Here is a 72,089-nt window from a genome sequence, read left to right on the forward strand (position 1 = left end):
GCAGGCTTCCATCCTTAGGTGTGGTGTGATGGTGTCCCCTGTCCACCTTATAGCAAGGGTTCTAGGGTTCCTGTCCCTGGTACTGTGGTATGTTGGCTGTTACCCACGTACTGATTGGTGATGATTATTGCGGGTAAGTGTCTCAGAACACTAGGGCCACATTTCTAAGAGGAACTATTTTCTGTGGGTCACAAGACAGTTACTCTTTAATTGACCTTCAAAGAAGTGTGTGGGCCCCAAGTCGTGGATCACTTGCTGAGTTTAGAAATGTACAATCACATAAATCTGTATGTGAGGAGGGGGGTATAGTTTGACCGTAGATAGTAAAACCTGTTGTTGAGGGCTCCTAGTTGGATATTCTGATGGTTATAGGCTCAGTTGTTCAGCTTTATCATAATTTTTTGGTTGTCTGATTTCTAGAACATAACCACTCTATTTTTTGTTCGAGTGTAGGAGTCCACAGACAGCAGATTTTTGGGGGGTCTTATTTCAGCAATTAACAATAGTATAGGATGAATTGGCACCGACCAGTAAAAGATTGGGGAAGCACTTAAAAACTTTTACACAGAGCTCTATTCATCTGCGCATACTTTCACCCATCACGCATGTGTGGCATTCCTGAATAAGGCTGCATTACCCACCTTTTCCAGGGAAAAAGCGGACACAATGGCCCAATCCATTACAGAAGATGCGGTTCTCGCATCTATCTCTGCTTTGAGGGGGAAGGCACCAGGGCCAGATGGATTTGCATCAGAATTCTTCAAGTCTCTAAAGAATCTCAGGCTCCACATTTGAGTACACTCCATAATGCCTTCCCATCTGGTGGTACGCTTCCAAACACAATGTACCACGCCTCCATTACCCTGATATTAAAACAAGGTATGATACGTTGGAAAGAGGGAGTTATCACCCCATCTCACTCCTCCGTACCGACCGAAAGATTCTCACTAAAATCCTGCTGTAAAGGTTAGAGCAAAGCATACGACTTACACTTACATCAGACACACAGATCCGCTATTCTTCATCACACATACGTACTCTGGGGATCACCTGCAAAGGTTCGCGCACATTATATATTCAGTAGGAGAGTTGGATGAGCTGCCCACACTAGTCTCTTTCAATGCCGAGGAGGCCTTTGATAGGGTTGAGTTTCCCTTTCTTCTGGTGACCCTGGAGAGTTTTTACCACACATTCATTGCTTGGATTACCACTCAAAATAAGCATCAACAGCCAAGATCAAACAGATGGGGACACCTCTCCAAGATTTGGTCTATCTAGGGGCACAAGACATGGGTGCCTTATCTACCTGTCTCCCTGCTTCTCTTTGCCATTGCCTTAGAACCCTTTGTGAGTTACATTTGAGCCCACCCCCTAATCACTGGTGCTCCCACGGGCCAGAGGGAAAGCAAGCTGCTCTTATATGCTGATGACATCTTGTTGACACTAACACACCCGGAAACAGCTCTACCACATATCGTTGAGGCAACCACAGAATACGGCTTGCTCTCAGGCTACAAGATTAACTCGAGAAAAACAGATGTTTTGCAGCTGCACATCAGGGCACACCGACTACACATAGCATGAACATCAGACGTAAAGAGAACCACCTCTCTCACATATCTGGGTATCAAGATCACAAACACACTAGAAGGTGTGTTGGCTAGTAACATGGAAGGGCTGGTGGAGGAAATAGAAGCAGAAATTATAGCTTGGACCACTGAGATGTCTCTCATGGGAAGAGTCTCACTCTATAAAATGGTTTCCCTGTCCCAGCTTCTATACGTATTTAGAATGCTACCCAAGGTGATACTGCAAAAGTATTTTACACGCCTCATTAAATACTTACAGCAATTTCTTTGGTGTGGTGGCAAGCCAAGAATTTCACTTGGCATGCTCTTGAAGCCAAAATCCACAGGTAGCTTGAATCTGCCTAATGCATGCCGTTATTGCTAGGGGGCTAAACTGGCTCAGTTGGCCAAAACCAATTTAGAAGAAACTGAACAGCTACTGTGGGTCCACCATGAAAGATGCCTGCTTGCTCCTTTCATGACGATCGACTTTCTTCACCAGCGGTGTCAGCCCCCCCATTCAGGCTGATTTGGACTGCCATCCACAAGAGCGCAGGGATTAACACAGGGTTTACAGAACAAAACCCTTCATGACTCAGCAGGCATTTCTGCATAAACAGCAGGCCGTTCCTCTGGAAAGAATGGAACGCGCTGGATATAAGGTAACTGCAGCAGTGCACAAAGAGGGCATCATGGAATCCTTTGCTACCCCATCTCTGGGTTTTAACCTTCCCAGACAGGAGTTCTGGATATATCTACAACTGCGATATTGCCTGCAGACATGCCTGCAACACTGTAATTCCCCCTCCCAGCCTTCCTCTCCGTTCTAGGCCTACTTGAAGAATTATGCTGGAGCGAGAAAGGCAATCTTGGTGGCATACCTGCTACTCTAACACATGAACCAGAACCCAAAGCCGAAACTAGAACTGTCCTGGGAGAGGGACCTGGGGATCTCAGTCCCTTATGATGAGTGAATAGAGGTACTGGAGGGGTGTGCTGGGGGACCAAGGGACCCCAACAAAAGGCTACCATCGTATAAGATAATACATAGACCATGCTGGTACATTCATGCATAGCAAAGGTGAAATAAAACATTATTTCATAAGCCCTAGAGAAACTGATCGAATGTCAAAGGGTCTTGCTATACTGGGTCAGATCACCACTGTCACTAATGCACCAACAAAGGCGCTTGAGGGATGTGGCCTTAGCTTAGTAATTATGAGGCATTGGAAGGATTCTAACCCTACTTACTGCGATAAATAGGCAGGTAGCATGATGCAGATGGTAGCTTACGCACGTCTTTCGATAGACCCAGGCTCTGTAGCGTAGGGGGTACTGTCGATGTGGGAGAGGTTTCTGGAAGTGATTTAAAGGGGCATGTGTTGGGTTACAGGGAGGGGAATGGTAGGATGGGAATCCCTATCAATATTTAACTGATGTTGTGCACAATGAACTGATTCCTTCGTGAGCCAGATGATGTGTATGGCAAATGATCAGATTTTGGTATATGAGTAAAACTTCGATATCATAGTTAAAAATCAACAATCAAACAGGTAAAAAAACCATAAAAAGACAACACATAAAGCACATCATAAGTAAAGCATTAGCACATTGAAAAAGGTGGGTGCAGGAGGAATGGGGGAAGATGAATTGCAGGACAAAAGAGCATTATGGTGGCACCTACATATTGCAGACACCCATGTCAGCGCAACTTCCAGACACGTCTTCACTGCTATCCTGTATTCTGTCCCCTCTCCAGAACTATGGACTCATCATCTCGTCTCTACTCTCTCTCCTCTCACATCTTCACCCACTAATGGTGGCAGTAAATGGGAAGTCCTCTTGGTGAGATTCACATCATCCAGTTGAATCATTAATGTCTATCTCACTCAACCTAACCTCCTCCTCTTTGACCTCTTTGACCAGCGCCTGCCGTCCCTCATAAACTTCCTTCCCACTCCTGCTACTCCTTAATCCTCTCTCTCTCTCCCTCCCCCCCCCCTCCAACTAGTGTACCATGCTCCTGTACCCCTCCTTGGAAGACCTTCAAAGATGGAGACATCTTGCACCTAGTCATGGTCAATGCTCGTTCTGCCATCAAACACTCTGCTGACATCTGCCTTCTTCTTGAAGACATTGACCTCGATAACCTGGTCCTCACCAAGATGTGTTTTAGTGCCAGCTCAATATCTGCTTTTGACTCCCTTCTCCCCCATGGCTACAAGATCATCTCCAAGCCTTGCAATAACTGAGCTGGAGGCCAGGTTGCTTTTATCTTCCCTGATGGTGTGCCTTCCTCCCTCATAACCACCCAGCCTTACTATTACTTCAAAAGCCTGGTTTGCAAGTGGGTCATCTCCCCCACCTCCTCTGTGATCATTGCCACTATCTACAGGTCACCTGGCTCCACCACCCTGTTCGTCTCTGAATGGGCCGATTTCCCCTCCTCTCTCCTCACAGCCACCTTTAAACTCCTTCTCATGAGCAATTTCAACATCCAACTTGATGCCATCCACTCTCTTCTGTGACCTTTGCACCACGCTCTCCCTCTCCATTCACCCTTCTGGGCCTACCCACTCAGCTGGACACACTCTTGATGCCCTCATCCAAACTGATATTTCACTCTCCTCCCCACTGATCACCAATCTATCCTGGTCAGACCACTCTTTCCTCCCACCTGGGTCCTCTTGGCCCTTGGACTGCACCTCTCCCAGCCCTGCCAACTTCATTTGCAAACATCCACCCGATGAAATTAGTGTCAACTGCTGCCTTTGCATCTACCTTCATGCCCTTTGCCCCCCACTACAGACTCTATATTTGATTCTGTTCTCACCAACCTCCATCTTTCCATTACTAACACCCAGGACATTATTGCCCCAGTCATGAGGATCTGCCTAAAACATGCCTCCAAGTGTAACACCTGGTACGACGCCAAACTTGCAGCCTTGAAACACAAGTGCAGAGCTACAGAACAGAAGTGGCACACTTCAGGCGCACCCTCTGACAAACGGGCTTGCCGCCTGCTCCAAAGGTAATACAAACTTTCCATCCACATCAAGAAAAGGGCCCACATCCAGGCTTGCATCTCTGGTGCATCCAACAACATGGCTGAACTCTTTCAAATCTGCGGGGAACTAGCCAACCTGTCTGCAGTCTCCTCCTCACCTCTGCCCTCCCAGACCCTCTGCAATGTATTGGTCACACACTTCACTGCAAAAACTCAAGGACATCCTGAGCACCCTTGCATCCCTCAACGACCCCTAGCCCCACTACCCTTCCTCCTACAGCCCTAGATCCTACCTCTGCCTTTCTCTTATCATTTACACCACCAAAAGTCTGGTTTTAGAGCGGCACACAGCACAGAAACGGCCATGCTAGATCTCCAAAACCACATGCTAGGACTCATGGATTTTCGATCCTACTCTAATTCTCTTTGGAGTGCCCCAGGGTGCTAGCCTTTCACCTATGCTCTTTAATCTGTATATGCGTGCACTGTGTGACATCTTGACGGAATCCAGAGTTTTCTTCACCAATTACGCTGATGACACGCAGCTGATATTAGAGCTAGATGGATCTCATAGAGCAGACAGTGAAAAGATAGGACTTATATACAGTAAAATAGATGATTGGATGAAAGCCAACTGGATGTGTCTCAATGATTCTAAGACGGAACTCATGTTGTTTGGATCTAGCCGCCTCCTAGACAAACTGGGGGGGAGTACAAATCATTTCAGATCAAAGGGGCCATCATAACAGTATCCAGCCAGGTTAAAACCCTGGGTATGATGATTAACTCCTCTGTTAACTCAGAAGCCCAGGCCAACCTCTTGCCAAAGAACACAGCCTACTATTTGCGGCTCATGAGGATTATTAGACCTTTTTTGAGCGAAAATAACTTGGTCACCATTGCCACGGCAGTGGTGTTGTCTAGGTTAGACTATGGCAATGCCCTTCTCATAGGCGCTCGTGCTAAAGATCTACACATCTGCCAAGTCATTCAAAATGATTTGGTAAGACTAATCAAGCACCTTACGAGAAGAGACCATATTAACAGGGCTAGAAAAGCGCTTCACTGGTTAGGAGTCGAAGAGAGGATTAAGTTTAAATCCCTCACGCTCGTGCATAAATGCCTTTTTGGGAAAGCACCCAACTATCGGAAGAAGAGCATCATACCTTATACGCAGAAGAGACAGCTGCGCTCGGCTGGAAATAATTTGCTTGCAGTCCCCAAACACAATCTTAAATCAGCGATGGGCAGATCCTTTGCTGTGCAGGCAGTTCAGATGTGGAACTCCCTTCCAGTGATTCTGAGACTACAGGAGAATCACCTACAATTTCGAAAGCACTTGAAGACTTACCTCTTTAAGTAATCCCCTTTCTAGACCTTTTATTCCTCTAGCTGCACCACTAAGATCACTAGATAGTTTGTGTCTTGTTTGTGTTAACGCGCCCTGATGCCTGCGGGCTACCAGCACTATATAAGTGCACATTACATTACATTTTCTCCTATCACACCTGATGAGGTTACCAGAGCTGTCCGCTCCATAAAGGTCTCCTCCAAACAGTTCTTCCCCTGCTCCTCCAGAACCATCAAGGACAATATTGACTCTCTTGCCCTGCACTTGCTGATTTCTGCAACCACTCTTTTGCAACTGGATCTTTCCCCTCCTCCCTCAAGCACTCCCTTGTGTGCCCCCTCCTGAAAAGACCTTCTGCAGACCTGGCTTGTCCAACCACATACCGCCCCATATCTATCACCCCCTTCCTTGGGAATTTCTAGGAGAAGCCGGTCTTCTCCTAACTGACCCAGCACACTGAACTTGTTGGTTACCTCCACAACCATCAATCTGGATTCCGAGCATCCAGAGGCATGGAAACTTCTCTTTTAAATGCCTGTGAGGAACTGTTCATATCTCTTGTTCCCAACTCTCCAGCTGTCCATATTCTACTCGATATCCCCGCTGCATTTGATACGGTCAATCACTTCATCCTCATAAAATGGCTCCACAACACCCTCTGTACCTCATAGCAGGCACTGGCTGGCTGACCTCCTTCCTCAATGACCATCCATCCCAGGTCGTTCTGGGATGGATGGAGATTAAAATTTCTACTCTCCCACCTCTACCTCCACCTGCTGTGTCCCCCAGGGCTTCAATCTTTCTCCCTGGCTCTTTAACACCTATCTCACACCACTTGCACATCTCATTTCCACCTTCTTCCTGAACTTACAGTGTTATGCAGATGACACACAACTTCTTCCAACTTCCCTCTGACCCCATTGTAACTTCCTTCATCATTCCTGACTGCCTATCTGCCATTCAGTCCTGTTGTACTTCCAATGATCTCTTCCTCAATGCCAGCAAGACTGACATCCTTCCTTTTTGGACTCCTGCTCCCTCTTTCTTCCCTTTTGGAGCAAGTGGCCATCTTCAATGGGCTCTTCCCCTACTCCTTCATCTGAAGCCAGAAAACCTGGAGTCATCTTTGACTCCTCTCTTTCCTTCCTCCCTCACATGCAAGACCTTGCCAAGAAGCCCCACGTTCAACTCTACCTCCTTAAAGGAATTCTTTCTTTCCTCACTTTCCCCCAGAAGCTCAATGTCTCCAGAGCTCTGGTTCTCTGTAAGCTAGACTTCTGCAATAGCCTTTTCCTTAATCTACCCACTTCTTCCCTGTAACCCCTGAATCCAGAATAGGGATGCAAGACTTAACTTTGGACTCAAGCCCAAGGACTGCATCTCTCCAGCCCTAAAAGCTCTCCACTGACTCACTGTTGCTGCAAGGATTAAATTAAAATCCCTCTGTATCATCCATAAGGATGTCTGGGGCCGGGGACCATGCCATCTACAACTGGCTCTAACTAAATACTCTCCCTCCAGATCTTTACGTTCCTCTGGCACCAACTCTCTGTGTGTCAAGCTTGTGGCTGATCTCTTTCTTCGGCAGGCTCCCTCCTATGGAACAGCCCCCCCCCCTCCTCTTCATCTTGAGCCGGATCTCCTTAAATTCTGGAGACTCCTCAAGCCTTTCCTTTTTGCCTCCTCCTTCCCTTCCTCCCTCATCTGCCAACCCCACAGTCACTGAAATTGGTGACCAGGGCCCTTATACGTCCTCTTGGTCCCTGGCCTCCCACACCTGCCTCAGCATCCACCCGCTCCGAGCACTTGCCTTGGCACCCACTGGCCTATGCCACCACAGGCATGCACTTATTTATTTGCAGATAACCTCTCTCCTAGGCACTTACAGATGCTAACTCCCCAGCACTTTCCTCTGGGTACACCCAGCACTTACCCACACTCCTTCATCCCTTCTCACTCTCTGCACTTGCACGTTCTGAATGCTCACAAGGCCTAGAAGGTCCGCCTCTATCTTTGCATGATATATTTGTTTTCATTCCAATGTTCCCTCCCTGTGGCCCTGTGGGCATTTTGAAACACAATTTACTTGATTTATAAGCATCTTACAAATGCACGAATAAATCAAATAAATGAAATTCCACTCACGTCATGTGAATGTTTAAACTGAGGAATAACAAGCAGTAAAAGATTAGAACTTCTCATTAGAACATCCGGAGATGATCGGTTTATCCATATAGGTAGAGCAGCAACTCTTTAATCAAGTTCAAAAATGAATAGGACGCCAGTAAAGAGAGATTATAATAGGACTAAAATGTTTGCACTTGCAAACAAAAAAGATCGAATGAATAGTGTAAAACTGTTTTTAGAGGGGCCAATGAAGTGGCAGAAAGAACCATGAAAATTGCATTACCAGCCTCCAGGCAGAAGAGAACCAAACTGTGCAGTTACATAACAAGGTTAAAATGCATGTGAACATCCTAACATATCTATCTGGTGTACAATAATTACATAAAAACATGTACACTGGATGGAAATCTCCAGGGGCAAGCAGGGCTGATTAGCGGAATGGAAATTCCCATTAACCATGTGGCTGCTATCAGTTCATATGGAGGAGGTGCCAGCGCTCTACTGTTGAAAAGCAAAGCCTCCATCTGGGCATATGTGGTTTTACCACTACTTAAAACAAAGGGTTCTGAACGTTTTGACCCAGCTAACTTTCTTCCAATTTCAGACTTGTTTGGGTCACTATTCGAACCTGCTGGCTCAGATCAACTTCTGAAAGATGATGAATTAGCTGGAATTCTTGACAAAGAACTTGCCGGTTTCCACCCAAGATTTAGCGGTGAGTCAGTGGTGGTCTCTTTGTTTGATTACATCAATAGTAAGGTAGATTCGGTTGGCATCAGAGTATTAGGTCTTTTAGACCTCTCAGCTGCCTTTGCAACAGAGAGCACCATGCCAACTTCACAGATTGCCTTCATAACTTTGGAATTGGTGGATCAGCAATTACTTGGCACCAGAATTTATTTCTGGAAGATCACAGCCAGGTTCATTGACTTCTTTGAGTCCTTTTCCTCCTCAGTTACATGTGGAGTCCCCCCAAGGTGGCACATTTGCCCCCGGGGAAAAGCCATTAACCAATCAGGTGGCTGTTCCAGTGGGTGAGAATATACATTCTCTGCCGGCTGTTCGAGCCACCCGAGGACCTTTCCTGGGTGGCGCCATTGTTTTTAAAATGTATGTTGCAAGGCAACAGGGAGGTTCTCCCTGTTGCCTCCCCACCATCATACCCCCACAAGCAAACAAAACTCTCCCCCACTCCCTCCCTACTTACCTGCGGGACCAGAGGTTTGAGCTCCGGTCCACCACAATTCCGGCTCTGACCGCTGCCATAAAAATGGAAAATTGACTTAGTCCCTTTTCCCTATGGCAGCGATTGTGAGGAATTTGCCCATCCACATGGTGGGTGTGCGCTCACCTGGGCTTTTTTGGACATTTTAAATACATTTGAATGATAGTAGATCAACCTCTGGAAAATGTGTGGGGCTAATCTGCACACATTTTCCTATGCTCAGCGCACAACATATGCATATATCTGTGTACTCTGGGTGGACACAGCCTATAGGCACAGTCCTCCCTGTCATATTTAGTTGGAATCTGACAGGTGGAGTACATGATGCATCTTAGAAGGAAGAGGACCAAAACCTTATTCCTGCTATGGCTAGCTTAATTAACAATCAAAGGCTCCATGGATCTGCCCTGTTGTTTGTTTACCCTCTGGATATTGTGGCCACAATTAATATATTTAACATACTGATAGAGTATACTTCAAACAGGCGCACATGGGGCCTATATGCAGGACTAACAAAAGAGACAGGGAACCCCAACAACCGTTGATATGCACTGTGTAAACTTGAATCCAGCTTCAGCCTCTCACTATCAAGGGCATTGACCTGTCATGTCTGGGACTATGTGTTTACAGTAGGCAACCCCAGCAGGGGGACCCAATTCAGAGGGTAGGAGTATGTGATTTGATGGAGACATAAGTCTGTTCTCGCCACAGATTCAATGGGGACCTGCTGCTTTAATCAGGAACCACGGAGCGCTCAATTTACCAGAGAGCCCCTTTGATCCAAAACAGACAGGAAGTTGGGTGGGACTTAGTATTACATATGTTCATCCCTTTACCTTGTTCTGTTGCAAAGCACTCTAGTTATGACCTTGTGCATCTAGGAGAGTGTTGGTGGGGACCCGGGATTGGTTCATTAAGGTAGGATTTGCCTACACCAATCACTCTGGGCCATCTGGCTTTAAAGGAGGGTTGAGCCCCTCTTTTGGGCAGATCATCTGAAGACTTTACAAGGAAAAGCCAGAAGAACTCAGCATTGGACCCTGGCTGAAGGTACAGTCTGCCTTACATCTTCTACCAGTGAAGGAAGTCCAGGACCTCCAAGAGGGAAGCAAGATCCCTCCCCTAAACATCTCCCAGGGAACGGAGGGAGATTCTGAATCCAGAGGACCCTCCAACAGCTCCAGAAACGGTACACAGCTAGCAAATAGCGTTCTCTGCTAGGCTCTGCAGCAAGCTTCCGACGTGGGAAGTGCCAGAGAGTCTCTGAACCAAACTAGGGAAAAGGCAGTTGCCTGCAACACTCTCCTCAGCTTTGGGCCATCCAAATTAAAGGACAACACAAGCCCAGTGAAGAAGCTAGGAGGAGTGCATCGACAAGCATCAAACAGTGTCTGCCTAAAAGGACATTTTCGAACCAGTTAAGCCCCTCGAGCTGCAACGGATTGCAATGCTGACTGTTTTCACGCCGCAGTCATTAATGCTGTCTGAGACGCCTTGACCAGTGCTTCAGACCCGCCAACCAGCACTGAGACGATTCCTTACCCAAAGCCACGGTGTAGGCCAGCCTGCAGCCATCCATCCAGCCTCGCTTGCCAAACTGCCTGCCACCTGATACCCGCATCTGTCTCCCATCTTGAACTCTCTCACAGAAGCTGCAAAGCGCTCTGAAACCGACTCTACACTGTCGAGCACCAAGAACTTCTACGAGCATAGGGTACGTTGCGGTTCTGTCCCCCTGGTCTTTCTCCAAAGGCCCCTGGTGACATTTTATGACCCATTTATCCCTTTGTGCTGAAACAAAATATCCTTGAACTATTGCATTTAATTAGTTTAACGACTAACCTCCTGTCAGTATCCAGAGTGCATCCCTTTTCCTTCTTGAAACTGTCTGTCCTCTGCAAACTTTTACAGGGTGGGTTGTACTTTGTAGTGTTCTAGAAATGTCTGTTGTGATAATAATAAAGTAGATATTTGTATACAACCTTGACTGGTCAGTGCATTTTATAATTGGGTAATCATTGTATTTTTGCTGTGTTGTAACTAACCAACGATCCATGACCTTGCAGAGATAAGCCTGCAGTTCCGGCCACGTTCTCAAAATTGGAGGGGGGCCATGGCCTGCAGCCATGCCCTGAGGACGCAACTCCAGAGAGCTCCTGCCTGATCCGCTCATATATGGCCGTTAGCACCTTCCAGAGATATCTAAAATATGTGCCTAAACTCGGGAGAGTGCCGTGGAAATATTGCAGAGGATTTGCAACGGGATCGTTCTCCGCCAACGTGAAATTTATACATTTCAAGAGCTCCGGCCGTCCCAACAAGTTGCGCGCTGTGCGGCACAGTGAAGAGCAGAGATAGTGGTTGGCCTGAACTTCAAGGCTTGGCTGTTGGGAATCCACCAATGCAGCGGTGAAAGAAGCGGTAGATGCCATAATGGAAGGTGGCAGCTTAACGGTGCGGTGAGTGCCGGCGCTACTTGAAGTCCATCAACAAAAGGATATCAACGATGAGCGCCCCCCCCGCCCCAATGGCCTCCCTCGCTGTCCTGAGTCTTTCACTCCTGGGCATACGCACCCATTGACAACTGCAGTGAGGCGAGGATAAGCCTGGGCCTGCCCCACTCTGGGGGCTGGAGAACAAGAAACAGCCATAGTAGGAGAGTGATAGCTGGATAACTGTGCTGGAATAGGAGCGCCCTGCTGCCTGTGACCTGGGAATAGATACCTGTCATCACAATCACCTGGAATACTGTAAGCGATATTCATTCAACACTACAGCTAAGTCAATGCCTAGTCTGGGATGCTGAGGAAAACCCTTATTGATGTATTTTTATGTCCAGTTCAGTACTCTGGATGACAACCCATGTATAACACCCCCCTCTTAGAATCCCCCTGACCCCACTGAGCGAAGAAGTCGGTTTGTTTTGCAAATTAAAAGGTTTATTTGAAAAATTAAACAATATATATGTGTCACACGTTTATAACAAATTAATATCTGATAGTAAACTTAGACATATGATGTGGATCCACAATGGGTAATGTTACAGTGGTACACTTGATTACTTAGGAGTAGTATAGAGGATGAGGTAGCTGAAATGCTTTATGGTTTCAAGGAAATGCAAGGTGGAATAAATGCAGTACAGAAAATAAACTGATATGGTTTCACAAGAGATAATATGTTCACTTTTCCCCTGGTGGCAATTCACCCCCCCTATATGCAATGCAAGGAGATGGAAGTAACACACACCGTCTTCAGTAATACAATCAAATACAATATGGAACTCAGTTCCCCCCAGCAAGCTTAGAGGAAACAGGTAGAAGTTTGAAACACAGGCCCAAAATGCTTTTAAATGTGATGGCAATGGATGGGAAAATGTGCTAACTGATTTTAATTCCCTCTAGAGATTCAGGGTGAGTGAGAGATGCTTGTTGGTATTAGTTCAGGCTCACTTTAGCAATGCTCTATGAGTTAATACGAGGTTGCAAACAGATTTTTAACAAAGGAAAGAATGGAGCTGCTATTTTGACAAGTGGAGAAATTGAGCCAAAATCGCAAATCGCGGTAAATTTCGCGAGTGCGTAAATCACGATTGCGGAAAAAGTATAGGGAGTAGGAAGTCGGTTCTAGGTTCGTTGGAAAGCCTAGAATCACAGCTTTAAAATGAAAGTTCGTTCCTTGCCCAAACGGTTCCAGTAATACTGACGATTTAATAAAGGTAGATTTTCGGATTTAAAGTAAAACTCAAAATGACAGGTAACAGCTTGCAGCTGCAGAATTGACAGGTGACAGTTGTGCAGCTTTAAAAATGACAGATGACACGATTTCTAGGAGGCAGTTCTACTTAGGTTAAAATAGCTTGAATTAGATTATTTTAACTAAGAGATTGGTTCTGCCCAGTTCTGCTAGGTACTCACAATATAAATTTGAAATAGGCCTCGTCACGGATCTGGTCAACACGTCCAGCGGCGGTTCTCTCTGTTCGGTGGGTCAATCAGGCACCGGTTCTGCTCACAGCGATCCGGATCTCTGGTTCTGCTCACAGCGGTCTGGGTCTGGTCTGCGGTTCCGGCAAAAGTTCTTGGCACAGAATTCAAACAGCTCACCCGGCTGTGGAATAGTTTGCAGATGATTTTGAAGATGCTGAGGCCTACTGAGAAGAGTTCTCAGTTTGTGGGTTTAGGCCCTGGCTTTAAGTTCTGAAGTAAAGTTCTGGTCTTGAAGATTCATGGATGTGAAGTCTGGAGTCTCCCGGCAGAGCGTCCCGCAGAAAATGGAACTGAATGTCTCTACCTGTCCCAGCAGTCTCTTTTTATGTGTTTTGGAAGTGGGTGTGTGCATGGCATAACTGAGCCTGCCCCTCTCTACTTGTCACTGGCCCAATTCTCCCCTCTCCCATGATTGGGGGAAGGAAATGGATTGTCATCATGATGAGGTCTGTTTATGGGTCAGAGGATCCCACCCTGGTCAATTTGCCCACAAATCTATATTTGATTCAAATATATATTTCCCAGATACACAATTTGTTGAAATCACATGTACACATTATATATTCCTTATTGTCCATGCTTGTCCGCCTCTGATCTTCCTGGGGGCTTGCATTAAAAAATGACAACATTTTGCGCTTTTTGACTGGTTTACCAATATCGGACATTTACCAAGAATTACACACATGTGCGCAAGGAGTATGGACATTAACTGATGAAGTGTCAGATTTTTAACATGCAGACATTTGGAGTAAGACCCTATTTTCCGCTAGCAACCCCCCAGCATACACCACAGGGTCCAAACACCTCTTAAAATGTGCACAGAAAAATCACAAGAATAATGATATTACTTATATAATTCTGACAAGTCCGTACTATGAGTTATCTATCTTTTTAACTTATGCCCTGGTCAAAAAGGGGTGTGGCTTTCCACATCACATGGTGGAAGAACTAGTTTATCCACTTCCCCCAAGCTCAGCTGGCTCTCACAGGCACTTCTCCTCCCACTTCTCCCAAGAGGAAGCCACTTTACGGCCCCCCCAATATAACTTTTGCCTGAGTCCATTGTTCAGTTTCCTGCAGTCCCCAGGTAATTCAATCAGAGAGGTGTCACCTCCTTTTTGTGGGGGCAGCAGAATGCAGCCAGGCCTGGGAACACAGCTGTTGATCCAGTTTCAACTCCTGTCGGGGGTAGTTGTCAGGCAGAATCCAGTTTCATTAAGCCAGGTTTCAGCTAAATGTCACTTTTTGTTCCCAGTTTTCTACATTCAAATCAAACTGACAATTTTTACACATGCAGCTAGAGTGCTGATTCTAAGTTCAAAACTATGACATTTCAACAGTTACAAACTATGTGATACTCAAAAGTAGGTCCCTCATTTAATTTAAGCATTTCGATTTTAGTGGTTTTCAGTTCAGTTTAACTTAAGCTGCTGACCTCCACAGCTCAGCCAGTTTTGTTATGAACATTGTTTTGGGCTCTTTTTCTTTCCAGATTTTGTATGCACACAAAACTTCATTCTGCCAAATGTTTGCTGGTGTTCAGTGAGATTTTTGAATATCCTGCAATGTTTGACATAGACATTTTTAGCTTGCATTCAGAGAAACCAAGGTGATTTCAAAGGGTTTTTTAAGCACTGCTGTTTTTCCTTTGGCACACATTCCACTCATGGCACCCCTGGCCCATCACGCTCGCACTGGTGGGTGGAAGGTTAGGCGACCATTTTGGTGTGCTGACAAACTGCGCGGTTCTCCTGGATTCTGGCATACATGTGGGCTTTTTGTCCATCTTGGATTTTCTAAGCCCACAGCACCAAATGTTGCAGCTTAATGACTCAAACGTTGGTCAATACACCTGACAAAGCCCCCCCACCTGACTGCACTTTGAATTTGAGTCGAGGGGGAGTCGGGTGCGAAGAATGTTTTGACCCACGCACTGGTATGTCTGCATCATCTTCTTCCAATTCCGCAAATGGCACAGTTCAGCATCTTTTCCTCCATCCGGTTGGATTGATCGGTTCTCCTCGCCGGTCCTGATGGGAATATTGGGCGATACTCCGGGACCTCAGATCTTTGCCCCCGGTCTCCGGATTGTCCTCCTTGGCCAGTCTCCAGGTTTTCTTTCTCCTAGGACGACAAAGGAAAGCGGCAATACCTATTCGTAGACATTTCTTCCCCACCATTGATATAGTGGGGTGGCATATACATTTTATAGTCAAAACATTTGCGTTCTTATTTTAACAAAAAACAAGATACAATTATAAGACATTTTTTTTTCCAAATCATAATATTTTAGAGACTATATGTGGGATATTTTAGGGTTGGAATTGAATTACTCTGGAGCGGCCCCCTCTGGTATTGCAGAGGACTCCTCCAGTTGCTGCAGAGTGTGCCTGGGATGGCAACACTTCAGCTGATTAATATGGACCCACTTATCTTCCCCTTCTGCCAAATTACCTTTGGGGATGCAGATCTTATAGGCAACAGGGGAGATCTTGTCTATAATTTCAAACGGTCCCTTCCATGTAGGCAAAAATTTTCGCTGTTTGGCCTGGTTCCTTTGGAAATTGTATAGATAGACCCGGTCTCCCACCTTATATTTCTTTCGGGTAGTTTTCAAATCATAGTGGGTCTTCATGCTCTCGGCTGATCTTTCTAGATTCCGCTGAGCATAGGCAAAAGCATGTTGAAGGTGTTTCCTTAAATTCTCCACATACTCATGAGTTGTGGAGGCATTTATCAACGTCTGCTCATGGGTTCTGTAGAGCAAATGCTGGGGAAGCACCATCTTGCGTCCAGTCATCAACTCAAATGGTGACATTTTAGTTGCAGATGACGGGGTAGATCTGATGGCCATTAGGACCAGAGGTAGTTGGATATCCCAACTTGGCCCAGAATCTGCCACAAACTTTTTTAAGATGCTCACAATGGTTCGGTTGTAGCGTTCTACTGCCCCAGAGGAAGCTGGCCGGTAAGCAATATGTAACTTCCTTTTGACCCCCAGTATCTCCCACATCTTTGTCATTACTTCACTGGTGAAGTGGCTACCCCTGTCTGACTCATTCCTTTGAGGTAGACCAAAACGGGAAAAGATGTGGTTAATCATCAGGGCAGCTGCTGTTTCTGCCTTGCAGTTTGGGGCTGGGAGACATTCCACCCACTTGGTAAACAAGCATGTAACGGTCAACATGAACTTGTTTCCTCTAGATGAGCGAATCACGGGGCCTACAAAGTCGATTTGCAAATCTGACCATGGCAGTGTCATCCCCCTCTTTTGGAGAGGTGCACGGTGCGTGAGGGATGATGGCTGAAATTGTGCACACACAAGACACCCCTTCAAGTATTGGTCGAGGTCCTGCCCCATGTGTGGCCAGTATGCAACCTCTCTTAAGATTTCCAGTGTTGTGTGAAACCCCCTATGACCGGCGGTGGCCGCATCATGGGCGTGACTTAACATCAGGCTTCGGAATGAGGTAGGAACCACCCACTGATCGTGGCCAGCTTTGGATTTCCTTACCAGCAAACCGTCTTTGATTCGGAACATTTTTGGACATTTCATCAACACTCTTAGGTCCTCTTTCCCAATGTAATCGTTATCCGTCAGGGGAAAGTTCTCAGGGTCCTCAAGGTGTTGGTAAAACTTACCAATAATTGGATCCCCCTTCTGAGCTGTAATTAAATCAGCATCAGGGGTCTCCTTACTCCATTGTGCAGTTGAAAGATCATTGTGGGCATTGGTCTGGGACCTAGTGATGGCAGTGACCTGGATTTCCCACAACAGGGACTCTATTTCTATTAGATCCCCTTGGATGGCCCCGGTTTTGGCCAGCTGATCAGCTAAGTCATTTCCAGTTTTTTCTGGTCCCTCTACTTTGGAATGACCCTTGATCTTTTTCCAGTAGATGGTCATCCCATTCGAGGTGACCAGATCATCAATGTTTTGGATTAACTTCCCATGTTTCAAGGGTTTGTTATTAGCACATAACATGCCTCTGGTTTTCCAATTAACCAGGTGCTCCACGAACCCGTTCCGTACATAATCCGAGTCTGTGATTATGACCAGTTCGTGGAGTTGATGTTGGACAGCAGTGAGGATGGCCTGATGCACAGCCATCAATTCTGCCACCTGACTACTTCGGGGACCAATTTTGTATCCAGCGGAGCGTTCTGGGGACTCATTCACCCATGCATTCCCTACGCCGGCCACCAGTTCTTTCTCCCCGTGGTTGTCAACATGGTAAGAGCATCCATCCACATAGACAGTGGGCATTCCCTCACACTTGTCCTCTTCAAAGACTTTGTGTGGGGAATTGAGGTATGCCTCCATGTTGTCCTTGATTTTTAGATTTTCATCCTCGAGACTGTTTTCCCTGGCACAATCATGCAAGTCAGCCCGACCTTGCGCGAGGGGACTCTTCTTGTTTTGGCCATATCTGACCTCTACAGGAAAGCCTTGCATTGACAGAATCCAGGAAGTAATTCGGGAATTACTCACATTTCCGGCCCGGATTCTGTCACTTTGGAGATATTGCAGAGGCTGGTGTGGAGTCTCCACTATGATGTGTTCCCCCTGGATAAACGGGCGGTAATTCTTCAATGCCCACACCGTTGCCAGGAGTGCCTTCTCACAATCGTTGAATTTTTCCTCCGCAGAGGATAAAGTTTTGCTCGCATAGGAGATTACTTTATTGACCTTGTCATGCTTTTGGTATAATACTGCCGTCTAGCACGTATTAGAGAACCCTGTCTCCAGGAAGAACTCCTTGTTTCTGACAGGGTAAGCTAGGCAAGGTGTTTGTGAGAGGCTTCTCTTGAGTTGTCTTACTGCCTCGGATTGTTCTGGACCCCATTCCCACTTGACCACCCCCCTTCAAGAGATGAATCAGGGGTCTAGTGATCTCTGCGTAGCCTTCAATGAACTTTCTGCTGTAATTAGTCAGTCCAAGGAGGCTCCTTAGTTAGGGTTCTACACCACTGTGCCTTCTGAAAGGAAAGTTTTGCTCCGGCGGCCCTCAACTGTGTCAGAACATAACGGATCTCCGCTATGTGTTCCTCCACAGATGAACTTTTGATGAGGACATCATCTACATAAGCCAGGTTACCCCTCGCACCCAGATCGGGCATGGCCTTATGTAGGAAAATATTGAACTCATTGCCGGAATTGAGGTATCCGAAGGGAGTCCGGGTCCAGGTGTACTGCTGGCCCCCAAAGGTAAAAGCCAGTTTGTATTGGTCCTCCCTACTGACAGGCACGGTCCAGTATCCATTGGTCAGGTCTATTGCACTGAATACCTGTGAACCCTGAATCTGGGCCAGCCTTTGGTCAATGTAGGGAAGAGGCCATCGGGAATTATGGACCCGTTTGTTGAGCTCCCTAAGGTCGGCACAGAGTCTCCACTGGCCGTTTGGCTTCAATATTCCCAGCACCGGATTATTGAAGGTGGTGTGTACTGGACAGATTATTTACCGGGACTCAAGGTTCTTAATTATTTAAGTAAGGGACTACATGGATGCGAGAGGCAAACGATATTGCTTCACAAACACTGGAGTCATGCCAGGGTCCGTGGGAATTGTTGTTGTGTGGATGTCGGTGCAAAGAGATCTTGGAAATCCCAGAAAACTTGTTTCAACTTTTGCTTCTGTTCCAGAGTCACACAGGCATCAGCTGGGTTGACTCTCTCTTCCACCATCTGCCTGAAGCCTGGAAACACTTCTGGTTTTGCAATCTCAGCGGCCTCCTCCAGCTGGGTGGAGAAGTCCCTGGTTAGAGTGCTGATTTGGACTGGCGGATTCAGGTGTTAAAGGCAGCCCTCATTGGCCTGGAAAATCACCTCATCCCTTCTCAAGTCACAAGTCATGTCTTCCTTACCCTAAGGGCAAGAAGTGTACACCAGGAAGTTCCCCCCATGCCGGGTGAAAATCTTGTCTGGTGTTGTGTTGTCCTCACTGTCACTGTCAAAACAGTCCTTGGGGATTTGTCCTAACAGTTCATTTCCTAAATCAATGGAGAAATGTCGGTCATCAACCGCCATTCCAATGATGGTGCCTGCGGCTAGAGTAATACTATAAGTGGCTGTTATCCACATCTATTGGAATGGTGTCATGTTCTATGTTGACTAGTGGTGTTGGGTTTACCCCTAACCCTTGCTGTTGGAGAGAAGCATTTAGATGAATATAAGCATTAGGCTTTTTCAATTTTTGTCCTCTTTTAACTTTCACTTCCAGGGAGAATTGTCGGGTCCTTTCTGGGATGGTGACTTCCTCTTTAATCTGAATTTCAACTGCATAAGGTAGCAATTGAGCCGACCTAAATGCTTTTTCTTGATCATCAAAGCCCATGGGATTATCCGCTAATCGGGACCAAGCTATGAAGTGTATTAGGTCCAAACTAATGGCAAAGCGATTGAGAATGTCACTGCCTAAGTAAAAGGCGGCAGTGACGTCTTGCACGACCCAACAATTATGAACTATGCTCTTGTTGCCAATGGAGATTTTGAGCATACACCTGCTTGGCAGGAGATGTTTCGAATTGGGTGCTTCCAGGTCCATTTCCCATTTGTCTATCAGTTTGAATGTGGGAATGGCTGGATCTTTTGGGAATTGGCAGAACATGGCTTCGCTGATGAAGTTCTTACCGTTGTTCACACACACTCGAGCGAGAACAGAGTCCTACCCATCATTTAACTGAACAGGGATGAACAACTGCTCTCCAATTTGCTGAATATCAGCCAGGCTCTGAGCTGATTTCACATCTTTCTGGACTATAGGAGTGGGAGTGTCTGATTGTGGATTGGTAAAGAATTTCAGAGTGTTTCCTTCCAGTGTGGAATACCACCTTAAACTGGAAGGAAGGTTGATTTTCAGAAATAGAGAGGACCCCCCACCACCAGTCTGTTGTCCTACTGCTATTACTGTCACGTCTAGAATTTGGTTGTTCTGGAAGTGAAATTCTACTTGGTCAGATTTTTGTTCAACCATGTGGCAGGTGCCGTTTAAACTAACATGGTTGACACTCTGTTTTAATTTTATTGGTCGGCTAGTCTGGGTCCAGAGGACCTTGTTTACGCAATCTATTAGGGGTGACAACCTTCTCAGGAGGTCATTCCCTAGTAAACAAGGGGTGCCCTCTGGAGTCTCTACTATGACCGGGTGTTTCACCTTGTGTCGCCCAATTTTGATGTCCAAATCTGCAGTCCCCTCGACAGGAATTTCCTTCCTGTCAAAGTTCTGCAGTTGTCCAGGAAGAGAGGTGAGAGGAATACGGTAATTCTCCTCCCTTCCTGCATTTAGTTCATCAAAGGCCCTTTTGGACAGAAGGGTAGCTTGGGATCCAGTGTCCACCAGTGCCAAAATTGTACCCTGCCCCTGTACTTGTACCGGGGCATAATATCTTCCCTCCTTCTCCTCAAGGGGGCACAGATAATGCACATTTTTGGACAACTGGTGGGCTAACTTTCTGGTTTTGGACATTGCTAGCAAAGAGATTTGGGCAGAATTCTGTGGAGAGCCTGGGGAATCTGAAAGAAAAAGTTGGCAACTGGAAATGTTTTCGGGTTCTGGGCCGCCCCCCCCTTTTTGGAGGCAGTCATCAGGATGGGTTTGACCCATGGGATTTTGGTATTGTCGGTTCTGGGATGAGATGATGGGCGGTGGTAGCTCAGTCTCCACATCTCCCCAGTCTGAATTGGCATCCCTTGGGACCCATTTTTCCTTGGGAGGAGTTCCCCCATCTCTGAAGGAGAAGATCCTTTTCCCAGGATCCTCTTGGGATCCCTCTCCCTCAAATTGGAAGACCTGTACCTCCTCCACAAAGTGGGTCTGTTTGGGTCCTTTGTTTCTCCTATCCCCCCTCTGCTCCTTGGGAGGCAGGCTTTCAGGGGCAGGAGATTTTGTTTCCGGTTCCTGGTTTTCCAGGGGCTGTTTCCAAGTTGGGAAGGAAGCTTCCCCCTCAAAGGCTTTACACCCCCCTTCCCCTTGTGCCTCCTCCCTGGGAACTGGTGGGTTATCGGGGTGCTGCCCCCGTCATTGTTCTGGAGCACCAGGTCCAGAGTTTGGGGCATTCTGCAGTGGCATGCTCATCGGAGGGTTCTGTTGAGCCCTCAGTATGTGACCCAGATCCCGTGCCATATTTTGGACCCGGCGCTCAAGTTGTGAAACCCGCTCCGGCTGATACGGGGCTCTATTTTCTCCCCTGGGCTGATCCCGGGAAGGGTAGCTATCCCTTCTCTGCTAATACCTGTCATGATGCCTACCTCCAAGGAGCCAGGTCCGACCCAGCAACCCCAGAGGCAGGCATCATTTCCCCCAGGGGAGTGCCAGCGGGCCCAAGCTGGGGCCCTTTGGACGCAGTCCTGGCGCCTTAGGCGCCTGGCTCATGTTGGACCTCTGTCCTGGCGCCTTAGGCGCCAGGCTCATAAAGCTAGACATGTGTTCAAGTGTTTTACTGTGCACTTACCTGATGCAGACCATGCTGCCACATCCAGGCCCTCATGAGGCCTGAATGGAACTACTTTACCTGTGGGACTACTTTCCACCCGGGTGTGGTCGGGGAAGGATACATACCTGATCGGAGGAAGGATACACACTTGGAACTTCTTCCAAAGCTATTTAAACCACACCCGATCAGCAACTCACGCTTCGCGTTGTTCTGCTCCTCGCAGCTGGACGCTCACCGTGTCAGCTCCTGCATCTGGACTTCAGCCACGCCTGTCAGCATCCTGGGTCACCTGCAAAGGGAGACAAGAGACCTTACCAGCTAAATCTGCACCACGGAGACATCACACCGACGATCCTGAAAAGGAAGACATCATTTTTTAAAAGCATTTCGTTACGATCGCTGCAGCGCTGCATTTCACTCACCTTTCCTGGGTGCCTCCATCTTCAGCAGCGATCATCCGGATACACAGCCACTTCCCAGAGCCTAGAGAAAAAGACAAGAATAAGAGGTGAGAGAAGGAAGGGAATAAGACTTACCTGTTGGGTCATTCCCATTTCATTTCGGGTCTTGCCGCTTTCAGGCATTTTCCGGACCCCGGCCCCTATGGGGAAAAAAGACAAAGACATTGAATGAGCGTTTGCAAAGACAGTTCCCGAGCACTCATCCAGAACTAACCTGCCATTTACTGGAACTGCACGTTTCACTTCGGGTCGGCGCCATATCTCCGGCATTCCGAACCCCGGCCCCTAAGGGGAAAAAAGACATAAGCATTAGCGCTTGCTGCAAAAAGACAATGAACATTATTATTAAGCTTGGACTTTTGAACTTGCAACAGAACTTTTACAGAGCCTTACCTGAATAGTCAAGCTTACCTAAACTCCCATCAATCCTCAATCCAGTGAAGTAACTGGGTTTCAAGGCGCCCCTGCATCAGAAGCAGGATGGAGAGCTCATCCTTCCTGACCCTAAGGAGAGACTTCACGGGGAATCGTGGAAGGGTATCGTGGAGGGTTGGAAGAAAGTGGGGGGCTTAAGCATAACTCAGTCAGTAGGTAATACTCCCTTTTCACGCACAGGGGAATATTCCTGCGAGCCGGAGAAGCCAGAGTAGAGGGCCCTTCCTGTCCATCTTCAGAGTCCTGCGCTTCACCATTGAAGAAGCATCAGCACTCGAAGCCAGACCTGCGCCTCCGTGGGAATCAGGTGAGCGTTACAGAAATCGAAGCCTACCCACAATTTCCCACCCGGGCGCTATGGAGACTTCCGAGACTGACCAGCAGGCCCAGCTTTTGGGGGAATTACGGGCAGAGGTGCACTCAGCCCGCCAGGAGACTAACGCTCTCAAAAGAGAACTGATCTTATCCAAGGAAAGAACAGATGACCTAGCCAAAAGGTTATTACAGGCCCAGGCAGGGCACACTCCTTTACCTAATTCCGGAGACATTTCCACATCAATGGGTTTGAGTAACCTGGTACAAATTAATCTACCTGGACACATGCCTTTGGCCCCGCCTGAACGTTTTGTGGGGGATCCCAAGAAATATGCCGTCTTTATGAACCAATGTCATTTATACTTTCTATGCAGACCCAGAGCCTTCCCTAACGACCAGACCAAGGTAGCCTTTATACTATCTTACCTCAGTGGCAGTGCTGCCGATTGGTCTATTCCATTGGTAAATCAGGATGATCCCATTCTCCAGAATTTTCAGGGCTTCCAGGCCAGCATGGAAAGATTGTTCGCTCGACACTCTCAAGGACAGGCCCTTGATAACGAACTGCTATCCTTACGACAAGGTAATCAGGATCTTCTGTCCTACATAGCCACCTTTAACAGACTAGTTGTGGAAACTGGATGGCCAGAAAGCAAAAGGATCACATTGTTTCATCGAGGCCTGCGCGGAGAGCTTAAGGATGTTCTAGCTCAGATAGTAAACCCACCCCAGGTCTGCGCAGACTACATTGACTTGGTGGTTCAACTTGATCACAGACTTCAAAATAGAAAAGCAGATCGGTTCAAGTATGAAAACCGAGCACCGATCAAAACCCACGCTAACTCCAAGAGTACCGACGTATCTGAACCTATGCAAATCGGGGGTGTTAAAGGACCATTAACGCAGAAAGAACGAGAGAGAAGGCGGCAAATGCAACTTTGTCTGTATTGCGGGACTTCCGATCACTTTCTTCGAAATTGTCCAGTTAAACCACTTAAGAAGGTGGTTGGAGCTACTGATAACGAATTAGTGACACCTGATTCGGGATACAACCTAGCCCGGCAAGCGTAGGGGTCCGCTTGCCGAGCTTGAAAACTAACTCTTTGACCTCGCATTTCGTCATGCCAATGGTGCTCGTGGACCCAAAACAGCCTCAGCAGTTGCATGCTATAAAAGCATACATCGACAGTGGAGCTATTGGAAATTACATAGACCGTGAATTGGCTTCCAGGATTAAGCTTCCTCTCCGCCCGAAAGTAACCCAAGATGTCATTACTACAGTAGATGGAACCGAAATAGCCTCAGGGCCTGTAACGCATTCCACTGTTGAAGTGACACTGGTGGGTCAGGATGGACATCGGGAAGCAATCTTGTTTGATGTGATCAAGGCCCCACAATTTCAAGTTATTCTTGGAATTCCTTGGTTAGAAACACATAATCCCAGAATTGACTGGCGAGTAAAGAAGATAAGTTTTCCTGATTGTGAACCAACTTGTTATCCAAGAAATCCAGCTATGGGTCAAGCCTCAGCAACTTCCACCCCTGTACAGCTACCGTCAGAATACCAAGAATTCCAAGACGTTTTTCAGAAAGAACAGGCTAACACGTTACCTCCCCATCGGTCTTATGATTGCCAAATCGATCTGGTACCCAATGCTCAACTACCTTCTAGTAGGATTTATGCTCTTACGGAACCTGAGAACCTGCATTTGCGTCAGTATTTAGATTAGTACCTAGCCAATGGTTTTATTCGCCCGTCCAAGTCTCCTGTCTCTTCAGCTCTGTTCTTCGTGCCAAAAAAAGAAGGCGACCTTAGAACGTGTATAGACTATCGTGCCCTAAATCAAATAACGATTAAGAATCGTTATCCTCTGCCCTTGATCCCTGAGCTTATCGACCAGGTGAAAGACGCTTGTGTGTACACCAAGTTAGATCTCCGAGGAGCTTATCACCTGGTGCGCATAAAAGAAGGCGACGAATGGAAGACTGCATTCCGCACCAAATTTGGGCTCTTCGAATATCAGGTGATGCCCTTCGGTTTGTGCAATGCACCTGCCGCCTTTCAGTACTTTATGAATGATGTTCTTCGGGAACTTATCAATGTCTGTGTCATTGTTTACATTGACGACATCCTGGTGTACTCTTCTTCAGAATCTGATCACAGAAAACATGTTAGGGCAGTTCTTGAGAAACTGCGCCAGCACAGACTATTTGCAAAACTCAAAAAATGCGTTTTTCATACCACAGAAGTTGACTTTCTCGGATTCATCCTGACACCTCAAGGAGTCCGAATGGACTCGCGAAAGGTGGACGCCATCCTCAAATGGCCATCTCCAAGCTCGGTGAAGGGATTTCAGAGCATGCTCGGCTTTGCCAATTTCTATCAAAGATTCATCCCGGAATTTTCCCGAACAGTCCAACCCATCACCGCTCTCCTAAAGAAAAACAAACGCTTTGAATGGACTCTTGAGGCCGAACAAGCCTTCCAGGACCTGAAAACTAAATTCACCTCTGCACCTGTATTGAAGCACCCGCACCCAGATCTCCCGTACATAGTGGAAACCGATGCATCCAGTTCGGCCATGGGAGCTGTCCTGTCGCAAAGAGACCCAAAAACTAACCAACTACACCCAGTGGCCTTTTGGTCCAGAAAATTTTCTCCTCCTGAAATCAACTACGCAATTACCGATAAAGAGTTACTGGCCATCAAATCTGCTTTCAAGCTTGGCGTCACCACCTTCTCGGGGCAAGACACACCATCACCGTAATTACGGACCACAGAAACTTACAGTATTTAAAGACGGCCAAAGCTCAATCTTCACGACAACTCCGATGGGCTCTATTCTTTGCGGAATTTGATTTTGTAATTACCTATCGCCCTGGCTGCAAGAATGGAAAAGCGGACGTCTTATCCCGGATTGGCATGGAAGAACCTAATTCGAGCTTAGAACCTGTGCCCATCATACCTGAGCAAAGAATTTTAGGCTTAACTTCATTGCAAACTATTGAGGATATCCAAACGCAAGTAAAACAACTTCTAGACTCTTCAACCTTACTGGAATGGAGTCAAAAGGGTCCTCATTACACCGTTAAGGATGACTTACCCTACTTCCAGGAGCGGTTGTTTCTGCCAAGTAAAGAATTGCAAGAACTTGTTATTGCCCATCATCATGAATCTTTAATGGAAGGACACCCTGGTATCGCTAAAACGGAGGAAAAAATCAAACGCCACTTCTGGTGGCCTTCTTGGAGAAAAGACATAAAGTCTTTTGTACTGTCTTGTGAAATTTGCGCCCAAAACAAGGCTCAAAAGAAAAGGCCAGCCGGCCTACTTCAACCCTTGGATATTCCACCGGCACCATGGCACACCCTGTCAATGGACTTTATAACAGATCTGCCTCCTTGTGCTGGTTACAACACAATCCTTGTAATTGTGGACCTATTCTCCAAAATGGCCCACTTTATCCCTTTAAAGGGTTTGCCTTCAGCTTCCACCTTGGCCAAGGAATTCCTGGAGAATATAGTTCGCATACATGGTTTCCCTTCCATATTAGTCTCGGATCGTGGAAGTCAATTTATCTCACATTTTTGGAAGAAGTGTTGCCAACTAGCACAAATAGATGTGCGGTTATCCACCAGCCACCACCCCCAGACCGACGGACAAACCGAGAGAACCAATCAGACTCTCGAGCAATATCTTCGGTGCATGTTACACCAATCCGAGTTAAATTGGAAAGACATCCTTTGGATCGCAGAATATGCATACAACAATTCAGTGCATTCTGGAACCGGACAAACCCCCTTTTATACTTTGTATGGTCACCATCCTCAGACCTCTGACCTAGATCCACCTCTGACCCTGGAAATGCCCGCAGTAAATCATCTGCATTCCACAATAACCCGAGCCTTCAAAGAAGCTGCAACTCATTTACAGGAAGCCAAGAAAAAGTATAAAGAAAACGCTGATTTGCACCGAAGTAAAACTCCTCCTTACCAAGTAGGAGACCAGGTATGGCTAGCAACTAAACATTTACCCCTCAAGGGCCCGCAAACCTTCAATCCCAGATTCATAGGACCTTATCCCATCAAAGCTATAATCAACCCAGTGGCCTTTAAACTGTATCTACCGTCCAACATGCGTATTCATCCAGTTTTTCATGCATCACTTTTGAAGCCAGTACAACCAGGAACCCGATTGTCCAAGCCTCCAGATCCAGTTCAAATTGAAGGGGAATTAGAATTCAAAGTTAAAGACATTTTAGACTCCAAGGTGGTAAAGTCGAAACTTTTCTATCTTGTTGACTGGAAGGGATATGGACCTCAGGAGAGATCGTGGGAGCCTAGTAACCATGTCCACGCACCTCGATTAGTACAAAGGTTTCACCAGAGATTTCAGAACAAGCCCAAACCCCCGGAGGGAAGAACCTTGGGAGGGGCCTTGTGGGGGGGGTACTGTCATGATGCCTACCTCCAAGGAGCCAGATCCGACCTAGCAACCCCAGAGGCAGGCATCATTTCCCCCAGGGGAGTGCCAGCGGGCCCAAGCTGGGGCCCTTTGGACGCAGTCCTGGCGCCTTAGGCGCCAGGCTCATGTTGGACCTCTGTCCTGGCGCCTTAGGCGCCAGGCTCATAAAGCTAGACATGTGTTCAAGTGTTTTACTGTGCACTTACCTGATGCAGACCATGCTGCCACATCCAGGCCCTCTTGAGGCCTGAATGGAACTACTTGACCTGTGGGACTACTTTCCACCCGGGTGTGGTCGGGGAAGGATACATACCTGATCGGAGGAAGGATACACACTTGGAACTTCTTCCAAAGCTATTTAAACCACACCCGATCAGCAACTCATGCTTCGCGTTGTTCTGCTCCTCGCAGCTGGACGCTCACCGTGTCAACTCCTGCATCTGGACTTCAGCCACGCCTGTCAGCATCCTGGGTCACCTGCAAAGGGAGACAAGAGACCTTACCAGCTAAATCTGCACCACGGAGACATCACACCGACGATCCTGAAAAGGAAGACATCATTTTTTAAAAGCATTTCGTTACGATCGCTGCAGCGCTGCATTTCACTCACCTTTCCTGGGTGCCTCCATCTTCAGCAGCCATCATCCGGATACACAGCCACTTCCCAGAGCCTAGAGAAAAAGACAAGAATAAGAGGTGAGAGAAGGAAGGGAATAAGACTTACCTGTTGGGTCATTCCCATTTCATTTCGGGTCTTGCCGCTTTCAGGCATTTTCCGGACCCCGGCCCCTATGGGGAAAAAAGACAAAGACATTGAATGAGCGTTTGCAAAGACATTTCCCAAGCGCTCATCCAGAACTAACCTGCCATTTACTGGAACTGGAACTGCACGTTTCACTTCGGGTCGGCGCCATATCTCCGGCATTCCGAACCCCGGCCCCTAAGGGGAAAAAAGACATAAGCATTAGCGCTTGCTGCAAAAAGACAATGAACAATATTATTAAGCTTGGACTTTTGAACTTGCAACAGAACTTTTACAGAGCCTTACCTGAATAGTCAAGCTTACCTGAACTCCCATCAATCCTCAATCCAGTGAAGTAACTGGGTTTCAACGCGCCCCTGCATCAGAAGCAGGATGGAGAGCTCATCCTTCCTGACCCTAAGGTGAGACTTCACAGGGAATCGTGGAAGGGTATTGTGGAGGGTTGGAAGAGAGTGGGGGGCTTAAGCATAACTCAGTCAGTAGGTAATACTCCCTTTTCACGCACAGGGGAATATTCCTGCGAGCCGGAGAAGCCAGAGTTGAGGGCCCTTCCTGTCCATCTTCAGAGTCCTGCGCTTCACCATTGAAGAAGCATCAGCACTCGAAGCCAGACCTGCGCCTCCGTGGGAATCAGGTGAGCGTTACAATACCCCGCATTGGGAAGATTTGGGTACCCCTCCACCCTTGGCCTCCCCTCTCCCGGATTAGGTTGTCTGGGCTCAGGGAATTGGGGAAAGAAGGATGGATGATTTTGGGGCTTGAAATTGGGTGGATACCTGGGGAAAAAGTTCTGCCCAGGATTTGGTGAATTTCTGCCCTCCTGGGGGACGTTAGGAGGGAGGTTCCCTGGGTCAGGTGCTTGGCTGGATCCCCCCCTTGGGCTGGAGGAGTCCACACATAACCCAGGATGGGTCGGTGTCCCTTGTAGCGGGGACTGACATAATCATGGGAGTGAGTGACCCCATTTGTGGGACTACCTCCTTGGCTCCCTGTCTGTGACTGGACCGAGGGCCTTCTGGGCTTGGCATTATTAGGTGCAGGTAGGTTTTTCGGCCCCCCATCTCCAAATCCAAAACGGGGGTGACCTTTACCTCTGCCACCTTGGCAGCAGCAGGGGTGCTGTTGGTTTTGGGGCTTTTATGCGCATTATTTTTATATTTTCGATGGGCTTCTGCACCTCTTAGATCCGGGTAGCCCGTTCAATGACCCAGTCTAAAGATCTTTTCTCATGAAAATCTCTCACAAGCTGGGTCATTATGTATTTGGGTAAGGCATGGAAAAACGTATTGATAAATTCCCTGCTATCCGTGTGCACCCTTCTGGTGGTCTGCGCAAAAGCACGCTTTAATTCTTGCACAAACTCTCGTGGGGCCTGATCCTCCCCACATTGCAAATTGTAGGCTGCCTTGCGAGCCTCTTGAGGATTTCTGTGCACAGAAAAATGTTTCAAGATGGCCGCCCTGTATGTGGACCACCTTGAATGGTTTTGATCCTCCAGCCCTGCAAAGAAACTGGAGTATTCTGGTGAGAAGGTCCATTTGACGTACTGGATGCAGCTACTGCTGTCCTTCAAATGGAAAGTCTCCCATCATTTGCTCATAGAGCTCCAAGTGTTTCCAAACAGAATACTTGGCGTTCTTATGATAAGGCGTGATGACACTCCTTATTGCCTTTATTTGTTTCAATGGGTCCTTAAGCAAGGCCCTTTTTGCCTTATTGCCCTTTTTGATTCGGGTAACCCTGGTCTATTCATCCTCTGACTCAGAAGCACTGCTCCCAGAGGTGCCCGTCTGATCTTCCAGGTTTTCCCGGATTCTGCGAGCCTGGGAATGGCTGGCAGAATGTGGGGACCTGGTCTCCTGTGTCCTGTAATGCTCAGAGGAGTCTTCAGATCCCTCCTTGCTGCCAGGATTTGATGGGTACCCCCCCCCCACTGACCTAACTGGGCAGAGGATTTCAGGATGCCCTTAATGGGCCTACTCTCCTGGGGTTCCCCACTTAATTTCACTGTGCTTGGTTGCCCATACCCGGATGCCCGCCCATTCATTCCTGGGAGGTACTGGCCTATGAGCCCCATACTTCTAGCTGGATAGTACTCTGCCTTCCCCGTGGCCCTGGGCTCATGTGCGCGAGGGTACATGGGGGTGGCAGAGTCCAGGGACTGGGAGAGATGAAGGCCTCTGATACTAGGGCTCCTGAGGTTATGCTCAGGAGTTTCTCTTTCCCAGCAAACCTCATCTCTATCCGCCCCTGTTCCCTGTTGCAATGCAAGAGCCTGCGCTTTCAGTTCCTCAGTTAAGGCCTTACTAGACTCTATCAGTCTCTCCTGCATCGCTACCTGTTGCTGAAGCCTATCATTGTGCTGGCAGAGAGCCTCATTCTCTCTCTGTGCCTCCTGATTGGTCCTGGCGTACTGGGCCAGTCTCTGCTGCAGGAGGGTTACCTCCTGAGCTGTGTCCCTATTGGCCTGCTCCTTTCTTTCCAGAGCATCCTCCACCCTCCTGGTGTGCTCTAACAAGTTCTGGTGTTCTTTTTGGAGGTCACCCAGTCCCTGGAGGGCCATGTGATTTTCTTCCATTTTCCTTTTTAAGTGGCAGACTTCCTGGCCTAAGGTATCTCTTTCCTGACTAAGAGCCTGCATCTGTGCCACCAGGTCGTCCCTTTACCTTTGGAAGGCACCAGCTTTCTGGCGTTCCTGGTCAAACTCTGCCTGGGTATCCAGGTCTTTCAAAATCAGTTTATTGCTCTCTGCCTTCTCCCTCTCTAGGTGGCTTTGCAAGGTGGCTACCTGCTCAGCACATGCCCTATTGAAGTCTAATTGTTGCTCCAGCTTTTTCTGGCTCTGCAGTAGGGAGTCCAAACCTTCTTGGTACTCCCTCTGTAAGGCCAGAAATCTGGTATCCTGGTTCACCTTTTCCTGTTGCAGCACATCCATATCCTCCTTTATTTTAGTGATGTACTGTCTGCTGTCCTTTTCTGACTCCTGGCTCCTGAGCAGCCTCTGCTCAGAAGAGTCCAGATCAGATTGGGCCTTCTCTAACACCATCTTTTGCCTATTTGCCAGATCTTGGCCTTCAGCACATTTGTCCTGCATGGCTCCCATATATAGGTACAAATATGCCGCTATACTGGCCATCTTATTATGTTCATCTTTGGCTTTAGGGGCCATATATAGTTCACTCAGGGCCACATGTAGGGGACCCTGATCTCTCCATATATCTGACCCTGTTTCAGTGACCTGTTGCGCGATTGCCTGCAACCAGACCGTTTGGTCCTGATGAGTCCACTCACCTCTCACAAATAGCTTATGTAAGAAGTGCTCTCTGGCTATTTTGATGTCTACCAGTGTCGTCATTCTGGAATAAGAGTTCCTTCCTGACTTACAGAAGTTTGTATTTTATGTTTGCAAAACACACCGTTTCCTTAGAGCGTTCCTTTGAGGAGTGCTTTACAGCGTAACGCAGCGTGGTGATCCGACCGGATGTATGTCTCCTGTCAGTTAGCACACTGTATTAATCTGCACAAGTGATAGATCTAACCCAGAATCTCCGGCTAGGAGCCCCCACTTTTGTAAGCGATATTCAATCAACACTACAGCTAAGTCAATGCCTAGTCTGAGATGCTGAGGAAAACCCTTATTGATGTATTTTTATGTCCAGTTCAGTACTCTGGATGACAACCCTTGTATAACACCCCCCTCTTAGAATCCCCCTGACCCCACTGAGCCAAGAAGTAGGTTTGTTTTGCAAATTAAAAGGTTTATTTGAAAAATTAAACAATATATATGTGTCACACTTTTATAACAAATCAATATCTGATAGTACACTTAGACATATGATGTGGATCCACAATGGGTAACGTTACAGTGGTACACTTGATTACTTAGGAGTAGTATAGAGGATGAGGTAGCTGAAATGCTTTATGGTTTCAAGGAAATGCAAGGTGGAATAAATGCAGTACAGGAAATAAACTGATATGGTTTCACAAGAGATAATATGTTCACTTTTCCCCTGGTGGCAATTCACCCCCCCCTATATGCAATGCAAGGAGATGGAAGTAACACACACAGTCTCCAGGAATACAATCAAATACAATACCGAATCCAGTTCTCCCCCAGCAAGCTTAGAGGAAACAGGTAGAAGTTTGAAACACAGGCCCAAAATGCTTTTAAATGTGATGGCAATGGATGGGAAAATGTGCTAACTGATTTTAATTCCCTCTAGAGATTCAGGGTGAGTGAGAGATGCTTGTTGGTATTAGTTAAGGCTCACTTTAGCAATGCTCTATGAGTTATTACCAGGTTGCAAATGGATTTTTAACAAAGGAAAGAATGGAGCTGCTATTTTGACAAGTGGAGAAATTGAGCCAAAATCACAAATCGCAGTAAATTTCGCGAGTGCGTAAATCGCGATGCGGAAAAAGGAGTAGGAAGTCGTTCCTAGCCCAAAGGTTCCAGAGATACGGACGATTTAATAAAGGTAGATTTTCGGATTTAAAGTAAAACTCAAAATGACAGGTGACAGCTTGCAGCTGCAGAATTGACAGGTGACAGTTGTGCAGCTTTAAAAATGACAGATGACACGATTTCTAGGAGGCAGTTCTACTTAGGTTAAAATAGCTTGAATTAGATTATTTTAACTAAGAGATTGGTTCTGCACAGTTCTGCTAGGTACTCACAATATAAATTTGAAATAGGCCTCGTCACGGATCTGGTCAACACATCCAGCGGCGGTTCTCTCTGCTCGGCGGGTCAATCGGGCACCGGTTCTGCTCACAGCGATCCGGATCTCTGGTTCTGCTCACAGCGGTCTGGGTCTGGTCTGCGGTTCCAGCAAAAGTTCTTGGCACAGAATTAAAACAGCTCGCCCGGCTGTGGAATAGTTTGCAGATGATTTTAAAGGTGCTGAGGCCTGCTGAGAAGAGTTCTCAGTTTGTGGGTTTAGGCCCTGGCTTTAAGTTCTGAAGTAAAGTTCTGGTCTTTGAACATTGATGGGTGTGAAGTCTGGAGTCTCCCGGCAGAGTGTCCCGCAGAAAATGGAATTGAATGTCTCTACCTGTCCCAGCAGTCTCTTTTTATGTGTTTTGGAAGTGGGTGTGTGCGTGGCATAACTGAGCCTGCCCCTCTCTACTTGTCATTGGCCCAATTCTCCCCTCTCCCATGATTGGAGGAGGGAAGGAAATGGATTGTCATCATGATGAGGTCTGTTTATGGGTTAGAGGATCCTCCCCTGGTCAATTTGCCCACAAATCTATATTTGATTCAAATATATATTTCCCAGATACACAATTTGTTGAAATTACATGTACACATTATATATTCCTTATGGTCCATGCTTGTCCGCCTCTGATCTTCCTGGGGGCTTGCATTAAAAAATGACAACATTTTGCGCTTTTTGACTGGTTTACCAATATCGGACATTTACCAAGAATTACACACATGTACGCAAGGAGTATGGACATTAATTGATGAAGTGTCAGATTTTTAACACGCAGACATTTGGAGTAAGACCCTATTTTCCGCTAGCAACCCCCCAGCATACACCACAGGGTCCTAACACCTCTTAAAACGTGCACAGAAAAATCAGAAGAATAATTATATTACTTATATAATTCTGACAAGTCCGTACTATGAGTTATCTATCTTTTTAACTTATGCCCTGGTCAAAAAGGGGTGTGGTTTCCCACATCACATGGTGGAAGAACTGGTTTATCCACTTCCCCCAAGCTCAGCTGGCTCTCACAGGCACTTCTCCTCCCACTTCTCCCAAGAGGAAGCCACTTTACGGCCCCCCCAATATAACATTTGCCTGAGTCCATTGTTCAGTTTCCTGCAGTCCCCAGGTAATTCAATCAGAGAGGTGTCACCTCCTTTTTGTGGGGGCAGCAGAATGCAGCCAGGCCTGGGAACACAGCTGTTGATCCAGTTTCAACTCCTGTCGGGGGTAGTTGTCAGGCAGAATCCAGTTTCATTAAGCCAGGTTTCAGCTAAATGTCACTTTTTATTCCCAGTTTTCTACATTCAAATCAAACTGACAATTTTTACACATGCAGCTAGAGTGCTGATTCTAAGTTCAAAACTATGACATTTCAACAGTTACAAACTATGTGACACTCAAAAGTAGGTCCCTCATTTAATTTAAGCATTTCGATTTTAGTGGTTTTCAGTTCAGTTTAACTTAAGCTGCTGACCTCCACAGCTCAGCCAGTTTTGTTATGAACATTGTTTTGGGCTCTTTTTCTTTCCAGATTTTGTATGCACACAAAACTTCATTCTGCCAAATGTCTGCTGGTGTTCAGTGAGATTTTTGAATATCCTGCAATGTTTGACATAGGCATTTTTAGCTTGCATTCAGAGAAACCAAGGTGATTTCAAAGGGTTTTTTAAGCTAACCGGCACTGCTGTTTTTCCTTTGGCACACATTCCACTCAAGGCACCCCTGGCCCATCACGCTCGCACTGGTGGGTGGAAGGTTAGGCGACCATTTTGGTGTGCGCACAAACTGTGCGGTTCTCCTGGATTCTGGCGCACATGTGGGCTTTTTGGCCATCTTGGATTTTCTAAGCCCACAGCACCAAATGTTGCAGCTTAATGACTCAAACGTGGGTCAATACACCTGACAATACGTACACTAAGCCCTTGAACACCACACATAGTAAGTCTTCTGCACTGCGCCACTGGAATATGGCCTGAGCTGTGTTGCATCTTACACCCAACAACATGCCGGGCACAACACCTCTGGCTAGATTTATACCGGCATGGTGCAGAGTGTGAGTCCCCCGGTGTCCCCAGGCAGAGCATGCGCAGAGAAAATATGGTGTAGACAGGCGACATATAATCCACCAATGTGGATAACATTGGCGTTCCTCTGTCGATACACTCCAGAAACTGTGTACACACACTGATACAGAGGAGCACAGAATTTTCCTCCTGCTGAGCTACCATTTGGGCTGAGGAAGACTATGCTCTGGGGGTTGGGTGTCGAATTGTGGGATACATGCTCGGCCGATCAGGATGCAGTAAGGCCAAACAAACCACGACGGATGTCTTTGCCAACGGCAGGAAGCAGGAATTGGCTTTGCAGGCTGGGCATAAGCTTATAATTGCATCTGAGACGACTGGGCCACAGAATTGCCCTGAATACAAAATCAATGCCATCATCATAGACGTAGGTCTGCTGCAGCAAGATGTCCATGCCCTGGTGGATGAAACAGCAAAAATAGAGGGGCAGGTTGACGATGACACGACCAACATCCAAGTTATCCGAGCAGAGATTAAGGAGCTGAAACAAAAGGTCACAGTCCTTAAAAACAGAGAAGAAGATGTGGAAGGCAGGGCGAGATGTAATAATGTACATATATTGGGTGTTCCAGGGGGCACTTAGGGCGCAGACCCTTCGATGCACATCACAAACATGCCCTTAGAATACATTTGCCCTACACTACTCACACAGGGCTTCACAGTGGAGAGAGAACACAGATTCTTGAATAGAAAGCCTACGCTGGGCGCTCCTCCGAGACTGATTATTGCCAGGTTTATGAACTACAAAGATAGGGAAAAGATACTGGCTTTCTCTAGAAACAGTGGTATGATGGATAGAGAATATACAAAACCTGGCCATCTACCTAGATTATACACTCCACGTACAGAGGAAAAGAGCCCTGTTTGGCTCCACAAAAGAGAGGCTTAGAAGAGCGCAGCTGAAATACATGCTGGTCTACCCAGCACGCCTCAATGAGCTATACAAAGGCAAGTCTCACTTTTTGAGAACCCAGAAGATGTTTAGGCAATGGATGGGCATGAGGAAGCTTGCCACACTCGTGGAGTGACCATATTAGACGTACTGCACTTGTGGAGAAGAGAACAAATCAGTGGGCACCCATGGCGCGTAACGGAATTGAAGCACAGTTCGACTGCAACCTTGGACGATCAATCGCTAGTAAAGCACTGGTCCTGTGCTGCCTCTTCCTGCAATTAAGGTTCTACGGTGTAATAACATATACTTGCGGCAGGATTCACACATTGACATAACTCATATTGCACTTCTACGGGCTTTCCTGGGAAGACGGAGTGCAAGAAACCCCGTCTCTTTTTATCACTATGTTCAGGATTCGAGTTTGGCGGCATCCAACCGCTGTGTGCATGCGGGGTGGCCTTGCGGCTGCCGTACATCTGCGCAGAAATTGGATGCGCCTGAACAGGCTGAGCGTTGCTAGGCGATTGTTGGGTGGGTGTTGGGTAAGGGAGCGAAGGGAGTTTGAAAGTTGGTATGTTTTGCTTTTAAGTTTGCCTACATGCTCGCTGTTACGGATACTGATAGCTGCACAGAGTGGGAAGTATGTGGGAGTGGGAGCACACCCCTGGTCTCAAGTGGGCCCTTTATGTCCTGGGGTCATGGCATGTGGTATAAGAGTGCTGCCCTGGAATGTCAGAGTGCTCAATAGCTTCATAAAAAGGAAGAGAGTTGTGAATTTTGCAAGAGGAAACGGGGCGGGTACGCTATTGGCTCCACATACTCTGCTTACTCCAGAGGAGTCCTGATATGGATTGTACCACATGTCCTCTTAAAGATCCTGCAAAGTAAAACAGACGACGAAGGTAGAATGACCCTTGCGCAGGCGCTCATTGAGCACAGAGAGGTGTGTATAATCAGCACATACACCCCCAATCATGACGCCACTACCATTTTTTGCTCTTTGTACCGCAGGCCTGGCCTGGATATGGGAGGGGAGACTTTAACTGTACACTGGATGACCCCCTAAACCATGCTTTAAGTGGGGTAAGAAATTGAGGGGGTGCCCTCGTTTGGGGGCGTGGCTTTCATTGTGGGCATGGCCTAAAAGTGCACAAATCACAGTAAGGTGCGCAAACAAATATATAAATGTATGTAAGCATTTATATGTTTGTATGCGTACTACTATGGTTTGTGTACTTTTCAAGCCATGTTTTATAAACGTAGCAATGTTACACATGTCTATGTTTATAAAATTTGGCTTGAAAAGTGCCCAAACCATGGTAAGTTACGCACACTTGTGTGCTTACCTTACTATGGTTTGTGTACTTTTCAAGCCACCTTTTATAAACATAGATATTTGTAACATATTTCTATGTTTCTAAAAGATGGCTTGACACGTAAACAATTCAAGGCATCTTTTATAAAGCGTTGATGACAGACAAAACGCAAGGTGACTTTGTCCGTCGACAAAGCTTTATAAAAGATGCCTTGAATTGTGCACGTTTCAAGCCATCTTTTAGAAACATAGAAATATTTCTACGTTTACAAGAGATGGCTTGAAACGTACACAGTTCAAGGCATCTTTTATAAAGCTTTGCCAACGGAGACAGACGCCTCGGGCTCTGTGATCTCAGCTCAGAGCACATAGATCACAGAGCCTGAGGCGCCTTTCACCCTCTGCGAACCCGTGGGCTCTGTGATCTAATCTGCATATTAGATCATGGAGCCCGTGGGTTCACTGAGGGTCAGTGACCTGGGGAGGGCAAACAAAGGGACAGTAACTTCCTCTGATGACCCTGATGAGGGGTCATCAGAGGAAGTTATACTGGCTGACAGAAGTGCCAGCCAGCCTCAGCGTCGCTGTGGCTGGCTGGCACTTCTGTCAGCTTGCCCGACATAATGGCAGGCGCATCTCCCATCGCGGCTGCGACCGCGGCGGGATAATGCGTCCCGCCAATGTTGTGTGGGACCAGGGGCCCCGGCAGGGACCCGGCTCAGCCCCACTTTCTGGACACTGCCGGGGCTTGTGTGCTGTCCGACCATGCCCCTCTCCTACTCATGTGGCAATATGCGCCTCCCAGACCACCTATTCCGATGTGGAAATTAAGATTGCAAGGCGAGTCCTTTAGAGAGCACATCAGAAATGCAATTGGGTTATACTTTGAGTCCAAAAATGGTAGTGTACCGGCCGCCAGCGCAATATGGGAGACATTCAAAATTGTTATCAGAGGAGAGGCCCTGAGTAAAATGGCGGGAATACAAAAAGATATAATGAGCAAGAGGGACAGGGTAGAAAAGCAGCTAGAGGAGTCTGAACTGGAACACTCTGTTGCGAAATCCTGCCCCAAGAACTAATAGCGTTAAAGCAGAGGTGCATTGCATGCTGGGAAATATTGGGTAGGTTTAATTACGCCAAATACACTGAAAAATGACATGAAAGCGGAGATAAATCAGGTAACTTTTAGCTTGGCTCTGCCACAGCGAGTCCAATTGGGAAATTATTTGTTCCATAGAGGATGAACAGGGAACCATCCGGAGAACACAGGGCAAAATCAATGGCACCTTCTTTAGATACTAAAGCTCCCTATATTGTGCAGAGATCCCCATCCGGGACTCTGAGCTTCTGGTGTCTCTCTCCTTGATCAAATTGCCTAGCCTAGGAAAGGACGTTGCTGCTAAGTTAGACACCCCAATAATAGTAGAAGAAATACAGGAGGCGATTAGATCCCTGCCTGCAGGTAAAACCCCTGGGCTAGACAGCCTACCTGGTGAATTCTATAAAGAATTTGTGGACGAACTTTCCCCTGACCTGCTAAACTTTTTTCTAGAGTCCTATGAGACCGGAGTGCTTCCTTTGAGTCTCAGAAAATTGATTATCATACCAATACTAAAACCAAATAAACCTCAGGTGGAGTGCAGCTCCTATGGACCTTTGCCCATGGTCAATCTTTAAAGGAAAATACGTACTGCGCTCCTGGCAAAAAGACTGTGAGGTCTGATACACCCACATGAGACTGGATATATCCCAGGGAGGAATACCTCCTGGAACCTGGGGCGATTACACCATATAGCAGACCATGCCAGACACATAAGCGGACACTACGCTGTGGCGTCATTAGACGCTATCAAAGCATTCGATAGATGCATAGATGGGATTGGCTGTACGCCACCCTCCAGCAATTTGGTATAGGTCACAGGTATTTGAGATGGATGAGGTTAGTGTACTCTGTACCTATAGCCAGGATAAAAACAGGATGCCACATATCAGAACGTTGAGAGCTTGACAAGGGTACCAGACAAGGCTGCCTGTTGTCCCCGATGCTCTATATTCGTGCACTAGAACCTATAGCGGTGTTCCTTAGGGAAGAATAAACAGATGCAGGGCTAAGGATAGAAGGCATTAACCAGGTGGTCTCCATGTATGCAGACAACATGCTGCTGTATGTACAAAGACCTCATGAGAATTTACAGCACATGCTGGATGTGCTAGATCGCTTTGTGGAACTCTCAGGCATCACTGTCAGGCGGGAGAAGTCGTGCCTGTTCTCTAGCGTGGCTGAGAGGTAAAAAGCCAATGCAGCTCCCGACTCTACAGTTGAAATGGTCTATAGATACCTTAAGATACTTGGGGGTTGATGTATTTCATTATGTTAAAACAGAACACAATCTTAACACAAAGGTGGCCTTAGATAGACTAATAATACCCTTGTCAGTAATGGGCCAAGCTGCCATCTTAAAAATGCTAGCCCTCCCTCGGTTGTTGTATTTTTTGATTTCTTCATAAATGTACCATACAATATCCCGAGACACTTCTTCAGACACCGGGACACTGTGGTTAGGGCTATCTTGTGGAAAGGAGGCAGGCTCAGGATTTCTGTAAGCACACTTCAAGGGGCTTACAAAGCAGGAGGAATTAAAGTACCAAATTTTGAACTGTATTTTATGGCTGGACAGCTGCAGTCCGTGGTTGGGTGGCAGGCAGATGACCCGGAAAGGAGTTTAAAAATTGGGTATTTTCCCTCTTTTTATGTTAACGGGGGACCGGTTTTTAAAGGGAAATGTACAATTTACACACACACAAGGAAAAACCAGTTACCCCTCTCTATGTCAGTGCTATGTTAACTGGTTAACAGCACGTAGTGAATCTACCTTTCTCCGCCATGAAATATAAGTGAGACGCTATATAATATTTCAAAAGTTTATTGTAGCATATACAAAACAGTATTTTGGATTTAAAAGGTGATTTTCAAAGACCATCCCGTACACTATGATTGTACGGTACTCACAAAACCTGAAACGCATACAAATCTCACATATCAAATTGAGACAAACAATTCTAATAAAACGTAAAGAAATGTCTAAAAAAACATTTCGTGGTGCAAACTGGAACAGTGCACAAAACCTTACTAGGAAAAAACAGAGGTGAAATGTATACTCTCTGGACATTAGGTTTTTAAAGGAAACTCACTATCAGTTGTATAGATCTTGATTCTGACACAAAACACTGTTACAAGAAACACAAATGCATAACACAGCAAAACCTATTTTTATTTCAGTCTTCTGGTATTGTCAACATGTTTCGGCCTTGATTCTTAATGAGACACAATACCTGGTGTAGATATTTTGAAATATTCTATAGCGCCTCACTTATATTTCATGGCAGAGAAAGGGAGACCAACTACGTGCGGTTAACCAGTTAACATAGCATGGACATGGTTTTTCCTTGTGTGTGTGGCATATGACCCTACTCTAGACACTACACTCTTATAACCTATCTTGAAATGCTATTACATGAAAGAAATATTGTGGGTGTGTGATGCTCGGATGGAACAATCTTGCACCTTTTGGTCTGGGTGGTTACATATGGAAGAGAGCTTGTAGAATGCTTGGTGTGGCAGACCCCTTTTCTCAGCAGATCCCGCTCGCGGCTATACTAGCAGGTAGGCTGCAGAATATATTGAGTATTCATAAATATTGGGAAAGTTGTGGCATTGTTACTGTGGGGTGGGACCAAGCCTGATCTGCATATGGTCTTTCCCTTTTCTAATGGCTTAGCAGGCAAAGTACTATGGCCTGGAGGGTTGCCCAGAGCAATGCAAGAAGCTAAAATTAATTCAGAACCTGCCAGCCATCACCTCTATTGTTTTGCTTTGTCACCCCGAGTGGGACGGGTTTGCCCAGACGTGGGTCCCGTGTCTGCTGGCCCTAGAGACCCAACCTACTCCTGATTGATGAGGCACAACAAAGCTGAAACATATCTGTGGATGGTTGTGGTATTGTGCGGAAAGGGATGTGACCAAGCAGTTTGGACCAGATTACCCCTTTTGGGGTGGGACCAAACCTGATCTGCATATGGTATTTCCCTTTTGTAATGGCTTGGCAGGTGAAGAACGATGGTCTGGAGGGTTGCCCAGAGCAATGCCAGAGGTTAAGATTAATTCAAAACCTTCCACCCATCACCTCTTTGGTTTGCATTGTTACTGTGGGAGGCCTGTTTCAGGAGGGACGATTATTGGAGTTTGAAGTACTGATGGAACATTTCAGCTTACATTAAGGGCATTTTCTGGTATATTTTAACAATGTATATTGGGAATGTATACTAGAAAACGCAGAAAAGTTCACATTGTCAAAATTAAAAACCTTGTGTATGTGCTGGCCAAGAGAAGAATTTCAAAGTCTTGCAAATAAGCAGAGGTCCCTCGAATAGACCTGTGGTGGGGAGACCTGCAGAGATAGTCCTTGGCCGAAACTGTGGTCTGGAACCGCAGCATTCTAGGGTTTGAGTAGGAGGGAGATTGTGTTAATTTGTGGAATGTACTCACGCAAAGGATGTTTATGCTGCTATGAACAGCATTGGCAGGCCCAGATATTTATGTAGTACTATGGGTTCACCTGTATGCTAATTAGAGTAACTTTAGAGACAGTTATGGAATTCAGTAGAGATATTTTATATGGATAATTTGTTTATAATTGTAACATTATTTAGTATACTTGATGTTGTGTACATTGAGTTGTACTAATTTATCCAATGAGGTGGTTACTATTTATGGAAGTTGTTGTGTTTCTTTTTTCTTCATGAATTACATGGACACTCTAGAATTGCTCCATTAGCCTTGTAGGGGAGGATCCAAATGCCTCTACCAGAAGTCCTGCCCCTATTTTGCCTATATGTTGGAAGCCAGAAATTGCGACATGCACAACGCCAGTAATGATATATATACTGTGAAGAATCTTCAAAACAAGGTACCCATTGAGAAAGCCCTATAAGATGTACCCACTGAGAGAGGACGTTCTCTTGAACGAGATCCCTGAATACGTATAAAGACGAATGAAAGAGAAGATTGGGGGCATCACACAAAGTGAAGATGATGCACTAAAAAGAATGGCCAAACAAGAGAATGTATTGACCTTATAGAATCTGATGATGAAATAAAGAATTGAGTAACCTTTTATGTGTGGAATGAAGTTTGCACGTGCGAAGAGCACTGATGAAATTGCAAGCCGTTTTATAACTGTACAGATGTTGTAACACAAGTAGACTAAGTAATCATAAAGGCTGGCTATACATAGTGAATAGACTGCAGGCGGTGCCGCCAATATATATATATATATGTGTGTGTAGAATCTGGATATTCAATTTTGCAACTTTAGTAAACCAGAACCCATGAAGATAAGGGCTGAAAATGTGGCGCAGCAGAGAAAACAGCTGAAGATCGAAGAAGGATCGAGAATGCTGTCTGGCCCAGTGTCAAAGGTTGGGGTAGCCAAGAACTGGTTTTCTATTCGTAAAGATACAAGGAACGTGAGAAGCAAAACAAGCTCCTGTTAAGGGGCAACAGAAAGACACCATGAGTGCTATGCTATGTTTTATTCATTTAATATTGTTAAATGCGAAAAAGGAGCTAAAACACGGTCTCCTGTCACATGGGGTAGATGGAAATAGAAAATGGGCAAGCAGCACCGAGACTTGAAGATAAGAACGTGCTCACACTCCCTTCTATTCTATGGAGCAGTGATACTTTGCAAGGCCAAGTTCAAAGACAATTCAAATGGCAGAAGGCATGTGTGATGATGGATGATGGGCTAATTGGGAGGGGAGGCATGGTCAAGTCCACCCACTAGCACCTGAGGTACCAGCTTGCGTGATGCTAGCAAGTTGAATATTCCAGAAGGGTACAAGTGTGCCAACCAATTATATGGGCCATGTATTGAAGAGCCCTATAGTTTGAGAGGCAATAATATATCATGTATCTAACAAATGTCGAAGATGATTTGCACTAGGGGTGGGTATGAGTTTTCCACCTGACTATAAAGATCCAATCACAATCCAATCCCTTACAGAAAGTATATCTAGATGTTCCCGGTAAGCCAACCACAATCCTAGATAAGTTTCGTAGTTTGCCCTGTAGAATGATGTCACGTATGATGAGTTTTTGCTATTAAAGTATTATCTTTTATGAAATATGTTGAGGTTATGGAGTGTGACGTCCATTGATGTCCGTTGTACTCCCCGTTTTAGACAATTGAGATTAAAACAGACTGCTTTGCCAACCTCCTGAGACGGTTTTATTATTGGTGTAAGAGTTATTCTGCATCCCCATCCATCTAACAATGCGCTACCTCATTTAAAAGGGCCATAATGGTTCAGCCTAGAAGACCATTGGCAAACTGTGCTGTATTGGCAACCTTTAGATTAAGGGCCTAATTCATGGAATTATCTGCGCGGAAAATAGGGACTATGCGCACCTAACTGCATGCAAAGTCCTGCTTGTCGATTCATTTGATTGACTGTGCAGCCCTTTTTCGTACTTTGAGGGGAATTCGCGCAGGTTCGGCACATCTCTGCAAACGGCCAAGTGACTTGCCTGAGACACCACGCAGAGCATGGGCGTGGCTTGCACAGATGGCAGGGAAGAGGGTGGAACTCGGAAAATGAGAAAGAACAAGGGAAAATGTGGATGTTATGAGGGAAGGCACTAAGGCAGTCCATCACACGCCCACTATTTCACAGAATGTTACATATTCATCGATCCAACTGCGCACCCTCTTAGCGGGGAAATGGCCATGCAAAGCCCTCATACGATCAGCCAACCGGAAGTAGGCGTACAGACACGGCGCATAGGATTCACTCTCCAGAGGTAAGATTGGGTGTCGGATTTCGGAGTGCGTGTATGCAGCCGGGGTTCCAATCTAACTTAGGGGTGCGCGTATGCAGTGTAGCAGGGTGCAGAAACTGTTTACGGGGGTTCACATGCTGATTTTCTGAGTTTTAGCCAAGTAAATGTATGCATGTTGTCTGGGTGCCGGTGACAGTTATGGAAGAACCCCCACAGGGTCATGAGATGCAGGCCTGCTTGTGGGGGTCCCCATGCACTGTTTAAAGGGCACTTGTATTTGCGCCTGGGGTAGCATACAAAGGTAGCTGTTCTCGCTGTTTATGCTTTTCGTGGGGGCTTGTCAGGGGCATTACAGCCACGACTTGTATGTACTGTTACTTTGCGCAAACGATTCCCGCATTTTTCGTTCTGCACGCAGGCTCGCACAGTGTCCTTCTCGGCACGCGGCCCTTGCGGGATAAATGCGCACTTTTCCATGAATCGGGACCCTAAGGGTAAAGTTGCTGACTTCTGCACAGACCGGATTGGCTCCATACAGGCCTATTCTAGCTATGATTTGTGAAAAACCCATTTGCAGCCATATTGCTTTGACGGGAGGATATGGGACATGCCTCCTAAATATACACCACGGATGAATGTATCATTCCACTCAACTATTGCTGAACAGATCTCTGAGGACTCGGCATTCATTTTGAAAAACCATAAAAGACGAATTATTTTACTTAGAAGACTGGCTGAAAAATACAAATATACATTCCAAAACCCCGACACCAGAAAAAAATGCAAAAAGTGGAAAAACACCTGGATTTGACTGACGTGTGCGGTTACCAAGAATCCATTGGGAATGTTCCAGAGAAGCTACGCAAACAAGGGATAATGCGGGCAGTAGCTGAAAATAAAATAAAAACAGCAATAAACACTCGACGTGATGACATTCGGGGCAATGAGTTTTCCGAAAGGAAGATGTTTCAAGGAGACAGCGCTGAATGTTTGGCCCTGAATATGGAGCCGATGAAAGAAAGGGCTGTCTGGCTGTATTGACCACCCAGACAGGCCCAACAAAGCGACTCTCAGCGACTGACAGGTACCGGTGTCCCTGCCCCTGAAAAGGAGTCTGTGCAGCGGAGATGCGAGGACACAAAAGAGAAAGGCCTTCTGGGAGTTGTAAGCGATAGGGCCCTGTTATCAGCAGGATGGTCCCTCGCCTTTCTGTGCCGCCTCGCTTTCACTGAGCACTTCCTCTGTCCCTTGTCCTCCTGGGCACTTCAATACACCCTGTCTCTTTTGTAAGCCGCCCTCTGGTGCCCACGCCCTTGGCAGAGAAACATCAGGTATAATACCCCAAAACAGACCAGGAAGTTCGGAGAGAATGGGACAGTTTGTGAACTCGGATTACTTGGCACAGGTGCGCGGCTTCCGGTGGAATTAAGAGCACACCAAGGTCGGTTGAGGCTTGGGGGGAGGGGCTTGCGAGCAGAACTCTGGAAGGGAAGAGGAAGCTGAGACCATCAATCGTCTTAATATCACGGTCAGGGCTGTGTTGGGGCGGGGGCGGGTGTTTCATTCTATTCTTTTCGAATATTTTCACTAATTGGTGGTGAGCTGTGCATCTGGGATTTGTTTTAAAAAGTTCATATGTTCAATCCAGGGCTAAATACAGCCAAAGTGAACTGGTACACACAGACATTGGCTCGAGTCCTAAAAATAAATTTGGCCGGAATCTAGCGTACTCAATAGGAAGTGAGGTCACATGAAGTGAACATATTGTGAAGTGAAACATGCACATTTCATTCAACTTATCTCTCTCAATTGAAGATAGTGAACAGGGCAAATAAACTTATGTTATGTTATAGGTACTTATATAGCGCTCCGTCACCAACGGAATTGGTCCCCAGGCGCTCTGGCGGATCTGTAAACGAGAAGATGGGATGGTTTAGTGCGGTGAAGAGGGAGTAGGATAGTGAGAGGAGTGGTATACTGTTGGCAGCTTCAACTCTGTGGACACCGGGTGCTGAGCTTTGGTGTGAGTATTGGATCGGTGTCAGTCCGCGTATGCTGTTGGTGCGGCTTACGTGTTGTTGTAGTGTGGTAAAGTGTGTGCGGCTTGAGCGAGAGATGGTTGTGTGAGGTTTTTTGAGTGAGATAAGTATGCAGAGAGTTTGAGTTTATATAAATAACATAAATATGTTTTCTTGACAAATAAGCTTTTGTCAAGAGAACATATGTTCCTATTACATTACTGGCTAAGTACGAAGGGCATTCACTCTTCATTTCTAAGAATCTGTAGCAAAACATGTCCACTATAACAAGGTTTCCATGCGAGACAAGTCTGTCATGAGAGATTCCTGTGGTCTATGTCTCGCCTCAGCTTCACAGGCGAGCAACCTGGGGTTGAATCCGGCCATGTTACTGTGGGTGAAGCAAATTTGTATTATTTAATTCTTTAAACACACACTGGGCGGGTGGGGGTTTTGGCGGCAACCACTGTCTCAAACAAGTTGACAGGCGCCGTCTACACGTATGTTCTCTCGACTTATGCCCTGTGGCTCATGATTTCGGTAGAACTAAAATACCACAAACTCTCAAACCAATGTTTCTGCAACACTCATCCATTCAAGGTTCTTTCTGTGGTGTAACCAAAATGTAGCAATTTCAAATGTCAATTTGCTTTTTGGCACTTTTGTAATTTGCTACATACTGTTCATAGCACAATGGGGCGCACCACATCTTGCTCTTAGAAACACTTGTGTACAGGCGCGTTATAAAATGCCATATTATATCATATGACCCATTGAGCCCACCCTGTAAACTTTCTAAAGTATGAGTGCAGGCTGCAACTAGAATTTTACTTTCTGTCCGGCTCTGCGTAGTGGAGGCAGGAGTCAGCTGAGCGCAGGAGTCGGCTGCAGTGGAGTCCTTCCTGGTGAAGAAAGAGCAAGTGAGGAAAACAATTTTTTTGGTGTTTGTATGTATGCTGTGTGTGTTTATGATGTATGCCTAGCGAGTGAATGCTGTGTGACTGGCGCATGTGTTTGTGCTGGGCCACCAGTGGAGAAGCTGATTTTGGTGGGTGGGCGGTAGGGAGAGCGGGTGTGCCATCAATGCACTGCCTTTTTCTCAATTGTCATCCCCATCCATGACAAACCAAGCATGGTTTGTGTTATTACGTGGATAGACTGGCATTTTGGGGCAGCCAATCTAGCCCTTTCTTACTGTGGCATATTTTTTCTGGGCATCTATGATAAACCAAGCCTGGTATGTGTTATTATTTGGCTAGACAGACATTTTGGGAAGCAAGTGTAGCCATTTCTTATTGTGGCATGACTTTTTTTCCTAGGCATCGATGATAAGCTGATACAGGCAAATGAGTGTCATTCAGCATGTCAACCCCTCCCCTGTCTCGATGCTACAGAAACGGAAAATGCACATCACTTATAGCATCTGACTCCTGCCCGCCCCCATAGCGCAGGTGTGAAAGATAGTACTCACTGAGACAACCCTACCGACCCTATCCCGGGGGTTTCGCAGAAGAGCCGAATCTGCAAGCTGTGGATGATATGAACATGGTGTGATCAAGATGATGAAAGCAAATGATGCCACTGCTGAACACTTACACACATAGGTGAATTAGAGACAAAGCATATAGGCATGCCCCACGAAGATACAGACATAGGTCAAACTGCACTTCGACACAAATAATATACTTGCATCCAATAGGCTAGAAAACACATGCTTCACATATATGCCAAAATGCAAGATGCATAAGAATACATAAAGCTTGCTTAACGCTGAATGCAACTAAAACGAGTGGCCATGTAAAACAAGATGGACAGTGCAGCCACGTTTGGGTGAATGGAAGACATTAAGAAGCCTCAGAGCTGCAAGATGACCTGGTTCACTAAGTTAGCATAATAAAGCCTAATCTGAACAGCTCAAACAATAGGTGCATATGCCTTGCCAAGGTGACTGTGGAAGGAAAGGTTTGGGTCGGTGCTCAAGAGGACAGATGATAACAGTTCCCAGGAGTGATACATAGTACTTTCAGACTGAATAAAGAAACAAATAATACGGGAAGGTCAGGTTCCCATTAACTAAGGCTTAATATTGAGAAGAAACTAGCTGGAAGAATTCTAGAGGCCGAGACAGGCAAACCCACCCACATTAATAAGGGCTAAAATCCTCATAAATGCTGAGCAGAATAATGCAAAATGTGGTCTCCACACACGTGACCTGCAGTTGGAGGATAATGCCTATTCATTAGATTCAAAGTCAGACAGACTAAGACCTTTGTTCCCATCCAGTTCTGGGGACTAAAGATACAAGGTAGTGCAATGTTGACAAATAAATGTCTTGGGTTGTGACCTAGAGAATCAGAAATTGCATCCTTATTTGAAAAAGTAGCACCTCAGTGCCATTCTCACCAACCTTATTTGTTGCTCATGTGCTGGTAACAGTCCAAAGTGCCAAAGCTGAGAAAGACACCACTGATCAATCTCTATCCACAGTTAATGCGTATTTAACAGTGTTGCAACGGCCAATTATACTGCATTATGATGACATGTTTTACTTGTATCTTTTTAGTAGGTGGTCTCAGGCGGAGCCACCAGATAGACGGCAGCCAGTGAATGCACTAATGCCTATGTAATATATATCTAGTTGATTCCCTTTACCAGTACCTCCCACCTTAGGTTTTCTAAGCTGAAACATCAATTGTGATGTCATACCCCTTTTAAAGGTACTGTCAAGCGTGGAATTATTTGAGAGTCGTGGCGATTTGCTTAATATGTTAGTGCTGTCCCTGTTTTATATGGGTTTTATTTAATAAAACAGGTGTTTGTCAAATATATGGAGTCTGTCCATTTTTTTGGACGTGGGATTTCCCATGGCCTGTCCTCTTTGCGTATCAGCAGGGGGTTTCCACCCCGCTTCTCCAAAGCCAAGTATGGTATGTGTTATTAGACTGTCATTTTAGCGCAGCTGGTCTAGCCCTTTCTTACTGTGGCATGACTTTTTTCTGTGCCACTATGTTAAACCAAGCATGGTATGTGTTTGTATGTGCGAGACCATTTTTTGTTTTGGCATGTCATTTTATTCTGTACCTACTAAGCACATGCCGGAATGGTGGGGGCCGAACCCAAAAATCTCACACAGGGTCCTGGGAGACCTGGGGCCAGCACTGGTTCATAGAATTGGAATATCACAACACTCAAAGTGAAGTTTCTTTAATACACAGAACATACTGTTACATGTACCAGCATACAATATGGCTATGTTCTGCCTCTAGAACTAAAATAACACAACACTCAAAGAAAGGACCCACATGAGGTACAGGTACACCCTTCTGTATAATATCAATACCACATTCAATATAGCATTCTTCTAGCCAGTAGTGTGGGTATAGCTTCCTTCTGTAGGTAGAACCAGGATAACACAACACTCAAAGCCAGCCTCCTGTATCACTCAGTTATTACAGTTACATTCAGTCATGTCAGTGCGGGGAAGACGGTGTCCACCACTAAGGGCTGCAATGCTGCTAGTCTGAGAAAGGGGCACCTGAGTATACCAGAGACTGTGTTTGTTGTGAGTATCTGTGAAGAAATGACTTCTTCTCTGCAGGAGTATAAGGATGAGCAATGGTTAAACCACCTGCACAGCCCACATACTTCTACAAACTAACAGTGATCCAAATCATAAAGGTAAAACAGGCAGAGCCAAGCAATACACCTCCTTTGCCTTTCGTGGGAACATGGGCCAGGGGAAAGCTATATTCTCAGATGGGATTTGAATGTGATCCTGCAGCAACCCAAAGAGCAAAGCATAAACAGTACAAAACAAAAAGCAATGTCCAATCCAGGTCCTATAAAAAAATATATATACTTTAATCAAAAATAGCTATTTATAAATATAAAAGCACATGCCTGCAGGGGAGAACAGGGAATATGTGCAATCTAACCAATCTCTAGGACCCAAAGAAGGACCAGGGGGCAGTTATGTATCAACAGGACCTTTCCACTGTTCTTAGGCAGTTTGACAGCATCGAACCAGGTTTCAAGCTGTGCTACGGTGCGGGTTGAACCAGGTTCGGGTGTGCCAGTCATATGGAGTCATGCAGCGTTGGCATCTAGATAGTTTTGAATCAGGAGCTCGATGTGGTTTGAATGCCGTGCTTGGGTCGTGCAGCTTGCATGTCTCACCAGAGATGGATTGGGTGTCAAGCTGGTTCACGACATTAGTAACTACTGGTTCAGGTCAGTGAGGGACGTGATGCTCCAATGGTTTGAGTCGAGGACTGTTGGTTTGATGCAGTGACCTTTGTGCTCTGGTACATGGTTCGAAGAAGAGAGGTTTGAAGTTAGTCCACAGCAGTCCCCAGTTGTTCAAGCTGAACAGTCAACGTGCTTCACTTGCACAATGCGGTGTGGAGCTGGTTCGACAGGTGTGATGCAACGGTAATTCGAGTTCGATGGAGTGCCAAAATCAGCACCAGCAAGACTCTGGTTCAAGTGCGGTGAACACTGATTGAATGCTGTTCAACAGGTTCAATACGGCAGAGCAGGGAACTTAGTCTGATCTGGTCCTCCAGTTGCTGTGAGGCCCACTCCATGGGCTCTAAGACAGCATGGATCCTTTCAGGGTCAGCTCTTTCATCCTAGGGAATGTTGGTGCAGAGCAGCAGGTCCTGGTACTCACAAAAAATCACCTCCAGTGTGCCTTGGAAGTGGATAGGGAGCAGAGCTTGACTCTCCCCTGGACTGCTACTTCTTCACTTCAATGGATGAGGGCTTTGGAAAGTCAGCTCTCCCAAAAGAGGCCCAAATGAATTCTTCCATGATTGTTTGTCCAAAAAGTGATTCAGAGAAGGAGTGGGAGGCCCCTTCTTTTAAAGGCAAAGTCTACAGGTGATTTGACTAAAGCATGCCTGCTTAAGAGGTCCAATCCCTGTTCTTGGGAAATGTGGTCCTTGCCTTCTGACATCATACCTAAAGTTATTTGTGATAAGGGAAGTGGAGGGGAGAGAAGTAAGAGGGATATAGAGAGAAAACAAGATGATAGAATCCACCTCCAACTAGGCTGAGCTCCCTTTGTCTATACTCACCCCTCCCATTGCCAATAGCATCAAAGGTATTTTTGGTATCTAGCACCCTAGTGTGAGGTTAGTCTTTTTGGGATGGGTGCCCTTTGATGCCCGTTTCCCAGGACTGTTCCTGCTGGGATGCTGTCCAGCTGGAGAGAGGTGTTACCAGACCTCACAAAGGATCACAGAAGATGCCCATCCATTCTGTCTTCTGCCCTGCAAGCTGGTAGGGCCAGGCTGTCTGACGAGACTGCACATAACACTTCCATAGCTGAGCACAGTGCTGACACATGTATGATATCAAGTTGATGTGGCCTTAATAAGTAGGAAAGATACAAGCCACCATACCTTATACACAGGTATGGCTTATATGTAATTTTTGCAACTACCGGCAAGATAGCAGCTCTCCTAGTGGAGTGCCGCACACCGATGGAACTCTCTTCCTCCACACCTAAGATTGGAACAGTTCTACTCTATCCACCTAAAACTACTGATTTTGTTCACTTGTACTGTTGCCCTGCTGGCCTTTCCATAAGCTGAATGTACCTGGCTGTAACAGCACCTCGATGCATAAGGCTTAGGTGAGCTTAATAAATGTAAAAAATAAAATAAATAAATAAACTAGATATGTGGTTTAGGGAAGAGGGGTACATAGCTCAAATACACCTCCTGCAATCAAGTGGCTTGGCTGTCACTGCAGCTGTCAGATGGCACAGGGGACCCGTCGACCTGCTCTGTGCCACTGGAGAGTAGGTGCTGCAGATCAGGAAACGGATTGAGCTGGGCACAGGCACACTTTAATTTTGGCACAGAGTTTTCTGAAAGAGGGTCTGGTCAGCATATCATCCTTTATGAGACATGCATCATTTAATTATCAATAAAAAAAAAAACAAGACAGGGCCTATACACCCTTGCCAGATAGCAATCCTTCTCAGTGTCTACCAGAGCGGGAAAGGGGGAACTCCTGGGAGGTATGCAGCACTGCAGATGTGGGGCTACCCCAGGGGTCTTCCTCACAAGGCACTGCGCTGCCTTGGCGAGGATGTACCGCCTCCTTTACTCACCTCAGCCCATGCCTTGAGCGGTCCCTCATTTTATGGATGTCACCTTCTATCAACACGTTTTACCATCCCAGCAACATGCTAAAATAACGTCCATAGACCTCAATGGGATCACCTTATCAACAAGCCTTCATTACCTTCTAACAATTTTTCATCCCCATTGACTTCAGTGGAAATCGCCAGCATGCATCTTTCACCCTGCATTGAGCCATAACGTTTTTTGATGCAGACGCACATAAATGTGCTCTGAGTGACGTTCGTTTTTGGTCAGACCTTCTGTGGTGATTGCTCCGCCTGCTGGTGGTCACTGAGGGCTGCCCCTAACACTCTATTGCCATTCAACTCCAAGGTGCATACGTAACATGACCCCTTTGCTCCCCCGAAAAAAACATTATTTTCCGTGTGTTTGATCACCAAAGAAAGGATATTACCTGCATAGACATGTCTCATGCAACCCAAAATCAAACAGGGAAAGAGAACCTTAGATCAACACTCACACTCGTTTAGGAGTGTCCCTGGGAACAAGTAGAAGAGTGTGTTGTGGTCTCTCCTGTCCCCTTGGGCGTTGCTTGAACACATCAAGGCAGTGCAGGAAGTCCCCAAAGCCTGTGCCTAAGGTAACAGACAACCTCTGCATACAGGCCTTATGGTGGACAGTTGCCCATCTAGAGAGTTGTACTTACCATGAATGTGTCCTTTGACTTAGTGAGCCTAGCGTCCATTATTTTCTGACCTTACCTCTAAATGTATTCCCTCATTCCAGTGGCCTATTCACCAATTTGCTACATACAAAGGCGGCACTCTTTCTCTCTTCTTCTAGTCTTTTCTGGCTCGTGGTGGCAGAGATCCTCTATACAACTCTCCTTTTGTGTCCCCCAGTACTCATTTTGCACACAGCCAATTCAAATGTCTTACACCTCACTCCGTGGCTTCGGCTTTACCACTTCTCCCTACTATAGAATTGCTTGTTAGTGGCCATACACGGCTGGGGTGGCTTCGGTGCTGTTCATTAGGGTCGATGATGCTTACCATTTTGGCTGAAAGAGTGAGGTGCTGTGAGGTTACCTTGCTGTGACATAAGGTTATATACAAGCAACAAGTGTGGCATAACCTTACCTGGTACAGCCATGTAGCACACACAACTCCCAGCACAGGAAACCTAAGCTGTGCAGTGACTACACTCTCAGACAAAACATCAGAGTATCACATTATTCCCCCCTCTTTCTGAGTGTCGGGATTGTAACAGAACCTACAATGTGTGCACAGATCCATTGCATCCCATTTTACCCTTTTGTTCTCCAACTGCATTCACCTTTTGCACAGTCTACAGTTTGCCCCATGGAAAAACATGAAAGGTAATCCTGGGTCAAAAAGCCAACATGAGATAATTAGGTGGCTGGAGCACACCTCATCCCCTTCACACTGGCAAGCAACATGTATTATCCTCCACCTATTGCACCTCTAACATGCCCCATACAGGCAACCTGTATGATGCCATACACACTTAGATCATGCCATCCTTTCTTCATTACCAATCTATGGTCCACCTTAATGGATCGGCGTGCATCCAAGATATCACAAAACATTTGGTTTCCCTTTCAACATCACTGCTTCCTCATATCTGTGGCATGTCACTTGCTTTTCAATGTTTTACCTTTTCCTTATTCACTTTTGTCTGCAGACTAAGGTCAGGTGCACAATACGCGAACCTCCTGATAGACCAGGTGCTCGGGGACCAATATAGTGATTTGGCACAGTATAAAAGCCTTGTATTATAACATGATATAATATAACATAACAGTTAATCATGGTTGCAATACCTGATTCTGTGTTCTCGTAACCACCTCTTTGCAAAGATCTTTTCTGCAGCAAGAACCAGAATTCCAAAGCAAGGTTTCTGCAGCTCCCAGGTCTGTGCATAACTGCAAAGCAATAAGACTCAATGGCACACTCGAGTCATCAGTAGAGTGTGTGGCTACATCGTTCTGTGCTCAGAACTAGACTACCACAAACCTGAAAGTGGCTTTCATACAACACTCTCGGGTACATGCTCACTCATCTAATGGCACTATAACAACAGACAATGCCGTATTTCTGTACCGATCACAGTGTATGGTTTAATTCTATGGGTAACAACTCAACAGCAATTCACTCCATGTACAATTACCTTTGAAGCTAGCTCAGCAAGTTAAGCGCTCATCCCAGACATCCAGTTTCAGCCTGCAGGAGCTCTGTAATCCTGACCGGGCTGACTAAGCCCTTTATCTACCTACTTAAATCATTTATGGCCTCATTCTGAGTTGGGCAGAGCGGTAAAATGCGGAAGTACCGCTATTACCGTCACATTTACCACTCAGCCCAATCTGAAGTAGGGCGAATGTTTTTGCTGGAGGTAAAAATCTCCCCTTTCTGTCCGTTTTCGGCGCTGTTATCGCAGGTACTAATAGCAGCAAGAAACCCCTATTGGGTCCAAAGGACTGAATGGGAATGGGGATTTACCTCCCCACCACAGCTTGGAATCCGTCTCAAATTGTGCTGGACTGAGTTGCGGTAAAGCTAATAGCATTTGGGAGGTATCCCTGTGTAATTACCACCGGGATACCTCCCAAATCAGGATGAGGACCTTGGACGCAGGAGAAAGCAGTAAGCACTCTATAAAGAATGAGGTATTATTAGTTGCAGCCCAATCCTGTGAACACACGCCTGCAGCTCTTCACTTGCCTTTCAGATTGATTTTGTGATGAGGAATGAAGGACTGCATCCTTATCACACTGAGCTTCCTGGCGTTTGAGACAGACTGAGAGCACAATGGCATTGGCCCCAGTTGTGAGGCTCATTAAAAGGCATGTGGACAGACCCGCAGCATTTCCTGATTTGCAGAATCTTAAAGCCAAGAGACAGTACTGATGTCCATTGCGTGTCCATGGTCTCTTGCTACCTTTATAAAGACCCCCGCATGAGAAGCCACCAAAGTGAGGAATAATCAAGACCACTGATCCTTAGAGCTTCTAACACAGGAATGATCATCTTAAAATATCCCAAAGAGTGTGATGAAAGCATCCTGGAAGCAGCTGGCAGCACTCACATGGCCTTCAGGCCACAGAAGATGCTCACTTCACAAGCTCTGTTCTTAGGAAAAGGGACTATAAGAAGCAGGGGCTCCATTCTCACCGTTGGGGCTGCAAGAAGCAGTGGCGGCTCGTGCATAATGAGCGACATGTCGGTGCCTGCATTATGCAGGGGCAAGAGGGCAAGCGCAGGGAAAACTGAGCACTCCCTCAGCTAGAGTGAGCAGCTGTGGAGCGCTCCTGAGCCGGCCAGTGTAGTGTGAGCACATCTGGCTTTCCCTGTTCATGTAGTACTCCAGCACGTACGGGTGCCATGGTCACTGCAAGGCGGGACCATTTTGCTTCTGCAGTCATGCATGTCCATCGGGCGTGCTGGACTGGGTACTGCAGGCCCATGTATGAAAAAGGAAAAAGGGTCGTCCTGTGTGTCCTTGAAGTTGCGGCTTGCCCAGTGTGCTCAAATGACTGCCATTGGCGCAAACACAGGAACCAGGACTGAGGAAGATGTGTCACGTGACACCTACCCCTGCTCCCTGTCTGCAGAGTGCATGGGTATGAAAAGTGTTGCTCTTAATGTATATACACATGCTTTTTTGTCAAAGATTCATGATGACAATGCATTACCATTTCAAAAAATATCTCCAACATTACAATTCTATCAAAACGATGTAAAACAAATGGAAACTCAAAAAATAAATGTAAAGTTAATGATGACCCAACGTTCTACACTTGCTCAAGCATTTATGTCTTATTCACTTGCTCAGTCCTACAAATATTATCATACAAAGAAAAAAGTGTTTAATAGTTACAACAATTCATGTGTTGGATTACTATTTTTGGACATCTAAATTAAAGCAGAAAAGACAAACTCTACTCTGTATAGAAAAAAGACAGGTAGAAACAGCTACATCCAACCCCCCTCCTCTCGCTGCACTTGCACGCTCTGAATACTCACAAGGCATAGTAGGTCCGCCTCTATCTTCAATCCCATGTCCCTTCCCTGTTGCCCTGCGGGCGCTTGGAAACAGAATTCACTTACTGTATAAACGCATAACAAATGCCCAAAAAATTCAATAAATAAAGGCACTCCGTAGGAATCTTCCTTAAGGACAATTCCTAAGCATCAGACGTAATTGAAAATCGGATTGCTTTGAAGAGGACAATATGTTGGGAGTGATTTATTCAAAGATGTTACCCTGAAACATTGGTTTCCAGAGTGATAAAAAATGCCTGGTTCCGAGACTGAAACACACGTTTGTCACCCTGTAAAATGACTGCTAAAAGAAAGGACAGAAAGCCACGTGCAACCCCTTTCTGCAAGTATAGCTGGAAGGTTAGATCAACAATTCAAAAACATGTGCGCGTTTTAGAGAGATTCTCGTCCTTTAAAGAGAAACTGCGTTTTGCATTCATTGACTTGTTGACAAAAATTAATTTTAGATGTGTATATAAGTTGAGAGCAGCCCTGTTTTTAAGCATAGTTACACTGACACTAGGTCTCAACTGAGAAAAGTATATGCCACAAATGTATTAAAAAAATACAGAGTGGATCGGGCATGACATCCAGGAATGCTTGAGGCTCCAGCAGCTGGACGAAGCAGGTGAGTAAAAAAATGGGGGGGGGGGGTGGGTGTGTGTGTGTGTGCATACATGTCTGTGTGGGGGTGGATGTGTGCATATGTGTCCTTTTGAATGTGTGTGCATGCATGTGTGAGTGCAGTATGTATGTGCGCAGGTGGACTGTTGGGGGTGGGAGCTCAGGGATTGCAGTGGGTCAGAGATGTTTGCTGGGAGTTCTTTCTTTAAAAAACATTTTTTTCAAGACTGGCATACATTTGCACAGCCAAAACGAAAATGTCAACGTACAGCTGCAATACGGCATTATTGGGCATAACGAACGTGAGAGCGTTCTTACAGTGGCAACGCTGGCATATTTTGGTCATGATACCATGTCTTCTTACACTGGCAGAATTTTAAGCATAAATTATGGGTACAGGTGTCATTAATTGTGTTTTACAGTGACAATGCTGGAATATTTCGTGGGCAAAGGCATCATAAAAATGTTTTCGGAAATGCTCCAGTGTATTCTTGGTCACCGGGTATCTATTGGATTTTGTAATTTGTTAATCTACAGAAATGATTGTACATTGAATGTCTTTCGGCCCAAACTTTCAGTTAATGTGTTTTAAAAGATGCATCATTTTAATCCCATTAGTTAAAAAATGATATTTGGCAAAGGACCGTTCAGCACCTCTTTGGTTGGCGGGGGCTCCCACTGTATGCTCAGTTGCTTGCACTAATAATGAGAAATATTTGGCCCCCTTCATGAAAATAATAACCTGCTACCGCTTACATAAAGACAGCAATGAAAACGGGAACAACGCTCAGCACTGCAATGAGCAACTGTGTGCCTACAATTAGGCAGGAGCTACCGAAAGTGATCTGCCTACTATGTAAAGCCGCCTTCTGCTGATATGAAGCCGGCTGCATAGGACTGCACCCAGAGCTGCTGAATACATTCCAACCCTCATTATTCTGGCAAGGATCAGATACTGCCTGGCAATAAAGGGACCAAATAACAGCGAAACGGAGCCCTTGGTCAACAAGGTGCTAAGCAAGTACCCGGTAATTACACATACAACATCTGCTAGGTTTAGAATGGTATCCCCAGAGTGTTTCTGCAGATGGATTAATTGTGCTTCACAACACGCCAGCACCACCCACCGCTCTTAAGGAAATCCAGAGCACCCTGGGTTATAGGGAGTGTTGGTGGGTGAGAGGGGCAGCGGGTGGTTGGACATGGTAAATGGGAGGGAGGAAAAAAGAAGAGGCATGGATATAATGGAAGCTGACATAACTAATCACCAAGAACACAACCACCAGGACGAAAATAACCCACTGGCTTAGCCTGCCTGCGTTTTTCCCAACTAACTGTTAACGAGTGGACGACAGATATGTTATTGTGTATTGCGAGTTCAGGGGGCAGACAAACAGTGACCAATTGACATGAACCTCCTTAACAACCTGGGAACACCCGTCCCAAAAAAAAGGTTGCCCACAACGGCGTACGAATGATTGAGTTGATGGAGCACAGCGGACCCTGTAAGCATATTGGAAGATGGTACCTGGCATTTACACGCATGTCTACAAACTAAAAGCTGATTTGTTGCCTTGGTAGAGGGGGTCCTTTCCTAAAACACCTATTTGCGTCTTTATATTTATTTGTGTGTGTTTAGTAATGCACAATATGTCACCTTGCAGACACTTCTATATGCTTGTCTGTGGACGAGGTCGAGGTGGAACATCGGCCCTCATGTCGTTTAGCTATCGGGATTGTCTGATGGGCCGATGGATTTCCTTTGTAGCTTCAATGAGAGAAACCTGTGGAGTGTTGCGTATTGGTTGAGACCAAGCCCCTGAACCGGTCAGACCAGTCTGTTTTTTTAATGGGTGAAGAAGCTATGATGGAGTGCCCGCCAAAGGATGTGGGAATTTCACAAAGCAGAAAGACACCATGTGAGCTCTGCTCGAACACTGCCATGTGGTCCCATGCTCAGGGCTGTGAAGGGCTCTGCCAGGGCTCAGGGCAGAGCAGCGTTGGTGCCTCCCTATTCACTCTCTAGGCCACATGTGGCTGCGAATGGCCAAGTTATATAAACTGAAAATCGGGGTGCTGCTAAGAGCCCTCTTGTGGGATTTGATCTGTTGCTTATATGAGAGAAATTCACTACGCCAGGCTGACCGGAAGTGATTTAAGTTGGGATATATCATTGTGGGCGGCAGAAATGCATTGCTTCACATACTAATCAGAGTTAATTCAAACAGGACCACTAGAAGCCTGGTCACAGGACAAAAAAAGAGACAGGAAACCCCAACAACCTTTGATATGCACTGTGTCACCCTGAAGCCAGCTCCCGCCCCTCAGTATCAAGAGCAGTAAGCTGTCATGTCTGGTACAGCTGTTTACAGTAGTCATAACCAGGGGACGCCATTCAGAAGGTACAAGTATGTGGTTTGGTGGTGACCAACAGTCTGGTCTCCCCACAGCTTCAAAGGAGACATGCCGCTTTAATCAGGAACCACAGAGAGCTCCATTAACTAGAGCGACCCTTTGATCTGCAACAGACAAGAAGATGGGTGGGACTTGGTATTAGATGTGTTCACCCCTTTACCTTGTTCTGTTGCAAAGCACGCTGGTTATGACCTCATGCATACAGGAGATTGTTGGTGGGGAACCAGGATTGGTTCATTAAGGTAAGCTTAGCCTACACCAATCACTGAGACCCATTTGGCTTTAAAAGAGGATTGAGACCCTGTTTTGGGCAGATCATCTAAAGAGTTTGCAAGTAGTAACAAGAAGAACTCAGCATTGGACCCTGGCTCAAGGTACAATCTGCCTTATATCTTCCACCAGTGAAGGAAGGACATGATTTCCAATGGGGAAGCAATATCCCTCCCCTAAACATCTCCCAGGGCACATAGGGAGATGCTGTATCCAGAGGAACCTCCAGCATCTCCAGAACCGGTACCCAGCCTGCACACAGTGTGCCCTGCTAGGCTCTGCAGCAAGCTTCCTAGGTGGGAAGTGACAGTGAGACTCTGTACCAAACCAAGGACAAGGCAGCTGCCTGCAACAATCTCCTCAGTTTTGTGCCGTCCACCTTAAAGGATGACACAAGCCCAGTGAAGAAGCTAGGAGGAGTGTATTGACGAGCATACACTTAGGTCAACCGTGAAGGATATTTTTGAGGCAGTCAAGCCCCTCGAGCTGCAACCGACGGCACCACTGACTGTTGTTATGCCACAAACACTAACGCCATCCAAGACGCCTCGACCAGTGCTTCAGACCCGCCGACCAGTACTGAGACAATGATTCCTGACCCTGAGCCTTAGTGTAGGCCTGCTTGCTCCCGTCCATCCAGCCTCACTCCCCAAACTGCCTGCCACCTAATACCCGTAGCTGTCTAGCATCTTGAACTCTGTCACAGAAGCTGCAAAGCACCCTGAACCCTACTCTACTCTATCGGGGACCAAGGACTTCTACAAGCACAAGGTACATTGTGGTTCTATCCCCCTGGTCCGCCTCCAAAAGCCCCTACTGACATTTTACACCCAATTTCTCCCTTTGTGTTGGAGCCAATTATCCCTGAACTCTTGTGATTAATTACTTTACCAACTATCCTCCTGTCAGTATCCAGAGTGCATCCCTTTTCCTTCTTTGAAACTCTCTGTCCCCTGCATTCCTTTACAGGGTGGGTTGTATTTTGTAGTGTGCTAGAACTGTCTGTTGGGATAATAATAAAGTAGATATTTTTATACAACCTTGACTGGACTGTCCCTTTTATCATTGGGTAATAATTGTAGGTTTGCTGTGTTGCAACTTACCAACGATCGACGACCTTTTGGAGATAAGCCTGCCGTTCCGTCCACGTTACCAAAATTGGACAAGGAGGTTTATAATTGACTTGTGTTTCCAATCTGTTCGTATCCCTTCTGGTATAATAGAGGTGTGGGACTGATTGATGGTTTAGAAACCGATATTCATCCCTGGACCACTGGAGCCCCAGAGGCTGATTTGCCAAATGCGTCCTAGGCTAAAATTGAGATCATTGCCAAATTTATGTCAAAGTAGATTTCCATTGAATCATATAAAACCAACAAAGTGATGCAGCCAATGAAAAGAAGTAACTTGTAATCGTTTGTCGAGTCCAACAAATTTCATTGAGTAAGAGCAAACGCGCCTCTGTGAATTATACCATTCATCGGGGCTGTACTAGGCACTATAATTCACAAAAAAAATTATATCTTATGTGTGCATGTATGTAGGTACGTGATTTAAATAGCTTAAGCCTAGCTAGAAACCAACAATTAAGGTGACAACATAGTAGAGGGAGGAGGAATGTCATGTCAGTCTTGGATTATAGTTTGACGATATCTAAGCTCCTGGTGTTGCATTAGTCTGCTGAGATGGCAATCTTTTCAGCCAAGTATGATGGCGCCTTGGACATTAGAGCTTTGTAGAAGATGCAGGCTTTCTAGAAGGCGATGTGAGCTTAGGGAGTGTGGGGGGCAGTAACCAGCATAGATCCTTGAGAGTGTGGGAAATGTCGTTGAATGTCTACAGTCCTGTGGTAAGGCATGCTACTGTGTGCTGGACAGATTTCAGAGTGGCTAGAGTAGTGTTTGGGCAAGAGACTGGCCGAAGCCCCACCAGTGAATGGCTGCACCTCTGTAGTTAATACTACTGTATATTTAATCAAACGATTCCATAAGACATTAAGTGCTATACATTCTTGCAATTTGAAGTTTTTTTTAGTGAGGTTTCATGTACAAGGCTTCTAAGGCAGAAGATGTGGTCAATGGATTTTGGACTAGATGTCCATCATCAGGGCTGACTCTGCAAATAGATAAGAATTGATCAGTAAACATAGACCAAAGACATTCACAGGACTAATTTCCACCTCAATACAACAGTACTTGTGCATAGCTGCATCTGCATAGGGTAGAAAGAATATATCCAAGCACACGCCCTAATGCAATAAAGAAGCCCTTATGAACATTGAATTAAACTATAACAAACAACTTAAATTTGAAATCTCTTTGATATAAAAACAAAAAAGAAAATATCTCCCATACCTGTTCTTCCAATATGTGTGTCAGTAATAAACCTACCCATACTGTAATGTAATATGCGGTGAAAAAATTCAAAGGAAAACACATACCATCTGTCTTACATGACACATTAAAGAATGTTATTGAGAAGTAAGAAAGCAGTCAAAATGAACGAGTCAAAATTAACAGTGTCTCTCTATACCGTGTCTTGACAATAACAGCGTAGAATGCTTCAGAGAAATACATTTCTTGCTGAAAGGGATGACACAGCGCTGATGCAATCAGATATAAAACGTGTAGATATTTAATAAGTTCAAATACTTCACTCACCAGCATGTTTAGGTTGCATCAGAAATTGATCAGAATGTAGCAGAGACCTTTAGTATGCAAACCGTGTCCACTTAAATAAAATAAAGCGAACACAGGTAAGATTTAATGCATGTGATGTCATCAAACGCGATGACGCCATCACGTAGACCTACCCTAGGTTGTGATGTTAATAATAAAGAGCGTGAAAACACGGAACAAAATGAACTAAAACAAACTAAAAACAAAGACGTCCCAATCGTGACAACTTATTCGTGATGCATAAAGTATGTGTTGCATAAATGCATATTAATGAACAAGTATAAAATATCCATTGTATGTACATATTGTAAGATGAAAAATCATATGCATATCATTGTAACATTTGGTAAACAAATGTAAGCACACTGAAAAGAGCATAAAATGTGCTACAGTACTAAATGGTACACAGTTTACAAGTCATGTCCCTGCCACGGTGCTCCTATTATGTACCCAACTTACATTCAAGAACACGTCTGGTGTCATGGCGCAACCGCATGGCTCCAAATAAGTCCAAAAGTTACATATCAACCCACAGAATATTGGAAAAGGTGTCCATGCTTATTGTCCTGTCAATCCAGAAGGTTAATCAAATTTATAGACAAATAATTATCATTAAACACTTCTAATATTTAAAAACGCATTTGGGAAATTTGATGCCCCTTGGCACTAGAATCTTTGGCTAAAGATGATGCTGCATTGTTAAACCTTATGTTGGAATGATGCACTTTCCAACGTATCTTAGATGTCCATGTAGTCTGACCTACGTAATATATACTGCAGGGACACTTAATTGAGTAAATCACGTTCTTAAAATTTCACATGTGGCAAAATCTCTTAACACAATCTTCTCTCAATTGGTTGGGTGCAATACTGTGTTACCTTTAGTAACGTTATTACAGTTATAGCAATTTAAACAAGGGAAAGTGCCTGTCTTGGTTGGACATTTGCTCTTAGTTTATTGTCCTTGGTTTTAACTACAAGACAGTGTAAAGGATTGCATCTCTTTTGTACGAAGACTGGCAATTCCTCAAAAACAGTACTAATCCTCTTATCACCCTGTAAAATCTTCAATTTTTTAATAACACTCTTCTTGACCTTGTGTGTTTGCACAATGTATTTATTAACAAATACAAGGGGAGGTAGTAACTTTTGTTTCTCTGTGTTCAACACGATATCTCTCGTCAAGGTGACTCTTTTATGTTCAGCTTCACTGACTTCCTCTGCCGTCTATCTTCTTTCGAGAAACATTTTGGACATCTTATCAAACTCAGCTTTATATTCATCTTCATTGCTCACAATCCTTTTAACTCTAAGCAATTGACCGTATGGTAAGCCCCTCACAGTGCTAGGTGGTAAAAGCTAAGTCGATGAAGGAGATTGGGCCTAAATCATCGATTATTTGCACCGAAAAAAACAGGATTTGTGCGCCATTCTGCCCGCAAATCCCTGTTTAACAAAATGGGGATTTGCAGGCAGAATGGTGCACAAATCCTGTTTTATTTGGCGCAAATAATCCATGAATCAGGCAAATTGTTTCTGTCAGTTGATTTGTGTTATAAGGTTGTCTCAAAATAGAATCCTGTTGGCATAGAGGGTGCTAGAGGGCCAACCAAGATTGCCCCTTCCTAGTAAGCTTCCACACGGCCTGATATTAATCCTGCAGAATCCTCTAAATTTCGGAATAATACAGCCCTACCCTAAAGCCATCCTGATCAGCCAGACTCCGCTCAAAAACCTGGTGAAGTTTGCGGCCTAAACGGTGGTCAGAAGCCCCCAAACGTGACACTCCACACCCTCGCCTGGGACGAACACGCAGGCCTGCCGGGAACCGAGTCGAGTGACAACAGCCTGAGACCGAGCGTGGTGCGAGTGAAGGAGATCCACCCGTTCCAGCAGCGTCCCCGCACGACCGTAGAGCATGACTAGGACCAGTGGAGGGGCTCCCTTTACCCCCTTACCGGCATCCCGATCACAGAGTTCCCCCCGGACCGCCGCTGACGCTTGGAGACCGCGGCTTGGGTAGGAACCCACAAAGAGGCTGGGCAGCCACCCGATCGCCTGCCCAAGGGAAGCGCGTGGCGAGGACCAATCTCGGGCCCCCCCTGCACTCCCCTCCTGTCGAGTGGCCATGCCCGAGATGAGAAAGAGACGTGCCAGGCCACCACGCGCGGGGAATCCGTGGGGGGTGAAGCCGGGCTGGTCCGCTGCGGCCCGCGGCCGTGTCTCAGGGCAGAATCCTTCCTCCCCCCTGCCAACAACTCACCTGCAAGGAAGGGCTAGAACAGAAGCCCGAGAACACGGCGTGAGCAGCGGCCTAAGTGTAGGCCACACGGACACCCGATCGCCCGCACGGGGGAGGTGCGGAGCGAGTAACACACCCACCCCGCCCCCCCTAACTCCCATCCTCAACACGCGACCAGTCCCGGTGCGGTGGGCAGCGGTACCTCCCCGCGCTCCAAGGGCAGAGAGTGACATCCTCCTCCAGACGACGAGAGCCCCGCGCAAGGCAGGAGAGGCAAGCTGCAACCAGCAAGTGTGCCCAACAGTCGAACACTTGTCACAGGTATGGAGCAAATGGGGGGGAACGCCATGCTAACTACTGGGGGCCTTGCCTAAACCCCCACTCCTGCACTTTCTGGTGGCTTTCAACCCTGAGCCACACACCCCACTAAGGCGACATTCCCACCTCTGGATCTTGTTGTCTGGGCCAGAGAACTTTGTGCCTAAGACTCCACACACGCCTAGACCCTCGAAAGATCTGAAGGAGCGATCTGCACCCAAACCCCGACTGGCGTGGAGCACCTCTCTTCGCCCGCCTACTACTAAGCCACCAAGTCTCCCTGTGATCCCCAAAACGTGCCACCCAACCACAAATCCAGGTGTTGCATCCGCGCTCCCCCGGCTTAAGAGGACACTCGACTATTGACATCACCCGTGGAGCAATGCACACCGTATCTCTCAGCAACCAGACAGTTGGGACCCTAAAGACCATACACAAGTGCCAAACTCAACTCCAAACCACTCCCAGCTACGCAGCCTCAATGGGTAAAACAGACAAGTCGCAGCGAAAACTAATGTTCGAGTCTGGTTCTGTCCCCAAAACACCCAGACTTCAGGAAGAACCAGTGACCCCTTCCGCCAGCGGACACCAAATGGACGAGGGAACCACCTCTGCAGAAATCAAAGGACTCCTAATGGACATGAAAGCAGGCATTGGGAGTCTAAACAACAAAATGGATGGCCTTGCCTCCAAAGTTGATCTCCTCCAACACCGTATGGACACCCACACGGAACGCCTCAACGAAGTAGAACAACGCGTGTCCAACCTGGACGATAATGCAGTGTCCCTTGGAGTGAGAGTTACTCAATTAGAATCCCAAATGAAGGCAACTACCACCAAATGCGAGGATTTAGAGGGTAGCTCCTGAAGAAATAATATTAGGATTGTTGGAGTGAGGGAACACCAGCCTGGAGTAAAGATGGAAGACTTTGTCGAAGCGCTGTGCACCACCCTTTTTGGCCGCAAAGCCTTATCCCATCTGTTTGCAGTTGAAAGAGCACACAGGATCCCAGCCTCCAAACCCATCCCAGGAGTTCCTGCCAGGCCATTATTCGCCATACTGCTTAACTACAAGGACCGCGATACCATCCTTCGATTAGCCAGAGAAAAAGGTGAAATTCACCATGGTGGGGACAGAATACACCTCTACCCAGACTTCTCCCCAGCGGTCCAATCCCAGAGAAGATCATTCACTTCAACTAGGCAGAGACTTAAAGATAACCAAATCATTTACTCGACACTCTTCCCAGCACGGCTCAGGATTCAACACGGGGGGAAAGTCCATATTTTCCAGACCCCAGAAGACGCAAACGATTTCCTGGACCGAGCAGGCTGCCCAGGCTTAAACTCCAACCAAGCACAAGTGCAGGGGGGAAGAGGCAACAGAAACCCACCGTATTCGCACACGAGTCCATCGGCAGTAACACCACAGCACAAACCTCAGCAACTTTTCCAAAACCAACAATGGAGTTAATCACTCCAGGGCCGTGTAAATAGGGAGGCCCCTGGGGCCCCTCGCACAGCAAGTTAAAACATTTGCTCAGGGAAAGGGGAAAAACAACGAGCAAGTTGGGGGTTGCTCGTGAGAAGTAGATGGAGACTCTACACAAGTTGGGTGTTAACAAGTTCTACTGAACCCAAGGTTATCCACATGTGCCACCCGCAAGAAGACCACACCTCGCCCATCGCTGTAACGACAAGTCCTACGACCTTTGCCCCCCAGCAACCAAGTGGAAAAACTTGCTTACACACAGATATAAAAAGACAGTGCCTTCACTGTAGCTACATGGAATATTAAAGGAGGGAGCCAGCCGGCCAAAGTGAGAAAAATAACACAATACCTCTGCCGACATAAAATAGATATAGCTCGCATCCAAGAAACTGACCTATGTCCGACGACTGAACACCCATGGGCCAAAGACTGGGGATGCTGCCACTACTTCGCATCATTCTCGTTGTATGCCAGGGGAGTAGCCATCCTTATTAATAAAGCAACTCATTTCAAACTGATTTCAGAGAAAAAAGACACTGAAGGCAGATCACTCCTGTTACACGGAATAATTGATGGCGAAGAGGTCACTTTAGTGAACTCATATGGCCCAAATACTGATAGCTCCAGCAACTTCGAATGGGTGATGACCCACTTGAACATGCCCAGACGGTCCACGATCATATAGGGCAGAGACCTCAACACAACACTCAACCCATCCATGGACAAGTCGCACAATACGACGTCGGCCCCGTCCCAAGCGAGCCTGCAAATCAGAGAAATCTGCAAAGCCTACGACCTTGTCGATATCTGGAGAAATAAATACCCAAACACCCAAGACTATACCTTTCACTCCTGGGTTCACAACACCAGTTCAAGAATAGACTACCTTCTTGTGTCTACCCACAGCCGCCTGCAATGGGGCGACTGCCGCATCTTACCGAGATCTCTGTCAGACCACTCCATCGTGACCCTAGAATGTAACACGTCACAAACAACCAAAACCAAGCCACACTGGAGGTTCAAACCCACAGCACTCCAAGACACTGTTTTCGCAGAAGAACTTCGAACAGAGATGAAGTCCTTCCTAGTCACCAACATAGGATCGGTGACCTCCGCCGGGACACTGTGGGAAACGAAGTGCTACACCAGAGGAGTATGCATAACAAAAGTATGCGGAATCCTTAAACTTCTGCGAAGAGAACTGAATGCCATTGAAACCAGACTCAAAGAACTCGAGAGCTTACTCCAAACCGATGATAACCCACAGACTCTGGCAGCAATCAAAAAGAACTGGAGTTGTTCCGCACCACAGCAGAAAGAGAAGTAAAATTCCTGAACAGCCACCACAAAATCCGTCAGTGCGGCGAAGGACAATAACCCGGGGCACTCCTAGCAAGGCTACTAGCCGCCGACAGGAAACCCACATCGATTGAATCATTGACAGACTACACGGGCAGCACTGTCCACTCTGCAACCAACATCGTTGAAGCATTCCGTAACTTCTACCAAAGGCTGTATGATTCAAACTACTCCGCAGATCCCGCTGAACTGACACAATATCTAGATACTATCAAACTATACTGGACAGACTCAGATCTGAGGGAAACGATGAACGCTCCAATCACCATCAAAGAGATCCAGGAAGCCATTAAGGAGCTGTCGAATACAAAAGCACCAGGCCCGAATGGACTGTCCGGAGACTTCTATAAATTTTACGCAGACCTCCTTGCCCCACTACTCCCACAGGTATTCGACGAGGCCCTAACCAACGACCAACTGCCACCAACACTCTACATGGCCAACATAATCCTTCTACATAAGCCTGGCAAAAACCCAACAGAATGCGGTTCGTGTAGACCAATATCACTGATAGATCTGGACAATAAAATCTTTGCGAAGATCCTAACTAAAAGACTATTACCCCTCATGCCTGCCATGGTACTGGCCGACCAAGCTGGCTTCATCCCAGGGAGGAACACATCCTACGGGATAAGAAGAATGTTTGGAGCGATAGAAGCCCTCGACCCAGAACGCCAGGTAGTGGCGGTACTATTAGACGCCGAAAAGGCCTTTGACTCTGTTGAATGGCCCTTCCTCTTCACAGTTCTGGAAAGGATGGGACTGGGCAAACGCTTCATACAACTGGTCTCACTGCTCTACAAAAAGCCAACATCGAACATCACATTGGGTGGTATCCGATCGGCCGACATCCATCTAAGAAGAGGGACCAAACAAGGGTGCCCACTCTCTGCACTTTTGTTTTCCTTAGTGATGAAACCTCTGGCCTCCGACCTGCGCATGCATCACCTCCAGAGAAGCCTCACATTCGGGCCACACAAAATGATCATCTCGCTATACGCGGATGACGTGGCCCTATTTCTCCAGAAAGCCGATGAGAACCTGAATCCGGTGATGAGAGCAATAATCCAATTTGGCCATTTCTCGGGACTATGAATCAACAGTAGTAAATCAGCCATCTTCCCACTTACCGCCGCCACTACCGAATTCACAGACGACTTTGGTTTCCAGGGGCAACATTCGCACGTGAGATACCTCGGTATCCATATGTCCAGATCGAAAGAAGACATCATACGGGATAACTACGAAGCCACATTGTAGGCTATTCAACTCAAAATCGACAGGTGGAAATCCCTACCACTCACCATATGGGGCAGAGCATCATTAGTGAAGATGATCATCCTACCAAAACTTTTGTACCTCTTTGCCAACATCCCTCTACTTCTCCCACCTAAGCTCTTACGATGGATCAAAAGCATGGTCGTCGACCTCATCTGGGTGGGCAAGGTAGCAAGAGCGGCCTATACCACACTAATTCTACCAACGCGATAGGGCGGACTAGCCCTCCCCGACATGGAACGCTATTACTGGGCAGCTCATGCCCACTTCCTCAGCCATTGGTACACGACGCATTTCATAAGACCCCACGTCCAGATAGAGAGAGCGCTGGCAACACAATATCTCCTCCGTTCCATCATCTTTGGCCAATTCCCAGTCAATCAATCATCCATGAACACTGTCACTACCATGTACTCAATCTGGCAAAAGATAGCCAAGAAAAGTAACGTTACATCCAGATTCTCCCCTCTCCTCCCAATTAAACACATCCCAGGAATCCGCATCACAACAGAAAAGGTCTTCCAGCTTTGGACGGAAAAACTACAGCTAAGCACCATGAATGATCTCTTCCCAGAAGCAACATTCCTGTCCTTCCAGCAAGCCCAAGACAGAGGAAGCAATAACGCCCTAGACACCTTCATCTATTACAGACTGCGGCATTCACTGCAGGCAGCAATCCCGACCTTTCCACAACAACCGCCAGGCTGGCCACTACTCCACCAAAACACAATGCAGGCCCAAGGAGAGGGGCATCTGGTAGCAAACATCTACAGAGCCCTCATCAGCAAATCAAACCCACCCTGCTCAAGCACCAAAAAGAGATGGGAAAAAACACTTGGAAGCATAATCCCAGAGGAAGAATGTGCCTATATATTAAATCTTACTCAAAAAGTAGCAATTAACTCAAGATTTAAGCTAATCCACTTTAACTTATCATAAACCAGCGAAACTCCATGCCCAAAGAGACACAATATCGGCAGAGTGTGACAGATGCGTTGAGCCAGAAGCCGACTTCCGACACCTGGCGTGGTTATGCCCACCGGTGGCTACCTTTTGGACGACAGTGCTGGAGAAAACATTGGCAATAATAGGAACGGTCCTCGACCCCGACCCGAAAATTACAATGCTAGGACTGACCCAATCACTGCCTAGCACAATTAGGAAACTAACAAACCTATTTCTAGTCTTGGCACGAAGAAGGGTTGCATACAACTGGGGTAGAGGACCCCCACCAAGTCCGCAACTCTGGCTTAAAGACATCACGTATTGCCAAGACGTGGTAACTAACTTCATCAAGACGCTACTGCTCTATTCACGCCCTCTAGACATTTGGGGCCCCTATATAACATACCTGCTTTCAACAAGAGATGAACTAGACTCGCAACACCGATCCCCTTCACAGAACTCGAGTACAAGCTCGACGCGCAATGTCGAGGCCACGGAGGCGGCACAATGATCATAATTGCTCAAGCACACAGACAATGACACTGCAATGGGCGAGGCAGGGGGCGGTGGGAGGGGTGGGCAATTGCGGGTGGCCGACATTCGGCCTTATTGTTCGTTTTATTTGGAAATGCCAATAAAGAAAGTTTAAAATAAATAAAGAATCCTGTTGGCATAACCAGTATGTCAAGGAAATGTATATAAGGTTTCCCAATCTCATTTGTGAATTGCAGTCTTTCATGTTTAGAATTCAGATAATCAAAAAAACCATTGCATGTAGATATTGAACCTTGCCAAATAATGAAAATATTCTGTTTCATCCCCAATATCTGATGTATTTATGCCATGTTTAGAAATGACCCCATTCTTGAATTTGAACATGAAACAATTTGCGTATTTGGGTGCCATTATGGCTCCCATGGCAGTTCCTGTCATCTGTAGATAACATTTGTCATCATAACAAAGATAAGAATTTTAGGAGAAAACTCAAGGAGAATTATAAAAAATGATTTTGCTGTACCCACATTTTCATCTTGCACAAACATCCATTCAACCGCTTCAATCCTCATCACATGTGGTATTGAAGGATAAAGGCTTATCACATCAAAAGTTGCTAATACGTCAGCTTCAACCGCCTGCTATGATTCTAAGATTCTTAGGAAATGTGTAGTGTTCTTGATATAGGTGTCACGTTTTTGTATTAACGGTTGCATAATTGATCTATTAATATCCCTAATGGCTGTAAAACACCCTCTGTTGCTCCAACTATTGGTCTGCCTGGTGGTTTATCCTCCAAAGATGTGTCTATTGTTGGTAACAGATAAAAGTAGGGTGTTCTAGGGTGTATTTTAAAGAGAACACATTTGATCTTATCGTTAATCCAGTCTATTCTTTCTGCGTAATCAAGAATCGAACTTAAGTTCTGTTTTCTATCATCAATGGTATCTTTCTCCAGGATGGTGTATGTTTGTCTATCGCACAATTGGTGCTCATCACATTCTTGGTTATAATCTCTTTTGATCATAATATCAAGTATGTCTGGTTTATCAGCAGGCCATATAATGATGTTTTTCATAAAGCAACCTTGTAATGCTAATTTCACCGCAATATAATTATTCTTGGGTTTTATATATGAAATCCTGCTAAGGTCCTTCAAGACTGCTTCCTGAAAAGTATCAATATAAGAGTAGAAGAGTATGGTAAAGGTGACAAAGGTGACATAAATGTGCTTTTGTTCAAGATATGTGTTTCCTGAATCCTCTTCTTCACCGTTGTTACTTGTTCCTTGATTAGCACACTAGCATTATGTTTAAGTTTGCGCACACATTTGACTAACTCTTTGGTATCAAAATGATTGGTACTGCATGTAGGTACAAAATGTAATCCCTTTTGCAGAAAATTGTGTTCTTGGGTCGTATGTTGCCTGCTAGACAGGTTCAGCACTAACTTCTTTTCATCTGGAATCGTCTGGAATCGTGTTTGCGCTCTCTGGGGCCATGTTTTTCCTTCTTCCTCTTCTCCCTAAAAATGGTTGCCCTGTAATCTGAACAGTCACACCAGTGGCTGTCCCACTGGTATGTGCAGATGTTGCTCCACTTGGCTGGTCATAATCTGTGTGTGGGGGACTATGTGGCTGTGCTTGTGATGTTATACCATCTACAGTATCATCATCTGAGGTGGAAAATTCAGAGCAGCCAATATTACTTTTCTATGGACTCTGTCCTCTATATTTATCCATCCATGTGCAGTCTTACTCATGCAGATAATTGTACATGTCACGTTTAAACTTCTGTATTTTGGGGGTTT

This window comes from Ambystoma mexicanum, chromosome 10 (genome assembly GCF_040938575.1).
Source record: "Ambystoma mexicanum isolate Mex_15411 chromosome 10, UKY_AmexF1_1, whole genome shotgun sequence".
NCBI classification, from domain to species: domain Eukaryota; kingdom Metazoa; phylum Chordata; class Amphibia; order Caudata; family Ambystomatidae; genus Ambystoma; species Ambystoma mexicanum.